The sequence below is a fragment of the Sinohyriopsis cumingii genome, chromosome 16 (assembly GCF_028554795.1).
Source record: "Sinohyriopsis cumingii isolate HCF-2022 chromosome 16, ASM2855479v2, whole genome shotgun sequence".
In the NCBI taxonomy this organism is placed as follows: Eukaryota; Metazoa; Mollusca; class Bivalvia; order Unionida; family Unionidae; genus Sinohyriopsis; species Sinohyriopsis cumingii.
The window spans coordinates 61,170,958-61,243,046 of NC_142976.1; the positions used below are offsets into that span (position 1 = coordinate 61,170,958).

Sequence of the window (72,089 nt, forward strand, 5' to 3'; positions counted from 1 at the left end):
TGTAGAAACCAGGGAGAAAAATAAGTACATTAAACAACATTAGCAGTATACAATAAAACAATACACGTGAAACACGTGATGAAGAGTCTACACAATGTCCCAGCAAGATTCAATATGAGACTATAAACCTTATCCCAACAACATAACAAAGGATTTTTAAAAGATACCACACGTTAAAGCTTACAAGCTAGTCGATGAGATTTTTAAAATTTCAAACAACGAAGGTATAACGATGACAATATCAACAAAGCATATTTTCTGGACAAGAGTTTTATACTGTGCATTTGGAATGCTTCTGTAAAACACTCTGTCACAAATAATTCTCACAAAGAAATCCGAAAGCAATTTATTTGTCAAGAATGTTTGCACCTCATAAAAAAGGAGGTAAAGTATGGTACACCTTTCACTGAGTGTACATATGACGATTTCAAAATGTTTTTTCATAGCTTTCAATTAACACCTACCAATTGAAATTAACCTACCCCATATAAATGATGTAATCACGGTACAGGCATTTCGTACAAGATGTTCAATCAGCTGGTAAATGTTATAAATGCAATAGAGATAAACTACTAGATGAAGTTAAAAAGCGAAATATAATATACCAGAGTTACAAAGAATGTGTCAAACAAAGTCTATCATGCAAATACATATTTTACCACCGGGCTGTTCAGAAGAAAAAGTGTACCTAGTCCTTTGAAGGGTTGACGTCCCAAGACGCTGCAGAGAAAACAGCTGGATTTATTTCCAACTTATTGGAGTCTGTGTTGATTAGTTGAAAAGGATGTATCAAGCTTGCTGAATTAATGCCTTCCAAAATCATAGAGAAAATTAATCACTTGTAGAACCGAGCTAAGCGTTGGTCATGATCCATCAAAAAGCCATCATGGCCCATGTTTCACCTCCTTCAGGCAGCAGGCCACGCAAAACAAATTATATCGGTGGATCAACTCCCGACAATAAAATGAAGTATTGTGAAGAATAAATAATAACCAAGATCGCATGCACTTTGCTGGTGCTATCGTGGGGGCTAAAGCTTCGCGCTGGGTGAAGTGGGGCCGGCTGTACTTGGTCGTTATCAGCGCAGACTACGATGTGCTACAGTTGATTAGCGACGCAACCGTCCGCGAGAAGATCGCACTATTACGTGCTGCCAGTGGTGCGCAATGTATTAAAGACGACAAGTTCGAAACCGTGGAAGAACCGGTAACATTCTTTTCGACGAGACCTTGATCGCGACAACAACAACGTTATCATTTGCGACGAAAGTGATGCTGGAAGGCCAAAATAATCTCACCAGATTCCTCAGCCATTTGAGGCACAAAAACGCTGCCTACCCTACCTAGCACAACATTAGACAGTATGCATGAAAAGACATGCACAGACTTAATTGAAACAGTTTTCCTAGGCCAGTCTTCAAGCACCTGGCATCTATTACTGGTTTAACACTCCCCAGGAACTGTTATGTTATAGTGCATATAGCTGTAGCTGTGGTAGACATAATTGTAATTAATTGTAAGAGGCCTACATCGCTTGAGAAGAAAAGATAAAAAGATCCAATTTTTACGAGCAGTGACCGTGATTTTGCCTACCCCTCCCCCAAAAAATCATTTTGGATCATTCTTACGAAGAGAGGAACAAATATGAAAAGTGTGGTATAAATGCTATCATGAAAACGATAATACAAGTATCAAATTTACTTTTAGTAACAGCGACCATGATTTTGAACCTACTGGTTCGAAATAAATAGGGTTCTTCTCGAAGCTAATGGGAATAATGCATTAAATTTGTTGAAGTCTGTTCGACAGGACTTAAGTAATAATCAGGAAATGTAATGCATATATAAAAACAATTTTAGCAACAGTGACCTTCAACATCGAGCCACTGACCTACCAAATTAATAGGCGTCTTACGTTTATATATATATATATATATATATATATATATATATATATATATATATATATATATATATATATATATGTGTGTGTGTGTGTGTGTGTGTGTGTGTGTGTGTGTGTGTGTGTGTGTGTGCAAAACACAGACAAGACAAACAAAACAGAAAAAAATCGTCGAGATCACAAAACTTTACATAACTATTTCTACAGGACTAAAGGCTTGGAATTTTCTGTTTCAACTAGTTTACTTCAACTTGATGGGGATGCTGAAAATATTTTATATTGTCTTAGAAATGGATGAGCCATATCGCCATCTGTTATTTTATGTAAATGTATGAGCGCAAATTATATCCAGGATATGTCAATGTCAAAGTAATTATTATAGAATATTGGGTGACTAATAAGCGAATTTAGAGAATTAATTTAAAAGAAAATGTGTCGCCGGCCGGTTATCCGAGAAACTCTAATTTCACACATGCGTAGTTTTTCCCTTGTTTCACATTTAAATTACCTAAAAGTGACCTTTCTCGACCCAGACTCATAATACAAGGAATTATCCCTGTCTCAGATTATTAGACATCTATACTTCCTCAAATGTCCAGATAATTCCTTATGTTAAGAAATCAGGGACGGTACGTTTTACGAAACGAACCCATGCTGTCATTAAGTCACGTGAATACTGTACATCATGGCGTCTGCTTCTGGAAATTGGTCAATTACTCAGCTGAGAAATATCTTCCCAACACCACCCACCCATCCACCGTAAGTAGTTAAGTGGGATACTATAGGGACAATGGGACTTAGCATTAAAAAGACCCCTGGGACACTTTAGGGACAATGGAAATTTAACATGGAGAAAAATCGTGGGTCACTTTAGGGACAATGGGAATTTAACATAGAGTTTGGGTCTGTCTAGGGACAAGGGAAATTAACATGGGAATAGAGTTTGGGTTTGTCTAGGGACAAGGGGAATTGAATATGGGATTTTTTTTTTTTTTTTTAAAAGTTCTTTTTAAATTTAAATTTAAATTTAAATTTAGAAAAGGGGTAAGCAATGGAAAGGCTATCTCTTTTCGAGAAATATGGCTGGCCCTGAAAAGGGCCTTTGGGTTTATGTTAATATTAATATTAACATAGATGGCATCTGTCACATCTTCTTCTTCTTCTTCTTCTTAAACTACTTCTAACTACCGGTCCATACACAAGTACCCTCTTGAGACATCCTTGTCTTTCTATGTAAACTCTCCTCATCCATTGACTAGTATCTGTCCTATCAACAACAGTCCACTTGGACCTGACATACATGAGCATGTCCGTCCTAAACATCATGGAAGACACAAGGGTGGATGACTCAATGAGCGGGTACAAACACAAACACACAAACACAAACACACAAACACAAATACACAAACACATACGCTAAGAAACAATAAACAAATCCATAATCTACTATCCACACAATCGTACGTGAGCGGGTACAAACACAAACACACAAACACAAACACGCAAACACACACGCTAAGAAACAATAAACAAATCCATAATCTACTATCCACACAATTGTACGTGAGCGGGTACAAACACACAAACACAAACACACAAACACATACGCTAAGAAACAATAAACAAATCCATAATCTACTATCCACACAATCTTACGTGAGCGGGTACAAACACAAACACACAAACACAAACACACAAACACATACGCTAAGAAACGATAAACAAATCCATAATCTACTATCCACACAATCTTACGTGAGCGGGTACAAACACAAACACACAAACACAAACACAAAAACACATACGCTAAGAAACGATAAACAAATCCATAATCTACTATCCACACAATCGTACGTGAGCGGGTACAAACACAAACACACAAACACAAACACACAAACACATACCCTCACACTATCTTAAAAAAGAGTTAGTGTTTATATTCACACTACTCTACCTACACATTGGCAAATTGATGGTTATTTCTTTTCTAGAGTATTGGGTAGCCCTGAAAAGGGCTGTTGTTTTTGGAACTTCATGGACACCTGGTTAATGGTGGCACCTTCCAGGCCTGGCGCCACATACACATCTTATCCCCCAGTTACTTTTTGCTTTTTTGGGGGAGAGAGCAGAGGCAGGATATGTCGCTTCAGAATCCCAATTTTCGCTCTCTGGGATTCTGAAATTTATTCTTCTTCTCTTCTTTTCCTTCTCCTCCTCCTCTTCTTTGTTTCTTCTCTCCTCCTCTTTGTATCTTCTTTCCTCTTCTTCTTCTTTATATCTTCTCTCCTCCTCTTCCTTTTTTCTTCTTTCCTCCTCCTCTCTTATCCTTCCCTCCTCCACAATGGCTTCCGCGGCCAGTTCATTCAACAGGCGCCTGGCATATTCCAGATGCACATGAAGTTCCAACAGTTTAGACAGTCTCGTGTTCATTTTTGGTGTTGATCAATCAACAAGGGTAGCTAGACTGCCCAGCGAGTTTCAATTTATAGTGAAAGCGCGGACGTGACGGAAAATATCCCCCTAAAAAAACATAAAATTGATGTTACCTACATCATGACCAAAAACAACAACGCGCGGACCTAAAAGAAACACTCACTCACTTTTTTATGCTACCCATCACTATTTTAAAATTTTTTATAAATCACTTCAGTAGACTATCCACATACGCAAAGCAATCCAATCTAACTCCAAATATACACCTCAAACACCAAAAAAACATGATTTTAATCTACTATTCATACCAACTTACTTAAGCACTTACTAACACACAAACACATACCCTCACATTTTTTAAAAAAGAGTTAGTGTTTATTTTCACACTACTCTACCTACACACATTGGCAAATCGATCGTTATTTCTTTTCTAGAGTATTGGGGTAGCCCTGAAAAGGGCTGGTTTTTTTTGTTTGCTATGGCATTCTTTTTTTAGTTTCTAAGAATGCGATGTCCTCTGAGGATAGACTTTCTGGCGATAGGTCTGCTTCTTCGGAAAGAAAAGAAGAACTCTTTGGTGTCGATACGGCAATCGACAAAGCCTCTGTCAGGTTCAGGTTGCTGCTGCTGCTGCTGTTGTTGCTGCTGTTGCTGCTGTCTCTGAAGTCTGTACTTCTCTGTCCATTCTTCTTTCTCCCTGTTCATTTCTTCTCTGAAGAGCTCTTCTATCAGGTCTTCAGTGATTTTTAACATTCTCACATTCTCTATTTCTTCTGGCTTCGGTATCAGACTGTGTCTGACCCTATGCAAATTCACGTAGGCTTCGTTGAGTTTAGCTAGTTTGGAGCACATCTTCTTAGGAGGATGAGTCGACAATGGATGGTTAGACTGGAAACAACCCGGTTCTTAAAGTCAAAGCGCGGACGTGAAGGAAAACATCCCCCACACGGTTTTTGAGTCGCAACGTTTAGTGAGTGTCATGAGAGGGATAGTAAGAAATGAAAGAGCATCAATCCAACATTCTTATAGCTAAACAAAAGACAAAGGCATTTTTTTCAAAACACAACATTTTTTATTCAAAAATCACTTAACACTAAACAACAACTCTAACATTTTTAACAACAATGCAACACTAAAAGTTTCTCCACTAGGTAAAGAGGGATAACAGTCTTCCATGGTTTCTAGTAATCTAGGATGACTTCTCTCAAACTGTTGATTTCTATGGTATTATCGAATTCTGCATACAGGATGACGTTCACCGTTTCATCAGGGTCTCGGTCTTTAAACTGAATTTCCACACGAATCTGGCCGGATTTTATAGGGTGGAAATGTCCCTCGTCGCTGCCTTGGTCCGGAGTGAAATCGAAAGCCCACAAAGCGTAGCCTCCTGCATAATCCTCGTACGTAATACCGTGACTGGTATTGGTTCCTAACTGTCCGGTGGCTTCGTACAGGGACAAGTACGATCTCAAGTAATTCTTCTTGGTAAAGTCAGGTTCGAAAGGTCGGGTACACAAGGTCTTGCCATCGCGACTGACTTCGATTTTGGACACGCCAAAGTGTTGAAAGTAGAAAGGATTTTTTTCGGCAGCTCCGTTGAAGGCTGTATTCTCGACGATACCATCGATCAAACGTTTGGGTAACTGTCCTTGGAACAAATGATCTTCGATCATGGATCCCTGTCCCTTGGGAATGGTGAAGGTTTTCACTTCCACGCGTCGTATGGGATACTTGGCGGTCGTTCTGCTCAACGTCTGACTGATGTCGTTTCCCACTTTAGGTAACACTTCCACACGGCGTACGTAGAGTCTGGCTTCTAGGATTTTGGTTTTGTAACCGTCACTATCAGCCATCAAATGGAAAGCGGCACTGCTACGATTCAGTCTCAGACGGACATCCACCCCGTTCAGCAAATACTTTTCTTGCAACCATATGTCCAAATGCAAACGATCCATCAGTTCTAAACTTGTGTCGGCTCCCGTGATTCTCTTTCTTCGTTCTACAAATCCATCATTGTTGTCTTTCTTTTCATCAGTTTCCAATATTTCAAACTTGGTAGGTTCGTCAGCTTCCCATACCACACAGGCATTGAGATGAGTGTTCTTGGCATCTATTCCGTACGTCAAGAGATTTTCCAGGTAGGCACGATAAGGGTAAGTATCCATGCTGCTACTGACCAGTTTGTTATTCAAGTACAAGTCCACTCCACTGAACAAGGAATGCATGAAATTGTTGACGGGACCTACTGCTTCATCGTCTATAGCACCTCCAGTCTTATCTAGAATTTTGACTTTCAGGTACAAGTAACTGCTATTCAGATCAATGTAATCTTCGGGCTGTCCTTTGATTTCAAACTCGATGGGAGCGGAATCGGTCAGTGAGGAGACGGGGTGAAATTCCACCCACTGGGATTCTTGCATCGTCATCATCGTGGGGGGCATGGCAAACAGATCCAGTTCCGTCTTGGAACAAGCGCAAGATTCTCGGTGCATCATTTTTTTTTTTGGTCTCTTTTCTCAATAATCGAAAACGTCTAAGTCTCGAACGGTTCTTCTTTTCTTGGCCTTTCTCGCTTGAAGTCTGGTGAAAGGGTGTTTTCTTCGTCGTCTCTTTCTGCCTTGTCCTTGCTGAATGCCTGACTCGGTAGCGTGCAGGGTATTTATAGGTGTTTCTCGTTGGCCTAAAATGTCTTTGCCCGTTTGCAGCAAGACATTTTTGCCTGCCCTCATGAAGGCTTCTTTAGGGTTTTGTTTGTCGATGATGACATTTTGGAGAAATTCTTTGCCTTGCGTCAGTGCCGCATCTTTCAAGGCGTGCAATCCGCGTGTCACCATCGGTTTCAACACCGGGGCCACCGAACGAAAGGCCGATTTTAACATATCTCCTAAACCGTGTCCTCGCTGTCGAGCAACGCCTCGGTACACTGGATACATGACTTACGAATCGTGAGAAAACCGTTTTCGAAAATGGAGTTTCACCGTGACTTTTCCTTTGGTGAATGGAATATTTTGTCCCAAATCTCCTTTTATAGTAATGTTGACCGTGTCCAAATACGACTTACTGACAGGCAAATAGTGAGGATGTACAAATTCGCGGTGGACGTGGTAAGTGTTTCCACCTTCCTCGTCAGTGTTCGTGGCAGAATCCACTTTGAAAGGAATGACACGCAGTAACGGTACGGAGGTGTGTCCCACCACGTTATACTCCACCACATCGGAGTACACAAACATCAAATTCAGTCCTTGGTTCAGTTCTACCGGGGCACGAAATAACTTGCTAAAAGACTCGTTGTCGTAAACGATGGGTAATTCGCTTTTCTTCATCATGCTCATTCTCAGGTTCATGTCTCCGCCCAACATGTCATACAATTCAGGACAAAATAAAATGGACAGGATTTTACTCCGTTCAAATTTCATCAAGAAGCGACGAGCTGTTTTGTGGTATTCCATGGTGACACTTTTGTTAACATGCTCCAAAGCTTTCAGAAACACGGCATTAAACCTGGAGGCTATGGTGCTGACCAAATGTTGACCACTAAAATAATAGCCTGGGGAAATGAACAAGTGATAGGTGGTGTACTTTTGTGTACGGGTTTTCTTGTCATATTTCACATTGCTATCCATCCACTGTTGCAATTGTTCGTCATGAACTTCCACATCAAAAAAATTTTGATTGGGAAGGACATTGAGGACTTGGGTCGGGTGAATCATTTCTACTAAAGCCACTTCCCAATGGGCTTCGTGATCTAAGGGGATGGCTTGAGGTAATTTGGCCGAGTAACAGTACAACGTGTTCTTAGGAAACACCTCCATGGAACTGTCACTGGGTAAGGTTAAGTAAAATTGGTTTTGGTGACTCATAATTCCAGAGTTCTGTGGCTGTCCGAGGGGTTAGTGGACGTCAGAGGCGTGTCTCCTTCTAAAATGGGGTTCTGGTTGTGATTGAAGTGGTGACTGGCACTGGCACTGGACACAAGGTTCCCGGGGTTCCCGTTCGAGGTGAATTTCAGGGAGGGATTAGGAAGCAGGTAACCGATGCAACTGCTCAATAAAATGGTCCACAATTGTTTGTCTCCTTGTTGCAAACTCAAATTGGCGATGGCTGCCCCGATGACACAATACACCACGAAGATTTGGCAGAAAAAGACGATTTGCGTTTTAGGCACACGTTCTCCACACCACACCCACAAGGGTTGTTTTTGTAAATCTTGCACAGAAGAACTAGGTGAAGGAGGAGTGGTCGACGTAGCTGCGTCTGCTGTGTGAAAGGGCATGATGGTCACTTCTTTTTATAGTCGATGACTTGCGAAGCGTCGATCCAAGAATCGAAACTGGGGGGGGGGATATCCTTTCCAACGTACTTTGACTTCTTTGACACGTCGTTTGCCCACTTTACGGGTTCTGCGTTCGAGAATGCTTTCGATGTCGTACACGTCGTCTTCTTTTTTGGTGACACGTTGTAACTCGGGCAAATAAAACGTTCCTTTGAGCACTTCTCCATTCATGTCTTCCAATTTATAGACGGCAGGATGACGGCCATGCACTCGTCCAGTGACGCGAAACAATTCGGTCGTCCAGTTAGGTAAGTAACCTTTGTCGAAAGTGCGTTTGGTTTTGCCAATGCGCACCCAATCTCCTACGGCCAACATTCCACTTTTCTCGGGGACAGCCCTCGTCGGGGACGTACCAAACAGGCGCTCAAACACCAACACTTCGTTGTCGGGAGTCACGTCTTGCGGGGCACATCCGATGCTTCGATGGTAAGATTGGTTGTACGCTTGCACCAGGTGCGGTAAGATGTCGATGTACTTCAGAGTGTGGTGATGCGTAAAATATTTCCACATGCGTTCTTTCAAAGTGCGTTGAAAACGTTCCACGATGCTGGCTTTGGTTTCGGGATTCTCAGTGGTAAAAAAATGAATGTCACGTTTCTTTAATTCTTTTTGGAAAGCTGGGTTCAGAAATTCGGTGCCTTTGTCCGTTTGCCATCGAAGAGGGTGACGACCGCTTTGTTTCAACACCCGTTGCAGGGCTCGCACTAACTCGCTGCTCGATTTGGAAGTCAAGGGTACGACCCAGGCAAATTTGGAAAAGACGTCGATGACACAAAACAAATATTTGTAGCCACGATTGTAGCTGACCAAATGAGAGACATCGGCTAAATCGGCTTGCCATTGATGATCGATGCCTTCCACTCGGGTGCGACTTCTGGCAAACTTGCGTCGAATGGGTTTATGTAAAGTGTAGGTAGCTTGTTCTTGTAACCATCGTTGCACTTGAGGTAAACGGAAACTTTTCAGTCGCGTTTTGGCAGCACGATACAATTTTTGAACTCCTGCGTAACCTGCAGGATGGGAGGGATCGTAGTAAATGCTGGCTAAGGTTTTTCCATTTTTTGTGTTGGTTGGTGTGTTAATAAGACACCCACTCTTGGAGGATGCTACTCTTTTTCTCTTGGGGTATTTTCTTGGATTGCAATGCTTTGCGTGTGCGGCCAGCAATAGGTGTCGAAGAGGAGAAGGATGTCTGAGCGGGGGATATCGGTTCTTGTTTCACTTCTGTCTTCACTTTTGTCTTCACTTTCTTTTTCTCTTGTGATGAAGAAGGGGTGACCATCATCTTTTTAATCCATCCAATTCTGGAGGTAGGTGGTGTTGTTAACTTGCGTACTTTTTCTGGTGGAGTTTGAAACCCTTCCTCTTCTTCTCCTTTTTCTGTCTTGGTCACGGGTACTGGTGGTACTGGTACTGGTACTGGTACTGGTGATGGTGCTGGACTTTTCATCAAGGTCTTAAAATCTTTCAGAGTGGGTAGAGCTGTTTCGTCTAAAGCTTTCTGGTGAAAGAGTTGCAGTCGTTGCAAGAGTTGACCGTACTTTTGCGATTTTTCTGTTTCGGACAAATCTTGGCGATCCATTAAGGACTGCAATTCGTGTTGTAACTGGGACATCTCGCTCAAATGGGGATTGGGAGGTAAATGCGGGGTGTGTTGTTCTTGCCACCGATGGTATTCCATCCATCGTTTGTAAGGCACTAAAGCTAGTTTTCGTCCTTCCATGGGGTTGTCAGGGGTCGATTCTGAGATCTTGGAACTTCCGAGGCCTTTTTATCTTGCTCCCACCAGTCTTCCCAACATGGTTCCCAAGACTCCTTTCAGTATGGGGCCTAACAAGAGAGGTAAAATACCTCCACGTTGCACTAACATCTTCTTTTTTTGACGAATGGGAATTTTCTTTTGAACCATTTGGCGAAGAACATGACGATGTTTGCCTAAGCATTGTTTCTGGTGTTTGGACAAAGGGATCGTGCCTTTCAAAACGTTCAAACAACATTCGCACACGGTATCGATGACCTCTTTGGAGGCTGTTTGAATGAGTTTTTTTCGTAGGGGTGAAGAAGCTTTGGACAGGACAGATAACATGTCCCCATGTTTGGCTAAACGTGGTGGTAGTCCATTCCTTTTCTTTCCTTGGGGTTTTCTGGAGGGTGACATCTTTGAGTCTTCAGGAGCACCAAAAAAACACTGATACCCGACTTGGTCACAGGCCTTTTTTATACTGGAACGCGTCGCCACTGATTGTCTTTACGTCGTATCAGTTTGAGGACAGGCATGACACGTCGTGCAGGGGTACGTAACGGACTAAATCGAGCCAGTTCTTGCTTGGACAAATCCAGTAAACTTTGTAACATGCCCGATCTTTCTTGAACTTTGATTTTGGGAGAAGGTACTTTGTGAGCAGCAGCCACTGCCACTAAATTGGAAGGTCCTGCCACTGGGGAAGTTCTTTTGGGGGTCATCAACGGAGAAGTTCTTGGTGTGATCAACGTCTCCAAGTACTCTTCAGTTCTGGGTGTCATTAACGGAGAAGTGGACAAACGTGAAGCTGCCGGAGACGCAGTCACCGCCGTGGCAGGTCGTGGTTTGCGAGTGTAAGGTTGCGTCCTGGCCGAAGTGCCTCTCTTGCGACTAGTTTTCTGTGGACTTTTCTTTTTCTGGGGGCTTCTTTTCTTTTTCCGGGGTGGTGGTGGTGTCTGGTCAGAGGAGGGTCCTGCCACTGGAGAAGTTCTCCTTGGGGACCTGGTCTTTTTCTTCTTGGGGCTTCGTTGGACATTTGTCTTGGGGATAACTTTGGGGGCATTAGGATCCCATCTTAAGAGTGAGCGAATGATGACCCCTCCTAGAGTACCGCTCCCTCCAGGTTTCAAAATGATTTGTTTTTTGGTTTGAGTGTCGATGCGGTGATCGGCCAGTTGGACCAAAGCGACTTTGTTTCGATCGAAAAAGCGTTTGGTTTGATGAGGAATCTGAATGATTCCTTGGAGTAATTGACGTGCCGTCACCGTGAACCATCGTAAGACTTCTTTGAGACTAGCTTCTAAGACACGAGCTCGTGTTTGTGGATCTTTTTCTCGACTGATGCCATACAAGGCACGAATCAATTTGACGGGAAGATGCGACTGAAGGGACGTCATGTTCGCACTGAGAGTGAGACAGACGAAAAAGGGTCTGAGGTTTTTATAGATTTTTTTATGGGGAGTGAAATGAAGTCGAGGACGGAGACGTGTACAGGACAGGCCCTCCGTCTTGGCACCAGTGGTGAAACAAGTGGGTACGAAATCGCAAATCCTCGGGAGTCGTAGGTTTCAAATCGACGAGTAAATAGGCGTGTGGCGTTTGAGTGGCATCGTCGTACGCCTGAGCCAGCCAAGGCGTTCCTAACTGTTTGGCTAAGACTTGCACTTGCGATTTATCTCGAGGGCTTTTAAACAAGACCACGTAATGCGCATTGAGACTGATGGTGCGATGGGCTTTACTTTGTTGAAACAAATTTTGGGTGATGTAAACGACACTGGCATTACGCTGATGCCCTTTGCGCGTGAACCACAGTTTAATTTCTTCTTCGTCTTCTCCTAACATGTCGTAGAAAATGACCAAATGGGTTAGACGGGAGTCAGAGACGATGCAATCGTCTTCTTTAGGAATGCCTTCCACAAACACGATGGAATCGCCTTGACTTTCTCGCAAGAGGCTGTACGCCGATTGCCACTCTTTGTAACACCACACGATTCGTTGAGGGGGTCGATCGATCAAATGATGTTTATGTTCGATCAAACGTTTGATGAATTCGGTTTTGCCTGAACCGCTAGGTCCAGCAATGAGCATGTTAAAGGGATGGCGAAGATACAAAGCCTCCCAACTGGCACGATCTAAGTGTTCGTCGATGACTTTGACAGTAGAGGAAGAGGGAGCAGAGACAGCAGAGGTAGCCATGGTGTGAGAAATGTCACTTGTGACACGAAAAACAAACAAGACAAGAGTTTATATACTTTTTCAGAACACGTTTATTGAATGTTTCAAACATGAATAAGAAAGACAAAAATGCATAAAAGCCAAAGGCGTAAGTACAAGAATAAAAGGCACATGATAACCATGAACGTGGAATAAACACAAGTGTCTGTACAACATGTTTTGGGTAAAGTTCTAACCAGTTCTATAGTAGGGGTAAGGTCACACAAGTGTCCTCCCGAAAGGGTCTTTCAGGCCTGTCCACGACAGTCCTGTCCTGGGTGACGGGTTCTTCTGGCACCGTCACTAACACAGGTTGAAAAGTAACTTTTTTCCTTGAATAACTCTCGTGCATACTGGGCCACCTCTTGTGTCCAAGCCTCAAAACCCTGGTCTCGGTGATGTCCAACATTTGACTCCTAACCAATCTGGTTTCTTCTTCGTCAACGACATGGTAAGTTACTTCAATGAACAATGAACTATCGATCTTGCCTAGGGTTCCTTTTCATATACAGACCAATACCAACGTGACCGTACGGTAAGGTGAAGTGATTGGGAAGTCGCACTCGCTTCTGGTATACAGTTTGATAGACTTTTTCCAAGGGTCGACTGACGATGTGGTGAGTGGGTAAACGTACAATCTTGTTCGGTTGATAGGTGGTCACTTTAAAGTTTCCATCCTCTCCCGATTGCAAGGCTTCTTTCAATACCCCAAAGTTGACCACTCGACTGGTACGATGATTCAGAGTCAGTCCTTTCACTTTGCACGTCGTGTGCACTTCTCCTTGTTTGTCACGGTATTCGTAGCCGTAATTTTTGGGACCACCACTGACGAAACTTAGAATCTTGTCGTCGGGATGCTCGTCTGTCCAGGCTCCTAAACGGTCTCCTTCGATGTCAGGGTGCTGTTGAATCGGGTGATGGATGTAAATGCAACTGTCCGTGTCAAAGTACAGGACGCGTTCTTCTAACAGTTCTAAAGCTTCGTACAATTTTAAGCGAGCATGAGCTGTCACGTAAGCCGCAATGATGACGTTTCCAAAAGGGTCGTCTTGTACAAAGTCCAGATCTTCTTCGTAATTGACCAAGATCAAATCCTCTCGAACGACGTCCACGTGTTTCATGTATTTGGTTTTGTCGTGAATCATCTGGAAGTAGCGGGAAGGTTCTGTCAAATATTCCGTCTTGGGTAAACACGGTCGTTGTGCCATTTTACCCCACAAGCAATTTAACATCACTTTGGCAAACGATCGCCTACCTTCGTTTTTTTCGATGTGGTCTAAGGAGATGCCTTCTTGTGCGTAGTATTTCTCTTTCAATTGTATTTGGTCTTCGGCAGTGTGACACCAGGAAGCATAGCCGCTGGCTTCTTGTTTCAGTTTCAAAAAGGCATCCACGTAGTCAGCGAAAATGCCTTTCTGAGTAGGGTCACCCTTGTGGTACTGTTGTGTCTTGGGAAAGTGGCAAATTTCGTACACTTCTAACAGTTGGTATCCCATGTCCAGAGCTTTGAACAATTCCACGCTGACCCAGGTTCCCGTCAAGGTCCGTTCTTCCTGGCTGTGATGGCAAGGTTGGTCCTGGTTGCACGTTTCGGCACAAGTACGGCACAAGGGAAACATCAGTTTGCCTTGTCAATGGTGAGGTAAGACGGGATGGTATAGGTTCGTGGGAGGAAAAACTTTACACTTGATCAAGCCTTCGTATTGTCGAATGTTTTTCAGGTCGATGTGTTCCGTGAACAATTGCGGGTGCCCTACAGGAAAGCGACAATATTTGCACACGTAGGGATACAGCGAACACACGTCCAAGTATTTGATTTCTTCTCCTTTCTCTTCGTCGGCTTGGTACAGCAAACAGGTGGCATTGGTCCTTCCTCCGTACAAACTATCCCTCGGGTTCAGCGGGTCCATGAACTGGTAACTTTCCACGAGGCGTTTAAACTCGGGATCGGTTTTCAAACGGTGATCGTACTCGTGTTCCCACATTTCCACCACTTGGTATCCTTGCTGTTCTAACTTTAGGCGTCGCTGACAAATGTCCTGGTACAAGTCTTCCATGGTTCGTTGCAAAAACTGATTTTTAGTGCCACGGTCAGGGTAACAGACGGGACATCCGTGAAATAAGCAACCGTTAAACTCGTACACGATCTTGGGGTTTTCTAAGTCCCAGCCATCTACCGAATACGTTCCGATGGTCTTTTCGCCTCCTCCGTTGCGGGCATGCTGAATCCATTTGTCTTCCTTGTCGCACAAGTAATGTAACCAACGTAGGGCTTTGACCGAGTATTGACGCTTGACATAGTGGGTCGTTTGAGGACTGATGACAGCCACGGTGTTTTCAGGCATGAATCGTTGGCGGTACACTAAGGAACACGCTTTGGCAATGGTGCAAGCTTCTTTCAAAGGATCGACCCCTCCGTGTTCCATGAACAGTTCTCGAAATTTTCCACAGCAACGCCGTAAAATGTCCACGTCGGAACGACAATACTTTAACATTTCTTCCTGAAAGTCGAAAGGGTCCGAGGCGTGAGCCTGGTACCAAGCGTAGAAAGCTTCTCGTTGTTCGGTACGCATGTTGTCGGGGTCGTAATAGTGAGCCTCAGGCAAATGGGGTAGAACAGCATGTTGATTGGCTTCCGTATTGAAAAAGTGTGGAAAGTACCCTTTAGCAATTTCTGTCATTCCAAACGTTTTAGGCATTCGGCTCAAAGGCATGGCCAAGTAACTCATAGAATCTTTAAACTGTACTTGTCCCACTTGCATGAAAATGATTTTGGCTCCGTTCAAAATCACTTTAGGACGTTCGGTGCCATGTTCCGTATAGTACCTCAAAAGAAACTGTCCATCGTATCCGGAGAAATTGTGAGCCATCACCGTGGCATGACGATTAACGTTCGATGTCCTCTTGGCTCCACGTCTTGTCGATGGGGTCTAAGACCCATTGGGCAAAATCGGCTAACGTGTTTGGTCCCCGAAAGATTTTTTCACGCCCTCCAGGAATCTTGCTGCAGTGAGGGCAATGACTGAAGATAGGTTCTTGAATGCACTTCTCGCACGCTCGATGAGCCACGCAGAAATTAGGGATGTGAATGCCAGTCTCTTGCATGCATTCGAAATCGAAAAAGATGAAATTGCCTTTCTTCTTGTGACCGTCCTCTTTCTCTGGTGGGGGTTGGTATTTTTGCACGTAGCATTCGTGTTCCAAGTCCACAATTTGGTGACAAATGTGACATTTTTTCTTTCCTCGACATACGTGTGCCTTGGCATTGTTGGTAAGTATGCCTTGTCCACAGGTAGGGCACAATCTCAAGAGTTGACAAGCACATTTCTGCTGTGAACCTTCCGTCTTCAGATGTTGCTGGTAACAGGCAGGGCTGACAAACGTACGCAGACAAGTTGAACAAGGCACTGGTTCTTCGCTCAGACAGGGTGGAGAGGCCAAACATCATGGGCATTTCAATCTACAATGCTTGTGTTGCTCTCGATTGTTATAACCATAATCACATTTCTCACAATAATAACCGTATCCCAGGAATCCAGTGATACTGGTAATGGTATCGAAATGGTCATCGTGATGATAGACATGAATGTATTTTCCGTCCTTAAAGTCTTGGCCTCGAAACAACAGAGACCCGCGCATTTCTTGAGGGTGCACTTTCAAGGTGTAGCGTGGAGCTAGGGCATCTTGCAATTTTTGCATCTCAGGAATGCCACAGGGTGTGTCTTTGGACAGGCCAGCTTGTTGCAACAGGAGTTCTGCTTCGTTTCGTTGTTTGGTTCGGTTCGATTTTCGAATGTTCTCCCAGGTTCTTTTCCATTCTGTCGTGTCGTTCTTGTTGGCATAGGTTCGTCCCACCACGATGGCACGGGCTAAGCACATCTGGTCTTGAGGGTTGTTAATTCGGACAAGACTACGCTTAATGTTGCGAAGGTCGTCCACCAATAACATCTTTTTGCGTCCTGTCCCTTGAGGAAGAGAGACGTGAGCCATTTTCAGTGTGGCTTTACCATCGGTGATGTCAAACTGGTCATTAGATTGTTGTACGTGTTGAATCTTGTCCATGACTTTGGAAGGGGTTAGTTCTGCAGGTCTGCTAAACTCGATCCAAACAGGGGATTTCAAACCGTCGTGATCTATGGATAGTGTCAAGCGATCGTCTTCTTTGGGTTGACATTGTCGCTTGAGTGAGGTGAGCAAAGAATCCCACATCTCGGTGATAAACCCTTCTGCTTTCTCCAAGGGTACGTCAGCCTTGAAATCTTTAAACTTCACCGTGTAGGTGTAAGCCGTGGTTCTAAATTTTCTAGAGGAGCGCTTTTCCGTCTCTCGAATGGAATAGTACTTTTCAGGGTTGACTAAGGGTGGTGAACTTGGTTTAGAGGGTTCGGATTCTGGTTCACTCATGTCCTCTTCAAAATCACTGGCATGAATTTGTGCCAAGATTTCAGCCCTGGTACGAGGCGATAGATCACGTTTCTGCCTCTTACTTTCTTCTTCTTCTTTCTTCTCGAATGAATGGGATCGTTTCATCTTGAGTGCAAAACGTCAAATGACTCAAGTTTAAACACCACAGACTAATTTATAGTCTTGGCAAACCAGCGTATATAAAAAGGGTGTGTGTCTTGTCCTTTCACTATTCATTTCACTCTCAAGCTGAGCACAACGATGGAAGAGACTACCCAGATGGAACGTTTCGTCAGAGCTTTGCGAGGGGTCATTAGAAAATTCTCTTCAGACCAGCCGACGGACTACTCTCCTTCCTTTCGAGATAAAAGTCAAGATACTTGCTATATCTGTCAGAAGAAAGGGCATTGGTCTTCAGAGTGTCCAGACCGTCAAAAAAGAACAAAAACAGGGACTAAAAGAGACAAAAGTCAAGATACCTGTTATTATTGTAAAGAAAAAGGACATTGGTCTCCAGATTGCCCAAAAAAGAAACAAGAGGAGTCAGAAGAAAAGAAGGATTCTTCAAAAGAAGAGAGGGATTCTTCGGAAGAAGAAAGGGATTCTTCAGAGGAAGAAGAGGAAGAAAGAAGACAATTCTATTTAAAAGAAGCAAAGAAACAGGAGAAGAAAAGAAGAAGGGAAGAAAATGAGGTAAAAACGGTGAAGAAATTCAAAAAACAGAGAGACTAAACAAGGAGAAAGAAGAAGTCAATGAACTTTTAATTAAAGTGTTCTGTGGTGAATTGTGAATTGGATTGTAAAAAAATGGATAAAAGAATACATGAATGATATAAGGTAAGTGTCTTTGAGTTTTGATTTTAAAATAAGAAGCTACACTCACGCACTCATACACAGACACGTACTATAAGGGTAAAATGGGTGGGGTTTATTTTTGAGTTATTGGCAAATTGAAATTGTATTTCTTTTCGAGAAATGTGGGTGGCCCTGAAAAGGGCCTTTTTATTTTGGTGTAGGAGTGAGTTTAACCAATCAACTTTAACTGCCTTAAGCCTTTGCCACGGCCAAGGCCTACTTCTGATGATTGGGTTGAAATCACTAAGGGTGGTACGACAGGCTTAGTCACAGGGTTGGCGTGTTTAGCTCGGGAAGGTCGTATTCTCTTCGGTCGTGATAAAGAAGTCTGATACATTTGTTTCAGACTTCTTAACTCCGCTAAAATGTCCAACAGTACCGTAGCCGTTTGATTTTCACCCTCTTGTTTCTTTGCTGCTACTTCTTCTTGCTGTTGTTGCTGTTGTTTTTTTTCTTACCTCTTCTTGTTGAGAAAAGAGAAAAGCTTGTTCCGCTTCCTTCTGTCGTTGCATAAATTTCTCCAATTCTTCTTTCTGTCTCTGTCTAAAATTCTCCACTTGCGGTAATGAAGAAGGTAACGAAGGTTCTGGAACAAATTCTTGCGAGGTAAGAAAATCCACAAAATCCCAGTGTACCTCTTCTGAAAGTAAGTCCGGGTTCCCTTGGGCAGTCTCCCCTGCTGGTGCACCCCAATGGATCGTTTTCTGAGTTTCCGTCATGTTGAATCACTGTCGCATAGATTGACTGCACACAAGCGCTAACGAATCTATATAGACCACGTGACGTCACAGACTGCTCTCTTCGGATTGGATGCGAGCTGACTGAATTTTGTAACGCGTGTTCGGATTGGTGAATGAATTCAATCCGTTTCAATCCTTCCTGTACCTATAAATAAGCACAGTTCACTGCATTGATTCACCTATTCTCGTCGCTTCAAGATGTGGACCACAGTTGAGTCATCCACCCTTGTGTCTTCCATGATGTTTAGGACGGACATGCTCATGTATGTCAGGTCCAAGTGGACTGTTGTTGATAGGACAGATACTAGTCAGTGGATGAGGAGAGTTTACATAGAAAGACAAGGATGTCTCAAGAGGGTACTTGTGTATGGACCGGTAGTTAGAAGGAGTTTAAGAAGAAGAAGAAGAAGAAGATGTGACAGATGCCATCTATGTTAATATTAATATTAACATAAACCCAAAGGCCCTTTTCAGGGCCAGCCATATTTCTCGAAAAGAGATAGCCTTTCCATTGCTTACCCCTTTTCTAAATTTAAATTTAAATTTAAATTTAAAAAAAACTTTTTAAAAAAAAAAAAAAAAAAATCCCATATTCAATTCCCCTTGTCCCTAGACAAACCCAAACTCTATTCCCATGTTAATTTCCCTTGTCCCTAGACAGACCCAAACTCTATGTTAAATTCCCATTGTCCCTAAAGTGACCCACGATTTTTCTCCATGTTAAATTTCCATTGTCCCTAAAGTGTCCCAGGGGTCTTTTTAATGCTAAGTCCCATTGTCCCTATAGTATGCCACTTAACTACTACCGTAATCAACAAATAATCACTAGCATCTAACAAAACTAAAAACGGAGACGCTAATATATATAGCGCATACCCTAGTTTTATTAAAATATAATGCATCGGCAAACCGTTTATTTAAAACAGTGAACATGACCTTAGAACTGATGACCCCACAATCAGTAGAGCTCTTTCTGGAATTAATGGAAAGAAATGCGTTAGTTTCTGTAACCTCAGGTATCATCCCAAAATGAACTGCATAGGCAAAACTATATTTGTACGTTGACCGTGGAGCTACAGACCTCATATCAAAGGATTCTTCCTGGGCTAAAGGAATCAAGAATGAATGGTCTTGACCACTGAGATACGAATCCCAAAATCAATTGAGGTCCTCCTTGTGCAAATGGAAACTTGTACTAAGTTTCATCCATGAAAACAGAAATTATCACTCAAAAGTGGGGGCAAAATCTATTTTTGCAACAGTGAACTTGACCTTGGAGAAATAATTACAAATTAATGGGTTTTCCAAAACAGAAGGGAACAAACAATTAAATTTCGTTAAGTTATGTTATCTATAACGGAAGTTATCTGGAAATGAAATGCATAAACTAGGTCTAGTTTGGTGGCACTTTCAGTTTTATATTTTGCGTAGTGTAAAGAAAATAAATTAATTTCCTTGGTTTTAACCACTGGTTTTCCTGGCTATTTGAGAAAAGATCTAGCATGTCAGAGTATTATTAAAGAAACTTTAAATTCCTATTATTCATGTGCATGGGTGACGGGTGTAATATGGGATATAGTGTACACGCCTTGGTCTCGCTTCAGATTTACATCTATTACAAAACTGCTAGCTTCACTTGGTCAATTTCAATTATTGAACTTCAGAGGTAGAGCGTAAAGAAAATCGATAACTTTTTTAATACTTTATATATTTGCTAAATCATCCATTGCACTTTCAGAAGCTAGTTGTTGTTGTTGTTGTTGTGGGGTTTAACGCCATTTTTCAGCACGATAGGCTATACATGGCGGCCAGTATTAATGGTGGAGGAAGAACCCGGAAAACCCCGGAAAGAACCACCGACCCACGAGAAGCTACTGGCAAGCTTTCTCACATGCCCACATTGGCTGAATCTTAGACTCGAACCGCCGCAGACAGAGGTGAGATGGCAGTGATCCGTAACGAAGTTCAGAAGCTGGTATTGTCTAGTGTGGAAAATTCTCTTCCCCTATTTTAACAACTGCTAAAGACAAATTCAGTTTAATTTTTCAAGCACATGGGAGCAATCATTTTTGTTAGCTGTGTGCTTCGATCATGTACAGTTTCCATACGTACAGTTTCCGAACCAAATTCAACCACAGTACATGAAAGTAACGTAGAGGTATGCCAACATTCTTTCCACTGTGCATGCTGAAAAATGCAAACAATTTCACCTTACAGCTGTCACTCTCTCAGAAGTTTATGCTATCTGTAGAGCGACCTCGACACCAACGGTAACCTTGACCTTAAGTTAATGATTTCAACATCAAAGGATTCTTCCTTTCTCTGAGGCAAAAACAAACCAAGTTGCCTTGAAATTTGTACACCAAAGATAAACGTGTCATCCACAAATGAAATTCAAAGGCAAATTTATTTTAAACAATAGTAACCTTGATTTTGGAATTGGAGTTTCATGGGCTAAACAATAAGCCAAAGTAGGTACCATACTGCATTGAAAGCTGTTAATTAGAACACAATACATCGCCCAGAAACCACAGCGGATACCCGATTAACCGAATGACCGAACGGTCGACGTAAAATGTATTAAAACCCTGCTGATCCTTTTACGGCGGAACATAATAACTACCCCAATATAACGGTTTATCCCCATTACGATTTCTAAAGATTTTCCCGGGACCAATCGTCAGGCATATGTTTCATGAAAAATGAAATGCACGAATTGTACACTCCGTCAGTGTATGTGCCTTGTTGTCGGCATATGTAACCTTCTTGTGTAAGCGTATAATCAAGAGAGAGAGAGAGAGAGAGAGAGAGAGAGATGGTCCATTTTATAGATTGCGTCGCTTTTAAGATTGTAAGATCATTTATTTATCCATATTAATGAACACTGTTTTTATGGAGCAAGTCTGGATACATTAATTCTATAGGCATCAAAATAGACATCGAAGAGAACATTATATTGTGAATACTTGGTCAACTGTCTCATCTAACAAGTGTCCTATATCTGTATAACGCAACATATATGTAATTTTCATGTGTGTGTTGTGTGTGTGTGTGTGTGTATATATATATATATATATATATATATATATATATATATATATATATATATATAGGTGTCCCTAAAAATTATTACAAGGAATCTTTTTGAAAGATCATTGTTCTTAATTATGTTTATTTCTGGCAGAACTACTAACAATACTTACTAAAGAGATTTTTTATTCACAGTCAAATATTTCGAAATATGGTTCCAGCCACATTGTATAAGCACGATTTACTTGAATTTATCATTATTCATATGAAACTTGACATGAGATTCATTAAAAATTCATCAAACGTAATGGAGAGTCGCGGTGTCCTTGCTTTCCCATCGAGGATCAACCAAATATCTTGTCTTCAAATTCGGCACACTCTTTTTTATCTGGATTGAAGATTTCGCCTTTGTCACTCACGTCACATTCTCCTGTGAAAACTACTCTCTCATCATGGCAGATGATGTAATACGGCGTCCATTCTCGGCCAGCCCAACAGTTTTCTCCGTCCGGAAGACCAATGCAACTAGGGTAACGGATGTGACATGGAACGCAGTGGGAAGACCGGCACTGGTTTGCATCGTACTCACCTGCAAGGAAAGACTATTTGGTAATAATTGTGTAGAATATTCTTACAAAAGTATCATGGGACAGTTGTGGAGTTATAGAGCAACGGATGCAACAGAACTACAGTGGATTGACACATTTTATTCGAAACAAAAGATATATTTGATGATAGTCGTGGTCAACATACTTAAGGACTGTCATGAGAGACCGCTATAAATGGGGTTACTGATGTTACACTACAAGGGAAAGGTTTCGTAAGCGGAATAATTATTGTCTTAGGCGTCCATAGCAACATGATCACATGTAGCACAAAAAGGTAATGAAACACTTCTAATTTGTCATTTGACCTAGAGCAGTGGGTCTTAATCAACGATTTTATAACAGAAATTGCAATTGCTCGTTTACTAATCTGATCATACAGCTGGAACGTATCTATCTAATCGAACTGTTTTATCCAAGTACTGGGTCTGTGAGGCGGTGGTTTAGGAGCCAAGGATGTCACCTGTGCTGCTTTCTCTGTACAACATAGACAGTTTCACCTTTGTGTAACCTCAACATTTCTCTCCAGTTTTCATTGAATGTTCACCACATACTCAGTCAATATTTGTTTAAAAATATTTTTAGACACAAATAAGGTTTTTAAAGAAATAATCATGTTAAATTGTGTGTATAAAAGTATTCATGTTTTAGAAATGCTAATTGGTGCACCGCTATATTCATTCAAGTTAAACGCCAAAGAGAGAAAAATATATTTTTTATACAATGGAGCAGTTATAACTGCAAGACTGAATGCAAAGTTTCATCAGAAGTGACAACCGATGTTGATTTCTGCAAGCACATTGGAAAATCAACGAAATTACTTACACTGAATTAATTTCGTCAAGGCGATTTGTAATTCATTCGTCCAATTAAGTTCGTCAAAGCGATCTGTAATTCTTTCGTCCAATTAATTTCGTCAAAGCGATCTGTAATTCTTTCGTCCAATTAATTTCGTCAAAGCGATTTTTAATTCTTTCGTCCAGTTTCACATTCGATATTTATGCAGACCCATAATTTTATTCTTATAATAACAGCATAATACACGAATGTTAAATGGAAGGATCAAGACCGAGTCTGAGTACAGGTCTAGACTGATCGTAAAGACGATCTAATAAAACATGTATCGTTTATTTAAAGCGTTTGTTTTCATGATGCTTGGGATTTCTTGTCTGTGCTAAAGAACCGAAAGGTTGATCGACAGATTAGAAATAGAATTGTTGCTGCTGTTGTTGTGGGTTTAACGCCATTTTTCAGCACATGATAAACAATGCACGGCGTCAGTATATCTGGCGGAACCAAGAACCTGGAAAAACCCTCTGGAAGAACCACTGACCAGCGGGAACATACTGGCTAGCTTTCTCACTATCCCACGTTGGCCGAATTTGCGATCGAACGCACATGGACAAGGTGAGGTCTCAGTGATATGTAAAGGCGAGCGCCTTAGACCATTAGGCCACACGGGGCCCTCTTAGAATAAAGGAAAAAGAAATTGATGAAATTCAGACTCGACACTACTGCCATCCTGTCGGTTCCCTCTAACCTTTCAGCCAATAATATTCCGCCAAACATTCTAATAAACTTGGTGAATGAATTCAGCGTCCCGTAACTGCTCTTCACAGTCTGGTTCAAATGTGCGATTTGCTTGAAGAGTACAACAGAGTTCCTAGGTAAGCTATATTTAAAATGAATGTAATTTTACTGTATAATAAGTTTTGAAGCATAATTAGTAAAGACGTTGTTTTACCTGAGTTTAAATATAAGATTCAATTTCAATTTTTGGATATTTCGAGTATTCATGGAGAGTCCATGCACTATATATTTAAGGAAATTGTCGTCTCGAAATGTAATTTTCTGCCTAAAAACAGTCCTCTTTGAGTACAAATGCCAATTAATTTAGTGCCTAAAAACAGTCCTCTTTGAGTACAAATGCCAATTAATTTAGTGCCTAAAAACAGTCCTCTTTGAGTACAAATGCCAATTAATTTAGTGCCTAAAAACAGTCCTCTTTGAGTACAAATGCCAATTAATTTAGTACCTAAAAACAGTCCTCTTTGGGTACAAATCCCAATTAATTTAGTGCCTAAAAACAGTCCTCTTTGGGTACAAATCCCAATTAATTTTGCCCATTTAGTTCAACCTCGTACTTAGTGGATCCAATGTTCAGACGTTCACATAATGCAAGGGAAATTGATGAACACGGTATCTTTCGAAACTTACATTATGACACAAAAGGTTTTAAAGACATCAAATTAAGACCACTCCGGTGGCCTAAGTGGGTAGAGCCTCCGTCTCGGATGCGGGAGGTCGCGGGTTCGAAGAGGTTAGTGTTAGGACTTTTGATGACAGGATAATGTGACTGGGTGACACATGATGCTACATTTATGCGGCATGATGTCCTTGTCCTAGACATCGCTATAAACTGCCACACTGCAGATAAAATTGTTAAAGCTACATTAAAAATCCAAGTCACATACACACATGAAATTAAGTCTGCCATCATGTAAACAATTGATAGGGTAATACCTCGCAATCTTATGAAGTCAAAAAGAATACTAACAACATGCGTTTCTTTTGCGCTCAAAAGATATGGCGAGACTGTTGAATATAACAGAGGTCACCGCATTTTGCATGCCGTAATCACAAAATGATGACAAACCACATCTGTTTTGGAATCGAAAACTGCAGTGTAATGTTTTCATTGAGTACAAGAACACGTGATGCGACTTTGTGTACGTGTCCGCGTATATTGTGGAATTCAGCAATGTGCTTGTACAGTATTTAAACGCAGGTCTAACTATGAATCATAAAACCATAGCGGTTTCTTTCACAGTAGATTTTTTCAGACTTGTGTTGAAAACATTTAATGCATATTCTATCCAAATCAGTCAAATTAGTGATCAATCTAAATCGGTCAAAATAGTTATCGATCGATATCTATTTGCCTGTAGTTGTTTAAAAACCTCAAAGACGCACTCGATATAGATTCTAATGTGCGACTCCTGTAAATTCTATAAAATATAAACGACTTTCAGATTGAAAATTATGTTGCTTTCCACTTAGATATAATGGTTGCTAAACAATTAATTAATTAATTAATTAATTAATTAATTAATTATTTAATTAATTAATTAATTAATTAATTAATTATTAAGCTGACTGTGTATTTTCCTTGCACCCTCAGCAAAGTATTTCTGCATAGAACTTACTTAAACTGGATTCCTCAGTATTGGAACACCACGTACCATGTAAGTTGATGTTAAACTCTTTGCAAATAGTGCAAATAGTACAAAACCAGAGACACGGTCGCCTACTGCGCTAGTAAAACAGGCTATACGTTATATATGCCTAGTGCTCCAGCAGAAAATACGTTCTACATTGTCTACACCTAGGGAGCCAGCAGATCAGAATATACGTTTTTTAGGCCAGTGCGCCATCAGATCAGAGTAAACGCTGCCGTTACCTAATGTACCAACTTATCAGGGTCTATACTGCTCCTTCTATTCGAGATTTCCACTAAAGCAGTCTTGACCCTGACATACCGATGCATTACACGAGTCCATGTTGTATATAGATGGGTTTGCGTTCTACACGCGGATATATATTGTACCAAGAACAATACAAACAAGTAATATATATTGTACCAAGAACATTACAAAGAAGCAAGTGTAATAATTCTAAAGTCGTATCTGTTCGGAGAAAAACTAAATGAGTAATCCCAAACAGGAACATTTCCCACAGAGATACAAATTTATACCGTCTCTTTGATAATTGCTTCATTACTGTCCTATAGTTTTCCGTTTAAATTTAGTTCGCGTCTTGCATTACCCAACGTACTTACTTCGTAACAAGAAGGAAATACTTCAGTGAACTTGCAGTCTGAATTTAAAATGATATCTCAACAATTTACGCTATTGCAAAATATAACTGTGATGACGTCACATTCTAAAATAAAACTGATGACGTCACATTTACTCCATACCGTTTCTTTCTGTAAATGCAAGTGGAGGTATTTAAAAGTTACTTTGCCGATGTTACGAAAAGCAGATCTTCATAACCGTTGTTCCGCAGGAGTAGGCTCACATTTCAAAACCATGTGTACTGCTAGAAATTTCCAAATTCGTCTATATAATTGGTCAGAGTGGCTGACATTATCTTGAAACAAATTATGAGCCTAATTAAAACTTCGATTTCACAAACTTTTATTTTTTAAAATAAAATGCTTAAGGTACGAAAATAATGTATTTTACAATCAAAAGATGCAGTGGATTAGTAAATATTAATTCCCCATGAAACTTAGACCAAAACGATAGATTTTTTATTTATTTAAAAAAAAACAACGAACAGCGTAAGAAGTCTAAATAGTTGAGAGTGTTTGTAAGAATGTGCAAATTTATATCTTTCAAATGGTGTTGATTTGTGATGTTTAAACACACACACACACACACACACACAGAGTTAGTTATCTCAAGGAACAGAATTATGGTTACATCATATTTTACATGAATTGTCTTTGATACCATTCATAGTACGACGAGTAACTATAGCCAACGTTCAGATAAGGTAAAGTCTGTTGCATTGTGTAGCCTTAGTTTCTCACGTGTTGCTTTGCATCGTTTCACATTTCTTTATAAATTTATTCAGTGCAGGTTTTGCGGGTTTAACATCTTTTTAAATACATTATTTGGGCTATACATGGCGGCCAGTATATTTAATGCAGGGTTAACCTAGGAAAAAACCCGGGAAGTACTACCGACTCACCGGAAGCTACTAGCAAGCTTTCTCACATACCCACGTTGACCGAATCGAGACCTGAATCCACAAAGACAGAGGTGAGATGCCAGCAATCTGTAAAGGTAAGCGCTTTAGACCACTTAGCCACCAGGGATTCGAATCAGAGCATGACGCTTCAAGATTTTTTTTATCATTCCTCCAAATTATATCAAATTTAAGTGATTAAAAATACTGTTCTTTAAAAGTTTAATATTTAAAATTATATATACCAAATTTTTAAACTGCTTTAGTTAAACTTTCAACCTGAATTACCTCCCTTTCCAAACAAAAACGGTTTTATATATATATATATATATATATATATATATATATATATATATATATATATATATATATATATATATATATATATATAAACAAATATATTTTTTCATACAGGAGAAGTACTGGGTTATTCTGAAGCTTATCGCAGCTTTTTGAACCCTTATATATTCAAGTCGTCATCTTAAAAATAAAAATAATTCCTATTCCTATCTTAGGTGGCTCTCTACAGCTTCGTATTTTGAATAGCGTTAGATTTCTGCACACACACATAAACAGAGTTTCCCCTGGTGTTACCTAACTGGTTATACTGGCTATTTTTTAAAACAAAAGACTTTGTATATCTTAGATATTGCTAACAAAATGTAATTCCCTTTATTTTGGTGTATGATAGATGGAGGTAATTTGGATTATAGAATATATAGCTTGGCCTGACTTCACGTGTGCATCTATTAAAAAAGCTGCTAGCTCCTCTTTATAATTTTAATTTCCTTGACTTCAGAGGTAATTTTTTTTACAAAGAGCCGATAACGTTTTTACATTTTATATATTTTGTGCTTCATTCATTTAACTTTCAAAAGCTGGGATTGTCTAATCTATACTTTAGACTACTTCTGGCTGATATTGCGAGCATATGGAAGCAGCCATACTGGTTAAGTACGTATTTAAATAGTGTACAGTTTCCATGCGTCCAATATCAAATGAAACTTTATCCATAATACACGAAAGTAGCATAGACGTTTGTCAACATTCTCTCAATTGTGCATGTTACAAATACAAACCACACCTGTCAATTTTTCAGAAGTTCATAATGTCTGTAGAGCGCCCCCTTAAAGAGAATTTTCATTTTTGTTCCGAGTCTGTGGAAAGAACGAGTTTGATATTGTGCAGCAATAGGTCGGGCCGTAAGGCCAAGATTGAATGATACGCGATATTTATCGAATTCTTCCTCTCGACTCTGAACGAAACACAAGTACTGTACTGGATGCGTTACCTGCCCTTGGTGTCCCAAAATATCATCAGCTATCTAGCCTGAATGGAATTCAGTACAGACTGACATTTATAAAAGTTAGATTCAATGGACTGTAACGTATTGACATGAAGATGCGCAAAAACTCTCAGTAGTTCCAATCTGGGTGTGCAATATGGAAATCTGGAATGAGAGTTTGTATCCAACACCAGATCTTTCGTATGAATGGGCACGTTTAAGTCTCGTCTGTGCATAAATGTATGCCCGAATATGTGTATGAGATGCAAGGTGATCGGTGCCTTTAGTTGCTCTCTCTCTCTCTCTCTCTCTCTCTCTGTGTGTGTGTGTGTGTGTGTGTGTGTGTGTGTGTGTGTGTGTGTGTGTGTGTGTGTGTGTAAGAAACTCCCAGTAGCAGAAATATCATTTCACTGCGTTGCAGGGGCCCTGGAGCGATTGTTCCCTTTATTCCACCTTAATCCTGTCATGGGATATCTTTAAATCTAAGCTAACTCAAAATTATAAATATGTTGAAAATTCACAGACCTTTTAGACCTCGCATTGATTACAAAAGAATAATTACATATCCGTGATCTTTATTTATCTATCCAGTGCAAACTGGATCTAATAGCCTGCCACGATGTGCAAGTGAGTGAGTGAGCAGCAGGGAGGGTGTACAGACCAGGTGGCTCAGATAAATTTAAGCCTCTCACCAAACATTTCTCCGTAGAAGCCTCAGAAAGCAGAAATAACGCCTCCTGCGCAAATTAATCCGCAAAATTTCCCCCCAAGATGCATTTTCAGACATAAAAAAAAGGCAGCTTTTTTTGGGGGGGGGTATTGTAAAATTTGTTTGTGCCATAATTCAATTATGGCGGGCTGCAATTTTATGAGTAAATTTGATCAAGACCGACTCGATACCTACTACGCGGATCATGAAGATTAATCGTGACAAATCCGTGCGGAGTCGCTTGAGCGTGACTAAAGAAATTTTTAAACTTATTTATATCCATATCGCCGTTACACCAAGTTTGATGAATATTTCTTAGCGTGTGAGTATCAACGCCATTGAAAACTGATAAAATATTACAATTATCTCTAATTACCTTCGGAATTTGCGTATATCGCTGCGTCACGTAAATCACATCGGTGTTCTTGTGTCGGCCACGCGAGAATATCCTAGCCGGATTAGTTTGCTTATCCAGCATCACATCGTCGAAAACAACAAGATTATTAGTATCGCCGTCTAAACTTTCCACTGATGGAGCCTCATTGATATCCGTTATAAATTCTATTGTGCCATCCTCAGTATTATCGCTAAATTCCTTTAGTACTTGATAACATCGCTGATCATCAACGGATGGCGCAACCAAATATAATTTATCCCATTTTAGCCATCTCATTATCAAATTTAGCAATAACTGAGTTTTTCCAGATCCCGACGGTCCAATAATTATCATTCTTATCGAATTTGGTAATGCTGAAGTGTGTTTCACTTGCTCGCGTTTTTTCGTGGCTGAAAAATCAATTACATTCATGTTATTAGAATATTATGGATTCATATTGTGTTAAGTGTCGCACTCGAACTGCTACGATAAATCCAATCGAAGTCGTTACACGCAACAACAGGAATGCTATCAAAGGTGAATGTGCGGTTTGTGGTACAATCAAATATAGATTCGTTAAAAAAAAGATAGAAGAACCGGAGGAGATATTACCGCCTCCTTAACAAATCTGCCAGGATTGCCTTGGGCGAAATATCCCGGAGAGAAACATCTGCCAGGATACAACTATTGCGGACCTGGTACAAGGCTAGATATAAGACTTAATAATAATAATCAACCAAATCCTGGTGAAGAACCAGTAAATGCTATTGATAACGCATGCTACTATCACGATCTCGCATATCGCAGTGGAGATTTAGAACAACGACATCTCGCTGATGTGAAGCTAATTCACGCAATAGACGCAGTACCTAATAAAAAATTCAAAGAAAAATTGGCAACCTGGTTGATAAAAGGAGCGATGAAAGGTAAATTAGTCCTAGGTGCTGGTTAATTTATAATGGAGCAAATATATTATTCTCCGCGAGGATTTTGGAAAGGAAAATCAGCAATTGCCAAACTTGCCAAGGCCGCAAAAGTAAAACACTCCACCGCTGCATCATGGTTATCAAAGCAAGCTGTTTGGCAAATTTATCTTCCTCCGCCTAAGAAAATACCATATGCGAGTTTCTCTGTCAGCGTCCCTAATGAAGTTCATCAGGCCGACTTAATGTTTCTTCCTTACGATACCGTTGACGGAGTTATATACAAATATGTTCTGACGGTTGTTGATATTGCAAGTAGGTACAAAGAAGCGGAACCGTTATCGAATAAAACAGCAACAGATATTGCTAAGGCGTTTAGCGAAATTTATTCACGATCTCCATTAACATGGCCGAAGCTTCTCCAGGTTGATCCAGGTCGAGAATTTCTTGGCGCGGTTACTTCACTGATGAAAAAGAATAATGTTAAAATCCGTCGCGGTATTGTAGGTGTTCATCACAATCAAGCTATCGTTGAGAGATTCAATAAAACTCTTGCAGAACGATTATTCGGATATCAGTACGCGCGCGAATTTATCCAAGATAAACGATCTCACGATTGGGTAACAAGATTACCTCACGTGATTAACGCACTAAATAACGAAGTAACACGAACAATATCAATGAAACCCGCAATTGCAATTACAAAAACAAATATACCACTAAAGCGAAGTTCAATAATTTCGCCGGTGTTAGGTAGTGTCACGGTTAGATATTTATATAAAGAAGGAGAAGCCGAGGGTGGCAGAAAAAGAGCAACCGATCCAAACTGGAGCGTTACAACGCATAAAATATCGGCCGTAACAAGATCATCAGGAAGACCAGCAATTTATTTTCTAGATTCATTAGCACCACAACGAGGATTTACCAAAGAGGAACTACAAGTAATTCCAAAGGATACTCAATTACCGCCATCTTCGTTAATGTGAAATTTAATTCTACCCAACTGAGATAATTTTCTTACTCGAGACACGGCTAGATAAACTAAATTTGACCAGGAAATTCTATCATCGACAATCCAGATTTGACCATCTACTGTTAATCCCTGTGACGAGTGAATCGTTGCTGCATATCCGAGTTTCCACGGCGATCTTTCTGCGCTTATCGCATCATTGACAAGATTAATATCAACGAAAATAATATCGTTCAAAACCATTATTTTTTCTTCTCCGCACGGCAAAGTAACATTAATATTTTGTTTTCTAGTATCAGCGGGCCTATAGCATAATGGTACCGGCAACGTTGGAAATTTCTCATAATGAAGTTTGAATAATATTTCCTGAATATTATCACGAACAATTTTTCTGCTAGCCACAATCAAATGATCTGGACGCCACAAGGATAGAAAATTATCCATCGAAGTCTCGTCAATTATTTTTCTCATCACATCACATTGAAACTTATTAGGTTGCAATCGAATCATTTTTTTAAACTCAGTTAGTAAATTATCATTAGATCTATAATCGGCATCAATCTCTTCATAATAATCCACAAAGTTTCTGAGCCATCTATGAGGAGATTCACCATCAATAGGATCAGGTTGACCATGATCTCCGCACATTATCACTGCAGTATTTTTTTCTTCCAACCAACTTAGGAATGATTTTAGTATAACTAAATTTACTGTGCAAATTTCATCAAATACTATAATCTTGTTGATATATTTGTTTCCCATTCGAGCCGGATCCCATAATCCACCACTGTACTTGAAATAACTGTGATACGTGCAAGAACTAACGCCACGCTGCTTTATTTCTCTTGCTAACCTGTGAGTTGGAGTTAACACTATCATATCAGAGTTTGAAAATAAGTTTATCGCTCGTGTGGTTTTACCACTACCGCCAGGACCATTCAGATAAACGAATTTGTTTCGTGAAATCGGATCAAACGCAGATGATGCTGCTGATACTTCATCGCATTGGTCTTTATGAAACTTATCGCAATCTTCTACATCAGCGTCTTCACAATAATCTAGAATATCCTCATTCTTTATTCTCCAAGTTCCCCATGAATCATTAGTGATTAAATTTTCCAACCTACACTGATATTTCTTATCGATATAAAATGAATCCGTTGCAACTCTTACCGCGATATCGGCAAATTTATTTATCATCGACAATAAATTAATACTCACATAAGCGAGCATCGATGATCTTAGATGAGTATACTGCGCTGATTCTCCATCGAGATAAGTAATCACGGTACCTAATTTTTCTCCATCAATAATAATATTTTCTCTGTTGCAAAATATTCCTCTTGACACCGTATCGGCAATAATAAAATCCATTTCAGCGTCATTGATGAATAATCTAGCATGGCGATGTTTATGATCAACTGATCCTCCTTGAGTAAATTTACCAATTATTTTTCTTCCAATATCTTTCGCGTTTTCACAGTCCGTGGGTAACCACACTTCAGTTTGTTTCCTATACGATATAATTGCTTCACTTACCGTCAATGATATTAACATCGACGAATCCAACATATATCTCAACAATACCGTAGGGACCCATCTTCGTTGAGATAAATGCCGACCAAACCAAATATAGCAAATCCTATGCAAATTCTCAGCAAGTTCGAACGAAGTAACATGAGCGAATCCTGTCATAACAAAATCGGGTAATGGTCCGTTAATTGCCACTCTTGTCATCTCGTTGGTAGGATGGCCGAATTTAGCAAAGTAATCCGCACAATCACCATATCCAAGGAAACTTCCAGGATAGCACGCGCTCATATCAACTGAAATCATATCTTCGAAATAATATTTGGTATTCCACAATCCTCCGTGACCATATTCGATACAGCTAAGTTGAATATCATTAAGAAATTCATTCTTCGTGGGTTTCCACGAATTTCTCTCTCTCGCAGCGTGAGCGGCAACAGACGGAATGGTAAAGCAGTTCGTTAATAACTGATCTGGATTTGACGAATACTTCTCCGCGATATTTTTCATCGATTCATGTAATATTTCATCACGGTAAATATCTCCGCGTGGCAAGATAAATTGATCATATCTTTCTTCGCTTGAGAATAACCAAACCGATATTGGATCAGATGCGGCTAATAATTTGATATATCGGAACATTGCATCAGCGCCATCCGTGGAAGATTCCGCGGGATAGAATTTAACAACACGATCCTTCGGGAATATCATCACTGACTGCGACCACGCATGTGAATTGTGATCAACGATTTCGATTGGTGTTCCTCGAGAACTATATGGTGAAGAATATAATATTTCACCCGATAGCGTTTTAACCGTAATAGGAAATTTAAGTTTCTTGCTCAGCGCAGCAACATCATCAATCGATGCGCCATCAGCAACTGTCTTTGCCCATGAATTAATTTTATCCAATCTCAATTGGGTCAGACCGGATCCGCGACGAGTATTTCTCATGTGCTCGATGACGCGCTCAGCAACGCAATTTATCATCGGTGATTCTTTCATCGCTGGTAAATTTTTCGCATCAGGATTATTATTCAACCGATAAATTCCATAAACTACAGCACTAGATGGATACGCTCTAGCGTAATAAGGACCATCAATTCCCAATAACAATCCTGGTTTTGAATTTTTATCAAGAACGACGTTTTTCTTACTGCCGCGTACCGGATCTCGTTTATCACGAATAATCCAAGTATCATCCGGCATTTGTGCAATAAATTTTATTCCAAATATAAATCGCTCATCTTTGTGTTCAGATTTTATATGCTCGATTATCTTCTTTGCTCGCTCTAGATTCATCGTAGCATCAATAAAGTTAGTTTTCCACGTCGACCAAGTATGAATCGCTCCATCATCAAAAAATTCCTTCTTTGCACGATCTACTTCAGGAATTATATATTCTGCCTCATCAAGATCAAATAAATCCATTATTATATTTTAGACAAATGTTTAAATTATAATGAATCAATGTTCATGGATAATAGTTGGATCAACAAAATCATGTGATAAATCTTGCAGAGGTGAATATTGCGGCGCTCATATATACGAAGTTCGACGAGGCAACAAAGGACCGCAACGGTGTTTGGTTTGCCAAGTTGGCATTCGAGGAAAGACTCGATTATGTTTTTCTTGTGGTGGAAAGAAATATCGTGAGCTACGGAGATATTATGAAAAGAAATCTTCCTCAGTAATTTCTTGTGAAGAAGATTATATTAATCGTTTCAAAGCAAATTATGATTTAGAAGTATAAAATATTATATATGGAAATGAAATCAACGATTCCTATGAGTGAATATAGATCACATCCTACCATTGATGATTATGAAGCATCCAAGGATGGAAATGTGAGACACATCAGAACGAAGAATCTTGTTGGTAATATTAATATGAATGGATATCTCAAATTTACAATCAGCAAAAATAATAGGCGAAGAAAAACAAATTACTTCGTTCACAGATTTGTGTTCGAATGTTTCCATGGACTCATCAGAGACAATTTGGTTATAGATCATATCGATGGAAATAAACTTAATAATGAATTAACTAATCTTCGAACTGTGACTCAGAGTGAAAATTGTTCCTCGGGTAACACTGGAAAACATCCGAAAGATGCCAAGTCAGTTAAGTCGGTAAATCAAGAAACAAATGAAGAAATTGCATTTGAGTCGATATATGCTGCTGCGAAATTTTATGAAATTACTCCAGTATCGATATGGCGAGTAGCGGAGGGAATAAACCACAGAACATTTTCCTACAATCTCGGTGAGTGGATCAGATTCTTCTATGTTCCAATAATATTTGATGATGATGAAGAATAATTAAATACTACAAAATTAGTATAATGGACGAAGAAATAATAAACGATATTATGGGAGAGATTAATAGTTTGAAAAGAAAAATAGATCTCCCATCGGACCTTGATGTGAATAAAATCAGATCAGAATTCGAAACAATTATTCTAGGGAGACTCGAATATAAATATACCCTGCCGTCAGAATATAAATTAATAAAGAAGATCCAAATCGCGATGTATCAATCACTTGCAACGGTCAGTGATGATCACATCGAGGATTTTGTTAAATTATCAACGCTAGTAGAAAAAGCTAGATTAATTTTATCCGACGCATATGAATCAAGGAAAATCACAAGTTCTCGTGTCAGACAACTGAAAAAACTTGTTGATGAAAAAACAAGAGAATTTTCCAATCTTTGAAATTTTACAAAATAAAAAAAAAGATTTAAATTTCCCTGGATTTTATTTATTTTTTTAATTTTGGCGGGGGTATTTACCTAACGGATTCACGAAATTATATAAATTACTTCGATTTGAGGGGTAAATACCCCAGCGGATTCACGAAATTATATAAATTACTCGATTTGAGGGGTAAATACTCAACAAAAAACATAAAATTACGAAACTTTCTTAATTTTTCTGATTTTTATTAATTTTTTTTTATTATTTACCAAAATAATTTATTTACTGAAATTACACAAATTTATTAATTTTAAGGGGTAAATACCCCAGCGGATTCACGAAATTATATAAATTACTCGATTTGAGGGGTATTTACCCCAGCGGATTCACGAAATTATATAAATTACTCGATTTGAAGGGTAAATACCCCCGCCAAAATTAAAAAAATAAATAAAATTCAGAAAAAATATCTTTTTTTTTATTTTGTGAAAATTTCCCTGGATTTTATTTATTTTTTTCGTTTGTTTTTCCCTGGGATACAGATTTACGATCTCACCAACAAACTTATACTTAACGTTTCTCTGCGAATATCAAGTAAATTTCCATCTTGATTTGTTAGTTTGAAATTTATTCTTGATAATAATCGATTATGACAGCGTAGGTAAAACGGATTAACTGGCTCCTTTATTATCAAGTAACCAGGAGAGACATTAGGAGAGAATGTGTATAATATAAATCCCTGCTCCGCTTTTGATATTGCAGGATCAACATTGTAGCTACCTTCCACAACATCAGCATGAAGATAAACAGCAATAACTTCGGTTATATTAACTATCCCAGGTGATATATGTCTCCCTTGTCCAATTCCATCATTATCATGCATCAAGATTGATTCTGCTTGTGTTTTCTTCTTAACCCACGCGTCGTGTAATTTAGGAAATAACCTATCGACTGTATCAGCGACAAATTTTCTCATCTCATCAACATTGTAGCCGGGAAATTTATAATTTGGCAACGTCCTCTCGGTTAGATTATGTCGTTGCATAAACGCGTTAATAATAAAACCCATACCAAAGACGGCGCTGTTTTGTATATAGCCCGTTGCTAGTTCGTTAATAAGTTCCATATCAGCAGCTAATTTATTTATCCGCTCTGTTGTAATTATAATTTCGTTACATGAAGCTTGTACGTTAAATACGCAATCTTGGAAATAATGTTCTAACAGTTTCTTTTGTATTTCGTATTCGTTGATAATTTTAACAAATAATATTGTAATGCTATCCTCGAACAAATCTAGCATATAAACTGATCCTGATGAAAAATCAAGACTCGCCTTAGTTTGTTCATACTGATCAATATAGTCCAAGTCAAGTCCGTGGAAGTTTTTTTCATTGCTGATAAAGTCGGATTTCTTTGGTTCTGGTGTTGTTATTCTACCAGGCGGAATATCAGGCCAGCCTAATACTGTCCTAATAGATGAACGGTAAATATCTACCATATACGGCGACGATACTTCAATGATTGATGATAACGTTGGTTCATGTGCTGATATCTTTATTCCTGGATGAGCATCGCCAGTAATATTCGATATTCTAGTGTTGAACTCGCTATTTATCTGTTCAATCTCATAGCTGCCGGTTGGTATACTAACGACAAACCAACTAGGAGTTCCATCGGCGTGTTTCTTATCAGCAACAACAAGTGAATTGTTTGATAATAATTTACCGAATGATTTTGATCTGATATTAGGCCAGCTATTATAAACTCGTAACTGTATCAATGCCATTTCCTTTGCACCAATTGGAGTTGGAAAATTAATACTAAATTCTGGATTAGTTGAGCTTAGTGATATTAACGTTGTTGTCGGCGGTGTTGTGTTTGTCACTATCTGGACTAACTCGGACATTATTATTATTCATTTGTTCAATCTCAGAGTAGATGCTGATCATCGAATAAAATTCTATATCGGATATAACTCCATCGTTGAGACTTTCGGAAATCAGCGATGATAACTTCGAATATGCGTCGTTAATTTTAGTTAGTTTATTTTTGTACGATAATAGTTTCTCGCTGGTGCATGAAGATATTTTTCTTGCAATAATATTGAGAACGCCAGCTATCGTTGTTGTTGATGAAATTATTATTGTTGCTACGATCGGCGCGATTGTTGTTACTACGGATAAAACAATACCCGCACCGGCGATTATAGCTGATGCGGTATAAACAACAACATCAATAATAACTAATCTGCGCTGGTATTTCTTTATTTTTATTTGATATTCGTCTATTTGTTTTTTTAGCGAATCTTGCCATGATCGCGCAAGATTATATCGATAATCTGATGCTGTCATTTATTTAATCTACAATAATAATTACTATATTATTTAGTTTTGTACGGAATATTATCCCATCCGGATAAAAACTCATAAATTGCAAGATATTTGATTTCTCCTGTGATGGTTCTATCTGGTGGTTCTAATGTAAATACCTCCCGAGTATTTTCCTCCATGGAAATAATAAAAATTCCAGGATAATACTCATGAAATGTATTAATTTTGTGAAATTCAGTTGTTACCGTGAATTTTATTTTGGATATGAAATATACTCGATATACGCCAGTAATTGGTGCAATCCAACTCGTAATATTTGATTCGGGTCTCCATATCTTGTTTATCGCTTGTACCACAAATGATATATAACAACCAAGTTTTTCTACATTTTCCACATCCGGTGGGATGACAATACGGGACAATTTTTCAATTTTTGTGTTGATTTCTTGTGTTTTCTCGCTGAGATCATCGTGTGATGTTTTATCGACTTTTTCACCCATTGCGGTATTTATCTTGGTAACATCTGCGAGAATATCATCGTTGATTTTCTTTTGTTTCTTTTGGAGGTTATCGTGTATTGTTTTATCAACTTTCTTAATTGCGATTTGGCGTACTGCGTTGATATCTTCAATGATCTTAGTATTATCTTCAATGATTTTCTTGTGGAGGTCATCGTGTGATGATTTATCGACTTTCTGCTCACGAACTGCGTTAATATCCTCATCGATTTTCTTTGTTTTCTCGTCGTGTGATGATTTATCAACTTTCTGAAGCATTGCGGTATTTATATTTGTAACATCGGCGAGAATGTTATTAACGTCCCTGGTTGTTCTTGTTAGTTTTTCACCAAGATCGTCGTGTGCTGATTTATCGACTTTTTGATTTGCTAATCCACGAACCGTTTCAACGTCGCTGCTAATCTTAGTAATATCTTCGTTTATTTTCTTTGTTTTCTCGTCGTGTGCTGATTTATCGACTTTTTGATTTGCTAATTCACGTACCGCTTCAATATCATCATTGATGGATTTTATTTTCTCGTCGTGCAATGATTTATCAATTTTTTGAATCGCTAATCCACGAACTGCGTTAATATCGGCGAGAATGTTAGTAACATCCCTGGTTGTTCTTGTTAGTTTTTCACCAAGATCATTGTGTGCTGATTTATCGACTTTCTGTTGTGTTAATCCACGAACTGATTCAATGTCCTTACTAACTTTAGTAATATCATCACTGATTTTCTTTGTTTTTTCGTCGTGTAATGATTTATCAACTTTTTGATTTGCTAATACACGAACTGCGTTAATATCCTCATCAATCTTCTTTGTTTTTTCGTCGTGTAATGATTTATCAACTTTTTGATTTGCTAATCCACGAACTACTTCAATGTCCTTACTAATCTTAGTAATATCCTCATCAATCTTCTTTGTTTTTTCGTCGTGTAATGATTTATCAACTTTTTGATTTGCTAATCCACGAACTACTTCAATGTCCTCATCAATCTTCTTTGTTTTCTCGTCGTGCAATGATTTATCAACTTTTTGATTTGCTAATCCACGAACTGCGTTAATATCCTCATCAATCTTCTTTGTTTTCTCGTCGTGCAATGATTTATCAACTTTTTGATTTGCTAATCCACGAACTGCGTTAATATCAGCAAGAATGTTAGTAACATCCCTGGTTGTTCTTGTTAGTTTTTCACCAAGATCATTGTGTGATGATTTATCGACTTTCTGTTGTGTTAATCCACGAACTGCTTCAATGTCCTTACTAACTTTAATAATATCATCACTGATGGATTTTGTTTTCTCATCATATAATAATTTATCGACTTTCTGCTGCGTTAATCCACGAACTGCTTCAATGTCCTTACTAACTTTAGTAATATCATCACTGATGGATTTTGTTTTCTCATCATATAATGATTTATCGATTTTCTGTTCACGTACTGTGTTAATATCTGCGAGAATACCAGTAACGTCCATGGTTGTTTTTGTTAGTTTTTCACTAAGATAATCGTGTGATGATTTATCGACTTTTTGATGAGTTAATCCACGAACCGTTTCAATGTCCTTGTTGATTTGATTGATATTATCATTAATGGATTTTGTTTTCTCGTCGTGTGATGATTTATCAACTTTTTCACTTATTGCAGTATTTATCTTTGTAACATCGGCAAGAATGTTAGTAACGTCCCTGGTTGTTCTTGTTAGTTTTTCACCAAGATCATCGTGTGATGTTTTATCAATTTTTTGGTGTACTAATCCACGGACTGTTTCAATATCTTTGCTGATTTGATCAATATCATCATTGATAGATTTTGTTTTCTCGTCTTTCTGATTCATTAACACACGCATCGTTTCAATATCAGCACTAATTTTCTTTGTTTTATCACTAAGATCGTCGTGTGATGTTTTATCAGCTTTTTGGAATGTTAGTGAACGCACCGCTTCGATATCTTTGTTTATCTTGGCAATATCATCGTTGATGGATTTTGTTTTTTCAACAAGATCATCGTAATCATCACTTCCACGTAACGATTCGATGTGCTTATTGATTTTTGCAATATCATCGCTAATTTTCTTTGTTGTCTTGCTAAGATCGTCGTATAACACTTTATCGCCTTTCTTATCCATTGTGGTTTTTATTTCAGAAACGTCAGCGATAATATTAGTAATATCTTCGTTGATCTTTCCTACTTTATCAATGAGGTCATCGTGCAATTCCTGATCAACTTTTTTCTTTGTTAATTGATCTGCGACGAATGAAGTATCAGTTGTTTTCTTTATATTATCATCAACTTTCTTGCTAAGTTGTTTTAAGGTTTCATCGAGTTTTTTAAGATCGTTAGTTAGTTTAGTTAGTTGCTTTGTAAGTTTTTCCTGATCTTCATTGTAGACTGCCTTATCCAACTTTAACAATAATGTCGCTGATAGTTCTTTATCAGATTTTTCTACATCTGCGATATTTGCCTTTGATGGTAAACTTGTGATAATATTAGTAACGTCAGTGATAGATTTTGTTACTGAATCTGATAACTGAGTAAATTGCTTGATGCGTTCGTTATATTCATCTCGGCTAATCATATCAGTTACTTTGACATTGCTAGTTTGTAATCGACCTTCGGTATTTTGAAAAACAGCAATTTCACCAGGATTTATCTCTGCCAACGATAGAAGATTGTTAATGTCTTTCTTGGTTGCAAAATTTGATGTATCGATTTTTTTTTCTTCATCTGTTTCTTCTTTCTTTCTAAAGAGAGATCTACCATAAATGTCAACCATGATATTTATCTACGGTATATTCAAATAAAATTTTGTGATAAGGGCGGGATGATTTTGAAATTGCATCAAGAACGTTAATTGATTCTGGACCGCATATTGGTGGATCGGTTGATGTTTGCGTTGGAAGTGTTGAATACCAAACTGGAAGTTTCAGCGAGGAAATATATTTGAAAAATTCGTTTGGTGGTGCTAGTCCATACGAATCAAAGTAAATGATTTCGCGAGGATTAATCGCGTACGCAACCCAGTGAGTGCCAGGGCCGGAATTTTTATCGAGGTTAATTATTCCTGTCTCAGTAGAGTTTGGTTTGTCCGGTAATTGATCTCGCATGAATACTCCTCTGAAAAATCTTATTTTCTTTTTCTTTGCTTCATTGATTAAATCTAAATTCGATGATGGCGTGATGATCTTAGGCCGGATCCGTACATTGGAGGTCGTCCTAGTCTCAGGCCGGATCCGCGATGGTATTTTTTTTTGCCGTATCTTCCTCCGGTAACTTTATCCAATAATTTTTTAACTCCGAATCCAGCCGTTGCTGATAACGCGCCCGTTATCAACGGAGCTAATAAAGGCAATAGGAAAGGAAGGAAGCCACCTACCTTGACCATGTCTTTCACTGCGCCAATGGAGAGAGTTACATGAACACCAGAATTCATTGATCTGGCTTTGGTAAATCGTCCGTGTTGACCTCGTGTCAGTGATAGTTTGTTAGGTCCACCGTGAATCTGATTATTTTTCAAGATTAATTTTAAACCTCTTCGCGCTGTTGTTGCTGCTTGAAGTTTTTTTATCTGACCCGGGGTCAGTGTTACGCTGACGTGTTCGTATGGCATATTAATAATCACTTTATCTAAATTTAGAATTTATCACATATTTTCTACGGGCGCGTCGATGACTCTCATTCTACCACTGATGCCTTCTAGGATCATTGTTCTATCACTAAGAATAACCGCGATGGCTCTTGCCGGTCCTCCAGTGTTAATTCTGGCTTTGAAATGAATATCGACAACCGACTGCTTTACCAAATCAAGATGTTCCAGGGAAAAATAATAGATGGGATAGAGAGTATTAAAATCCAATTGTGATATTTGCAATCCGGTATCAATATTTTGATCGCGACCCATAAAACTTAATAATCGATGATACGCGCGTGCCGTAGAATATTGAGCAAAATTAATAGCTATTTCTTCGGATGGTTCTTGTTGACCGTTTATTCTTAATGATACGTTTGTTGCCCCAAATTGATCAAATATCATGTGACTGTGAGTTTGATCGTATCTGTCTGCGGCTTGAAGAACAATGAATATATGCCTGGGCGCTGAAACACCTTGCTGTGACGCAATTCGCCAAGTGTATATTCCGTTCATATTAACATCGGAGGAGTCGGTTGTTGTTGTTAACCAGGACATAATGGATTTTCCTCCTTGATTCATGAATGATAATAATTTTTCTTCTTCGCGAATTGATGGTGTTACTGCTGGCATCCACAAAGTAATTTTATTTAATGTTACCTTACCAGCATCACCCGCCTCTCGCCAAATGGCTCTATCATTACCCGCGGCATCTCGAATAAAGGAAATTGTATGCTTTGCTCCATAAATAACTTTCCTGAAATGCCGGCAAAATCCAAAAATGTGAGATAATGGAATTGCACAAGAGAAATTATTCTCGGCTCCAACTAACATTTTCTTTCGCGTAGCAAATCCAAGATTATAATCTGCAGTTTGATTAATTATCATATTTTCAACATCAGCAACAGCATTGCCGGCGTTATTATTCGGTCGTCTAACAACAAACGGTTTGAATATCGGCGCATTAGAATTATCCTTAGCAAACATCATACTAGGACCAGCCGATCTGGTGAAATCATCCGAGTATCTTGCTAGGCCTATAATCGTTGTTGCTACATCAACATTGTCAGTGATTGATTCAATCTCTCTTCCATCAATCATGTAAGTGGCACTCTTGAATAATGCCATGATACCGTTATTGACAAATCCAACGTTAAAATTTGCATCGTAGTTGGTATTATCGGTTTTATTAAGTATCCCAACAACCTCGATATACGCCTCAGACGGAAGAAAATATCTTGTTGTATCGTGAACTTGAATTTCCTTGCGGTTAGGTGTATTTGGTTCAACTACCTCGTACGAGAAATACTGAAAATCTCGCACGGATGTGTCTCTACCCACAGGCTCGTCCATGTCAAACACTTCATTTGACACTTGTGAAAACATTATTACTAATGATATCGTCTAAAACGAAGACCATCTCCTGAAATGAAACTTGTATTTCCAAGATTTGTATTTGCAATCTCATGAGCTAGATTTGTGTTTGCAATTTCATGCGCCAGATTTGTGTTTGCAATTTCATGTGCTATATTCGTCTTAGCAACTTCCTGCGCCAGATCATTTATTTTCTTATTTGCTGCTTCATTTATGGTTTTGCTAATTTCGGGCGGCATCTCTCTAGTGATAGGTAATCTGACTGGTCTTTTTTTACGTATTAAATTTAATATTTTACTTTTGACAGCATTAAAGCCTTTACTAGCTAAATTACTAATACCAGAAACAGCGGTCTCGCCAATCTTTCCTATTGCTTTTAATCCTAGTTGTTTGATCACTGGACCAATTTTAGGTGCTACTCGCGTGACAAGACTTCCAATGATATCACCGAGTCCATTGCCGTGAACGTATTTATATACTGGTAATCGAGAATTAACTACGCGGACCTGATTGGGTCTGCGTTGATGTTTGTGAATAATCATATTATTTCAATTATGTTGTTTTAATCGATAAGCTCATCAACAAGTTCTTTATAAACATGAGAATCAATCACGCCACCACGGAATAATCGCTGACAAATATCTGATGCTTCGTTGATTATTTCGTGAGAGTTATTTCCGGCTCGCTTTCCTCCGATTAATACTTCGAGGCGAGATACGTCGTTAACAACACTGTCGGGGCAAACTGAATATCCTTTTCCTGTTATTGGTTTCTCAGATAATATTTTTTCTTCTAAATCTAATAGATTTATTTTTGCTAAAAAATTTACATACCCAGGATCTTTTGTGTTTGTAGGTTTACCCACAGAAGCAAAATACACAGTAGGAATCCACTGGCTTCTTGTCGGTCTTGAAAGCTGATGTTGTGGATTCAAATATTTTTCTGGTTCCATAAAACCGAATCTAGCTATTTGAATTAATTTATCTTCGTCCCTAAATTGTTCAAGAGCATCGTCGGTAAAGACTTGTAATGGCATTGATAATTTTTGTCCGATTTTTGGAAAATCCTCTGGTTCAAATTTCTTTGGTTTAGTTTCAATTTTGCTAGATGAAGGTAGCGATAATGATTCAGGTTGATGCAATATTCCATAATTGTTCACAGCAGATAAAAAATTAGGATATTCTAGATCGTTTTTAACCGTTGTGACATCATTGTAGATATAGTATATCCACTTGGTCCATTGCGCAAATGATACATTTTCGGCGGTATTAGGTTTCATAAATTTTTTTCGTTTATCTTTCATATAATTTTCTGCAGTAAATTTCACAACCTCATTCGGTTTCATTGATTTTATTTCTGCGATAGTATCATCGGTAAATTTACTGGAGCCTGGGATCCTTAATCTTTCTTCTTGTTCTTCTTCTTGTTTCTGTGCTTGTGCTTGTGCTTGCTGTAACTGATCTTGCAACGCTTGTGTTTGCGCTCTCACCTGTGCTTTTGTTCGTGCTTGCTGCAATTGTCCTTGTAACTTTTGTGTTTGTGCTCGCACTTGTGCTTGTGCTTGTGCTTGACGTACTTGAGTTTGTTCTTGATGAATTTGATCAAGTTGACCAGGAACAACTCGAGTGTGTTGCTCGATATCTCTTGTCATAGGAATAAGCCCAAGATCTCTAAGTTCCTTATCTTTCTTTTGTTTGCCGTATGCTACTTGTTCGATAACTCCGGTGACTGGACTCAACCACTTTGACGATACTTCACCAATATGATGTTGCTCATCATCGTACTCACGAACTTTTTTCTTAAATAATCGTTTTGTCGGAATAAGTTTCCTTACTGCCGCTAATTCTTCTCGCACTAATCTAGCCGAATGAGGCTCTCCAACTGTGCTAGTTTTTTTACTCATCTTATTTTCAATGATATTGTTTTAATGTGAAATAAAATTAGTATCCGCAACCCACCATAATTCATTATGGCACAAACAAATTTTACAATACCCCCCCCCCAAAAAAGCTGCCTTTTTTTTATGTCTGAAAATGCATCTTGGGGGGAAATTTTGCGGATTAATTTGCGCAGGAGGCGTTATTTCTGCTTTCTGAGGCTTCTACGGAGAAATGTTTGGTGGGAGGCTTAAATTTATCTGAGCCACCTGGTCTGTACACCCTCCCTGCTGCTGTGAGTGCAATTAATTTTTTATTTCCAACTAAAACTGAACCGATACGAATTCTCATTAACAGAAGATGAAAGTAATTAAAATCTGCGGTTGGTTTAGCATGGAATAAAACCTTATATCTTTTTCCTGTTATACTGAATTCAAGGTAAAATCTAAACCTTTCAGGCTAAATGGCTGGGGGGGGGGGGAGGGGTAAAGACGTCCCGTGACATTCCGTAAACCAACGAAAACTAGCATGCAATGAATTTATTATCTAATAATCCTTAAGGAATATTTTTGTTGAAAGAAGAACACAAGGGAAGCTCTAAGCTGCCATTGTTGGTTATACAGGCGATTGTTTTACAGGCACTATGTTGTAGTAGGTTACCACCCTAATACCACGGGATTTGAACTTATATCACCGTAGTAAGAAAATGTTAACATATCTGAGTAAAAAGAAAATAATAAGCAGAACACAGTAACCTACTTCCGCATACCAGTTTAACGCGTGAAATAATTTAACTTTTTCGATACAACTTAATAATGGTAAATGATAACAAGAAAATGACTATTTATAACATACATGCCACCATGCATTTTAATTAAGTACATATTAAAATTGCATAATTGAGATTTAATGAATAGATATGGTCCCCAGTTTGGTATGAAATTTTGGTAAAATCAATTAAATTCGGCAGTAAGGATGGCAATATGAGGCTGCGAATATCTTTTTCGGTTTATCAGATAAAATTATACCCGAATTAGTACATTGATGTAAAGTTATATACTTCCAGATACGTAAACGTCTGTTTGAACGGTCAGTCACATTACCAGTGGATTAAGCATTTAACACGACAAAGCAGTACTATAGATCTAAATAATTTAACGTAATCTGTAATAGCTTTAATTTTCCTGGACGTAATGATTGGAGATTGTTAATAGAACAAAAGAGAATCTTACTGATAATGGATCTGTACATGGCATAATGTTGCACATTTAAGCTTTTGAGAACCTACACTATGTCGAGATTTTATACATAAAACCACTAGTAGGGAGCTGAAGCAGTTCAATACTGGAGAAAACATTCCAGCGGAAGAATAAAATAAAACTGTGCAATCCGGTGAAAGGATGGGATTTATATATTTAAGATAGCAACGGACTAGCAAATGAAGGGATAACGCGTCAAAATCAGACCATTCGGTGCTACATATAGGTACTTAGGTAAAACTTAAAACAACCTATTTATACTGGTCAAGACACGCTCAAACGTTACTGGAAAATTCATTTTAGATGAGAAAGGTTAGGACTCGGTTGAAAGGATCTAAGCAACGCTATCTAAGCTGTATATTTTAGAGTAAAATGTTCGACCGCACTATGTATTTTGTCATGATGGTATCTTTCTTCTACCCAGTGAAATGATTGTAGAAACGGAAGCATAGTAGGTCGTGATAACATTTTTAGATTCATTTGGGCAAGGAATCAATCCTAATGTAAATAGCAGCGTGGCCATGAATATAAGGCCAGCAGCAGACAAAATCTTGAGCAATTCGTCAGAAAATACATTAAGGAGTAACCGCTGCAATAAACGAAGAGAGAATAAGGTTGACAAAGCTCTTGTATACTGGCCTACAATTACGGCGTCAGGACTCGGAAGCAGAACAACGAAATACAAACTAAAATATACCCTTGTGTCCATAAATACAACTAATAAACATACTGATATAAAAGATATAGATCATGAATCAAATAAAAATAACATTTATAATTATGCATATAGTTTCTGGTTTTTAAATAAAATAATTAGTTTTTTAACATCTTAGTTTATTGTCGATGTTACAAAAAATAATTTTTGAAAATGTATTGTCATGTATACCAATAATGTGTCTTTATTTTTTGTATGTGATTGAGGGTTGTGGTATTACCTTATTTTTTGTCATGATGAAAGTTGTAAATAAGATATTCACTAAAATTTGAGCTCAGGGTCTAGCCTTATTTACGAACTGCGAATGTTCTAGATGCGAACTTGTTTTACATTTTATGAAATTTTCTATTAGAAATTACTCACATCTAGGGCAGAGCATTCTATTGTGTCTTAAGTCAAGTGAAAATAGTATGTAAAAGACGTGGCAAACAATGGTTCATTTCTGTTTCATACCAATCTTTAGGAATCAATGCTCATTGTTGTGTTCAGAAGTAATTGGAGAAGATTTATTTGTTTAAAGTATTCATTGGAATTACAACGTGCTCAATTATTTTGGGACTAAAACATTATTCTGGGATGATTGAGAACGTATTCAAAGACATACCGGATTGTATCATGGTGGTATATCAACACATGCAAGACTTGGTACATCAAAATATTTAAGACCAATGGTACATAAGCACATTCAATACTATTGGTACATCAGCAAATCCAGTACCTTTGGAAATCATTAGAAACCTTCAATACTTTTGGACTTGTAATAGGACATTTAGGATTAGCTAGTATTTAATTCACAATGCTGTAAGTGTCTTTTAAATTTTCACTTTGAATTCTATGTAATAAATTAGTTGTTGATATTACAAACGTGCTGGTTTTGCTTCTTTCTGCTACACAGTTTAAAGACTCAGAGTCTTAACATTACCAATGCTAACACTACCACCAGCACCATCCCTACCAACTACCCCTCCTCCAATTGGTATTCTTATTACCAAACTTTTCAGGGAATAGACCAAGAGTTGCCGCTATCGTACCAACAACTAACAAAATAATAGCAATTGTTAAACTTTTTTGTTCTGAATAATCCTTTATACATTTCACCCAAGGGTAGCTTTTCTTGTTATTAATATTTTCTATAAAGTCATTCTCAACCATATAGTAAATGAGCACGTGTTATGGCTCTTTTACTTTCATAAGACTGTTAGCATATCGTTTAATTTAACTTTTATTGTAGTATTGTTTCCTTTAGTAATATCATTATTTGCTATTAACGTGTCATATATGTTTTCATTTATACTATTCGTTAGTTTACAATATGTGTAGCACTCGTATGACCTATGAATTCACTGCTTTTTAACCAGAAGGATATATAGTAAAAGATCTGTCTACATATTTTCGTATTGTTCATTGTGTTCTTAAAATCTTTTTAATCCATACTGAAAGTGCCACGTATTTGCATTATATAATTCAAAAACGTCTGATAAAATTGTTACAGCAATATCAACTATTACCGGTTATAATATTGAAAATTTTTAATCTAGGCTCTAATGGTTGCAGTAATAGTTTTTCAATCTCTTCAGATATTGCATGTCCTTTTCCCAACTATAAAATCTCATTGAAAACAATTACTTCAGCCTTTTCGTATTTATATTATACTTCGTTTGCCCTGAAGAGAAAAATAAATATCAAGTTTACCCATTTGTTCGTAATATAATGGATTTGTTTTGTTCTCTTTACTTTCATGAATAATACAATTAATATAAACGATCATCATCTTTGCTTTGTTTAAAGTTTTGTATATGTTTTGTACGTATCAAGAAGTTACTGTTGAGATGTTTTTATCGGCTTAAAATGTCTTAGATTAAGTGTAATTATAGTAAGACTTTCGTCATCAAAATTATCTTTTTCATAAGTTCCAGTTTTCAAGACATTGACACGAACCACCCTCTGACATTTTTTTAATTAAAATTGATATGAAACAATTCTTTTTAAAATTGGGTTTTGTTGAATCCGAACAAGATATCGATGTCAGCGCTATAAATTAAGAAATACCAGAAGAATACAGACAATAATTATAAATTAGTAAGTGTTACATGCTAGGCAGTAGCCGATAACAACTTATTTGTCAAGGAGTGATAAAATGAATTCAAAACAAGTTAATAAAAGCAAATTTTGTAAATGCAAAACCACCGAAAATAGCAAATTTTGATCAGATGTAGTAATACAAAGAAAACTATTTTTCATAAGTAATTTGTTTTTAAATAATGATTATTTAAATGAATTGCAGGAATAGCTGAAAGAAGGCTGACTAAAAACCAGAGGCGTAGCTATGATATTTTGCGCCCGGGGACGAACTATAAAATTCGCGCCCCAGCCCCCTCCCCGTTTAATCACATTTTTGAATATTACCATTGTTTACTTATTATAATGTAACGTTGTAAGCCTCATTTTGGCGCCCCTGTACCTTGGCGCCCGGGGACATATGTACCCCCCTGCCCCCCCCCCCCCCAGCTACGCCTCTGCTAAAAACAAACTTAACTGGATACACCTGTAGGCTTTAATCTTTTAGGCTCGATTTACCAATTTCAGTAACCATTCCTCGTTTGACGATATTTAAGGGCGTGAAATATAAAACGGAAGATGAAAACCTGGACGTCGTTCCGTTAGAAAGTCTGTAACTATGAATAATATTACATACATAATTAAGCTGACAAAAACGTTAATTGACTATATCATGGTATCTTATTTTCCAGAAACCTGAATTGAGTAATTTGAAACAAATTTAAATAACTCTGAAAGAAGACTGCGACTTGGTTAAAATAAACTGAGGAGGCGAACGAAAAAATGAAGACGATTAAAAGGATTCTAAACTAATAGAGCAAGGAAATATAAAATAACTTTCATAACTCTTTAGGAAACCTTTAAGTTCTTTGCAAAATGAATGGACGGTGGTGTCAGTAAAACCGGTAAGATAACTTCACAAAACATAAAAGATCAACATAGAGCTGAAGTTGGAAAACATGCGTTTTAAAAAGCCAAAGCAGAAAAGTTAAACAAAAAAAGAAAGATTGTTGACTAAAGGAAAAGAGTCATACAAGCCTGGTGTAAACTTATCAAACAACATTTACTACTTCATAGCTGATGTAGTTGTTTCTATAACCAATAAGAGTTTTATATTATTTAATGTACAACTTAAAATGAGGCCGTTAAATCTTATAAGATGGTGGACATTGCTAGCATAAGCGTACATTTGATACATAAAATAATTTAATTTCCATTAATAAATGCAAAGCGAAACAAACAATATAATTAGCACTATCTACCATGTATCATTAATCTCAAGTCTTACAGTAACACTGTGCTTTTGAAGAGAATATTGAATTCTAAAATAGATACGTCAACTAACATGGGTAGAGAAGAAGCAATAAATGGTGTTGTTCCTATTTCCATTAGAGTTGTATTAAAGCTTCACTTTAAAAATCAGTCCCAGCATTGAAAATCTACGTAGTATGTTTTATTCCACTTTTCATTTCCTTTAGGTATTTTGTTGTCTTTTTTGGAGAAAAATCGTTTGGGAATTCAATAATAGGTAAATAAATGACAAAAACGTTTCGGTCGAAAGTGCGTTCGATAATTGAAGCGTGTTGCTATGTAGCATAATTGGTACTTACAAGGACTTCTCGGAGCTGTTCGGTCACCACACGTGATATCACTGTAATGGACACATTTTTCGGAATCTTTGTCAAAGAGAAGCGGATACAGGCACTCTTTGGCTTGCAGAGTCGGCTGTGAACCCACTGTCATAGTACATTCGTAATACTTTGCACAGTTCTTTGTATCCGGAGTTTTGGCACCAATTTTACATGTGTCCAAATCCAAGGCACGAAGGGACTTGATGACGTCTATGGACCCAGAACCTTAGGCGCAAAAGAAATACCGCGTTTACTGTGCATCTAGATGAATAAAACTCCTCTCTCTCTCTCTCTCTCTCTCAATGAGAAGTCTGTTTGTGTAATATACGTGGACATACATTACAGATATTATTAGTTACTTGAAATTTTAATCTTCTAAACTGAGAAGTTAAATATGTTTGCAAATAAGTAAAGAAAAGATGAAATCTTCGTTTCGTTCCAAGAAAAGGGAATGCAAACATGTACTGTCGATTCTTTTATTTTCATTGGTGTCAATATTTTTCAAAAAGAAATCAGCAAGAATGACAACATTATTGTCATTACTTTCATTCGCGGTCCTGTCTCTGCGTTTTTAATTCTCTTCACAGATGAATACTGTCTGTTGGATCTTCAAATTAAATAGTCTGAATGAACCGGATATGCCATCAAAATTGTTTATCAGTGAATAAAAGTGAATTTCCAGCACAAAATGAATGTCTTTTCCAGGCATCATCATCATCATCTCTCTCTCTCTCTCTCTCTCTCTCTCTCTCTCTCTCTCTCTCTCGCAAACTGAGGTTTTCCGCATTATTGATACAACGACGTACTTTTTAAGATAATACAATTTAAATACTTACATGCGTCGGATTGTGAACCCCTGGGTATGCAGCCATTACGGGATTCTCCCACCACGTAGCCGACGGGACACTTGTGTTTTATAGCCACTCCCGCCAAACACATGTAGAAAACGTCGCAGTCATGGGGGTCCCGTTTCCAACTCAAGTTTTTCTCATTTTCGCAAATTCGAAGTCCTTCGCCATTGCATCCAGCAAAGACGGCAATTACAGCTATGGAAAACGATGCGAGAAACATGTTGTACCTTGTACAATGTCGTCTGCTAATGGTGGTGGTGTCTTCAGAATTCGAAAACTACTTCGTTCCTGAAGCACGTGTTTATTTAATAGCACTCGCTTTACTTTGCAATGTGTGAAAGAGAACGCTAACTGCGTGCTTTATAGTACGTGACATGGACACTCTTACATGATCTTCGTGCCTTTCTAATCAGGTTGTTTATCGAATTCCTGTATCGAAATGAAGAGTTGACAATAATCAACTCTAGTGACCACCCCTATGTCAAGGATTTGTTTTCTCTCGTGCCCATTGTTTGTGTAGTACGGGGCTCTTGAGGGAATATATCCGCAGAAAGAAAACAGAGATAGATCGGATTTTGTGTGTGATTTGGATTTTTAACGTAGTTTTACAAAACTTTCAGTCATATCGCTACAATGTCTGCAGTGTGGCAGTTTATAGTGATGTCTAGCACTGGGGCATCATGCCGCAGACATGTAGCATTATGTCCCACCCAGTCACATTATCCTGACAACAGGCCGACCAGTCCTAACACTAACCTCTTAATGCTGAGCGCCAAGCAAGGCAGCTGTTAGTACCATTTTTGTAAGTATTTGGTATGACTCGGCCAGAGTTCGGACCCGCGACCTCCTGTATCCGAGGCGGACGCTCTAAACACTTAGGCCACACGAGCAGTGTGTGTGTGTGTGTGTGTGTGTGTGTGTGTGTGTAATTTGGATTTTTAATGTAGCTTTTAAAAAATTCTTAAAGAAGATATCATATTTTCTTTTGAAACAGTTGGTTGACAAATGCCTTTTCTCTCTCTAGTAAAAGTCAAACTTGTCATCTTGGAGACAACGATGTCAAAGCAACTGTAGTAACACATCACTAAACAACCGCTCTGATTTTAACCTCTAACCTTTCAGATACCTTCATTTCTCCTCTAATATGTAAACAACATGAATACAATACATATCTAATAACACAACACATAACCACTGAAAACAGCTCGTAACAATTTCCTCTGAAAAGCAAAGCGATCCATCACACGACCTTCAACTTCGACGACTAGATCGTTCGTTCCCAAAAGAGCAGCACATACAATCCGTTTGAACGTCCAATGCTTATCCATAGATATATGATTTACGTATTTTCCTCAAATCCTTTATTAAACTGTCCAATGCAACCTTGACCGTTGACTCTTTTGGCCCCTTTGGAAATAACAATATTTATATCCTATGATAAACATCTTTACATTTCCTGATACCAGTTCATGGATAGCAATAATAGAATTGCCAGGTTCAAAAACGTTTACCATCACCGGCCACCTAAAATTCAGACCCCTTCGAGCATGACCCTTTAGTTTCTTATTTTTCAACCTCTAACGATATTTCTTTCCCCACGATGCATTAACGGGCAACGTATGATGATGACCCCTATATAAAAACGGTAGATTTTGCCATTTTAAATAAAACAAACTTTGATCAAACGTTGAGGTTTGACGGTCATACTAACGGAGAGTGTGACCACATAGACATTCAGATCTGCATAACAATGCCTGTATATGTATACAGACATTCAAATTTGCATAATCATGAGGTATTCAATCTACAAATTTGTGATTCTGATTCGAGTTTTATTTTTTAGCGTTATTCAGTTTATATTGATGTTGCTGTCGAAATGAGATATGTTGTATAGTGCACGTGTATCTATCATAATATTACATTTCAGGTGCCAATATGAAAAGTGGAAATGCGATTTCTGATCCTGCAAGGTAGATATATTTTTATGGTAGACGTGTATTACTAAACTACACGACTGCTTTACTTCGGGTTTTACGTCAATAAAAATGAGAGACATTATCGAAAACTTTAATATAGAAATGGTTCGTTATGAGGGACTTCCAAGGAAAGATCGGCTATGTAAGAGGTTTAATATAACATTCGTCGAGAATGAATATAATGTTTTGCTTGTTTGTCCATTTTATATAGAACTGGAGAGAAAATATTTACCACGCTGTTATTCTTCATGGCCAAATATAGAAAGATGTGGAACCGTTATATCCGTAACTTCAAAATGATCTTAACTGCATTGTTGATGTTTTTATACATTGCGCAACAGTAGAGGTCAGAAGGTAATTAATTATGTATAAGTAATTAGGATTGGATTGTATTCTAAGACTAATATAATTACTTGGTCTGTATATTTGTCAATATTATATTTAGTACTCAAAAGAATTATGTTACTTATCCTCTGTAATGGGTAATACCGGATTAAGGTGATAGGATACCAAAAAGCAACTTGGAAAAGCGCCTCCCTCCCCCAAACCCCCATATAAGTTCGTAACCATTTCACTGCGTGTTGCAGGGCCTCCGCTAAGTAGATTGCCCTGGAGCACCTGTTTTAGTAGCCTCGCCATTAATCCGCCTTGGTAGCAAATTCTGTTTGCATCTTCACGAACATAGCTATATATTTATTTTGCACTTTAATGCTATATTAGTTTGTGTTCTCTTCTGTTTTGCTTTCTGACTTTAAAGTACTTGTATAAATTACTATTTACATAAACCAATCCATGTATAAAATATGTACCTCTGTTAAAAACGATTTTAAATTCATAGCGACATTTTACGACTTACTGTGCAATGAGATGAGTATAGCTTTTCAGGATAGTATGCCATTTTAACAGAAAAATCTGTAAGAAAATTGACTGAAGCAAATTGTGTTGTTGTTTTTACTAAAATGATTGGGGCCCCGAGTGGCCGAGTGGTCTAAAGCGCTCACCGTTCCTGATCACTGCCATCTCACCTCTGTCTGCGTGGGTTCGAGTCCAAGGCTCGGCTAGCGTGGGTATGTGGGAAAGCCTGCCAGTAGCTTCTCGTGGGTCGGTGGTTCTTCCCTGGGTTTTCCAGGGTTCTTCCTCCACCAGTTATACTGGCCGCCATGTATAGCCTATCTTGTGCTGAAGAATGGCTTTAAACCCTAGAACAACAACAACAACAACAACTAAAATGATTCATTGTCAGAATCAAATTACTCGCTTGAAAGCGTGTACCTAACATTACTTTAGTTACTCCGGTTCGGTATACTTCCATTCCAGGTTCTGCATAACAAATTCTTTATTGGTTTATTTTAAGCAATATGACCAGTGAATTTTCTTTCTTTTGTCTAAAACCTATAAAATTAAAAATATTTGAAAAGAAACACTACATGTCAGAAATGAATAACAATTTTGTCAATGTCTGATCTTGAGGTGCTATCTTATAACCATATACAATATCAATCTCATCATATAGTCAAAACCACGTAGCGAAGATATGGAGTAATCTAAATCAACAATAGACAAAACCTTGTAGTTAATATATGGAGTGATCTAAATCAACAACAGGCAAAACGTTGTAGTGAAGGTATGGAGTAATCTAAATCAACAATAGACAAACCCTTGTAATGAAGATATCGAGTACACTAAATCAACAATAGGCAAAACCGTGTAGCGAAGATATGGAGTAATCTAAATCAACAATAGACAAAACCTTGTAGTTAATATATGGAGTGATCTAAATCAACAACAGGCAAAACGTTGTAGTGAAGGTATGGAGTAATCTAAATCAACAATAGACAAACCCTTGTAATGAAGATATCGAGTACACTAAATCAACAATAGGCAAAACCGTGTAGCGAAGATATGGAGTAATCTAAATCAACAATAGACAAAACCTTGTAGTTAATATATGGAGTGATCTAAATCAACAACAGGCAAAACGTTGTAGTGAAGGTATGGAGTAATCTAAATCAACAATAGACAAACCCATGTAATGAAGATATCGAGTACACTAAATCAACAATAGGCAAAACCTTGTAGTTAATATATGGAGTGATCTAAATCAACAACAGGCAAAACCGTGTAGTGAAGGTATGGAGTAATCTAAATCAACAATAGAAAAACATTGTAGTTAATATATGGAGTGATCTAAATCAACAACAGGCAAAACCTTGTAGTACAAATATGGAGTAATCTAAACCAACAATATATAAAACCTTGCAGTGAAGATATGGAGTAATCTAATTCAACACTAGGAAAAACATTGTCCTGAAGATGTGGCGTAATCTAAACCAACAATATGAAAAACCTTGCAATGAAGATATGCAGTAATCTAAATCAACAATAGGCAAAACCGTGTAGTAAAGATATGGAGTAATAAAAATCAACAATATGAAAAACATTGCAGTGAAGATATGGAGTGATCTAAATCAACAATACGAAAAACATTGCCCTGAAGATGTGGCGTAATCTAAATCAACAATAGACAAAACATTTTAGTGAAGATGTGGAGTAAAACAGATCAACAATATGAAAAACCTTGCAATGAAGATATGCAGTAATCTAAATCAACAATCTGAAAAACCTTGTAGTGAAGATATGGAGTAATCATAATCAACAATATGAAAAACCTTGCAGCGAAGATATGGAGTAATCTAAATCAACAATATGAAAAACCCTGCAGCGAAGATATGCAGCAATCTAAATCAACAATAGGCAAAACATTGTAGTGAAGATGTGGAGTAAAACAGATCAACAATATGAAAAACCTTGCAATGAAGATATGCAGTAATCTAAATCAACAATCTGAAAAACCGTGTAGTGAAGATATGGGGTAATCTAAATCAACAATAGACAAAACATTGTAGTGAAGATGTGGAGTAAAATAGATCAGCAGTATGAAAAACCTTGCAATGAAGATATGCAGTAATCTAAATCAACAATCTGAAAAACCTTGTAGTGAAGATATGGAGTAATCATAATCAACAATATGAAAAACCTTGCAGTGAAGATATGCAGTAATCTAAATCAACAATAGGCAAAACCTTTTGTTAAGATATGGCGTAATCTAAATCAACAATAGTAAAACATTGTAGTGGAGATATGGAGTAATCTAAATCAACAATATGAAAAACCTTGCAGTGAAGATATGGAGTAATCTAAATCAACAATAGGCAAAACCTTTTGTTAAGATATGGCGTAATCTAAATCAACAATAGCAAAACATTGTAGTGGAGATATGGAGTAATCTAAATCAACAATAGGCACACCCTTGTAGTACAGATATTGAGTAATCTAAATCAACAATAGGCACACCCTTGGAGTACAGATATGGAGTAATCTAAATCAACAATATGCACAACCTTGTAGTACAGATATTGAGTAATCTAAATCAACAATATGCACAACCTTGTAGTACAGATATTGAGTAATCTAAATCAACAATAGGCAAAACCTTGTAGTACAGATATTGAGTAATCTAAATCAACAATAGGCACACCCTTGGAGTACAGATATGGAGTAATCTAAATCAACAATATGCACAACCTTGTAGTACAGATATTGAGTAATCTAAATCAACAATATGCACAACCTTGTAGTACAGATATTGAGTAATCTAAATCAACAATAGGCAAAACCTTGTAGTACAGATATTGAGTAATCTAAATCAACAATATGCACACCCTTGCAGTACAGATATGGAGTAATCTAAATCAACAATATGCACAACCTTGTAGTACAGATATGGAGTAATCTAAATCAACAATATGCACAACCTTGTAGTACAGATATTGAGTAATCTAAATCAACAATAGACAAAACCTTTTAGTTCAGTATGGATTAATTTAATCAACAATTGGCAAAATCTTGTAATGCACATATGGAGTAATCTTAATCAACAATAGGCAAAACCTTGTAATGAAGATATCGAGTACACTAAATCAACAATAGAATCTCCTCTAATATGTAAATCTTTGGACTGAGGATATGACATACTTGGTAATGGATCGATGACGATTGGTCGATATTTTCCCATTCCTTTGCTTTGGTCAAATCTGTCATTTAATTGAAATAAGTGATTGTTATATTTGAATATATCGATAAATTTGTATCAATTAATAATTTTTTTCTAAATAAACGAAATAAGTTTCATTTTAATATTTTGATACAACATGAAATTTTTCTGCTCAAAGGATTATATAATTACTTGGTCACGGTCAAAGCATTATGTTATTACTTGGTCAAGGTCAAAGTATTCCATTATTACTTGGTCAAGGTCAAATTATTAAATTATGACTTCGTCAAAGTCAAAGTATTATTTCATTACTAGGTCAATGTCAATGTATTCCATGATTACTTGGTCAAAGTCAAAGTAATTAAGCAGATATGCATTAGATTGTATGCAATATTTCATCTTCCCATTTTGTGCTTTGAAGACAATAGCTAGTAGCACGATTTATTATTTTCTGCAGAAAACAATGCAATCTTATTCCAATTAACTGTAAATTATCTTCATTGAAAAATCTTGAATTATGGGGATGGTTACACACTCCTCGTTTTATTACATTACTAATTTCACTTTTTCATTAGACATTTAAATGAAAACTTTACTTTAAATGAAAAATAGATAGTTACGATAAAAATGGGCCCGGTTTTAAACTTTTGATTTTAAATCACAGTTTTCAAAAACTGGTTTGCTATAACTATTGAGGAGAGGGTATCGGTCTTCTGAGGGGTCAAATGGACCATCCCAATGACCATATGGACATAACAAGAAAGACAATTAGACGGACAAAGAAATGAAAAGACAAACGATAGATCAAACGACCGAATTCATATCTAAAAGCTCATAATGAGCCTGCAGACTATAGTGTATGCTGTGTGTGCTCTTAATAATTATATGGTAAGCCAATACAGTGGTGTATAATCCTATGGCGGTGGTGCTTTGAATATCGTTCAGCCATATGACTTAAGATAAAAATGGAAAGCAAATGCAATAGTGGGAGATGGCATAGAATTACATCATTTAATTATTCAACCCTAACTCCGTCATAGTGTCACTGTGGAAAACAATAAATTCGAAATACCATAGCCAGAGTTTTGTGTATGTGTGACTTGGATTTTTAACATTGCTTTAACAGTTTTTTTTAAGTCGTATCGTTACAATGTCTGCAGTGTGGCAGTTTATAGTGATGTCTAGCACTGGGGCATCATGCCGCAGACATGTAGCATGATGTCCCACCCAGTCACATTATCCTGACACCAGGCCGACCAGTCCTAACACTAACCTCTTAATGCTGACCTCCAAGCGAGGGAGCTGTTAGTACCATTTATGTAAGTCTTTGGTATGACTCGGCAGGGGGGTCGAACCCACGACCTCCCGCATCCGAGGCGGACGCTCTAACCACTAGGCCACCGGAGCGGTTTTGACTCTGACGCAAAAGCAAAGCTGAAATCAAATTATGAAGTATTAAGTTTTCAGAATCGGCTCCAGACTTGTTTCCCTACGGTTGACTTTAAGAGCCTTACAGTAAGAAAAAAAAATATTTAAAAGAAAACAAAATCATCAATGAGTTTCTATACTTCAAGCTCGGAAATGTTGCTTCCTAGTCCCAACATGTTTTCATAAGACGGCAAATTAGGAGCAACACACCATCCCGTCCCTTTTTAAAGTTACAGTTACCATTGAGAAACGTAGAAATTTGGGTTATTATTCAGTGCTCCATACAAGCGATCGCTGTCTTCAAGTACCTGCAAACTCACAGGATGAAACCTTTGTTAATTTTGTAATTATTCTTCGCACCAACGTGCGCACAGACACCCACACCCACACCCACAATCACACACAATCAGAAGGGTTTGTTATTTGACTGTAGTTGAAGAACATACTTTTTTGCTAGTCACCATTTATTTTAGTTTATGGCTGTTTTCTGTCATAACGTCGATTAAAACAACTTCACTACTAAATGTAATCCAAATTTGTATAACGAAGGAATCACATATTTTTACATTAATTTCATATGTTTGTATTTGTAACATCAAGCACTACATCGGAATTTCAGATATCAAAGATTATAAATAATCGAGCACGAAGCCGGAACTTCAAATGATTTTAAAAACATTGCCCGCCGAATATGCGTCATAAATAGACTAGTGAGAGCAGCAATCTCATCAAGGATAGTTCAAGTTGGGGACAATTGGTTCATTCCGTGACCGATTCAGAAGACGCTGCCAAACAAGGGCATTAAATCTTGCGACAACAGCCGATATGAAGTGTTGTGTTCGTTAATATGGCGTGTACTTTCAAGAAGTTGAATTCCAAACCATCTTAGCATCTTGGCATTTAATGAAGTTATGGTATCTGCGTTATGTCGCGATGGGGCCGCCGAAGGGGTTTCCATTGAACATAAAAGCACTGACACAACTTGCAAAACAAAAGCAAACCAGTCCATGATGCCGTAGTCTCGAAACTTGTAGCGCAAGAAGCATATCCTGAAGCTAAACTCCGACGTTCAGAAATGACGCTTAGATTACATCTACGTCAATGGAATTTACTTGGTTGATATAGAGACTAAAGTACAGAAAGTCCTGAAAATTTGATGATTATTTTACGCAAATGATTATGAAATCCTTCTTACAAATACGCCCACATACATACATACATACATACATACATACGGATAGATAGATAGATAGATAGATGCATTTCAATGCGGTTGTAGCAGGATGTATTTGTGACGGATTTGTCCTTAATATCCATCATTTCCCTGGGGAGGAGGACGGAAGGTGGAGGTTGTAGATGCCATTCTTCTCAACAGTAAGATGGTTCAAAAAAGTTCTTAAAAAGTCAGTGAGTAAAACGCATAGAAAGAAAGTTATTGAGTGCAGATGAAAACGTGTGAGAATTTTCGTTACATTAGTGAGTGTACGTGCAAACTTGTGATAATCTGCAATAATTTGGTGAGTGAACGTGAAAAAAAGTGAAAATCTGAGCTGGAATACTTTCTATATATGTTTTTACATTCTAAAAACAATGCAACCTTTGATCCAGCCTTAAACTAAGATACCACTAAGGCTTTACATATTAATGAAGTGGTACCTCAAGGCTACAAATTAATTTACTTAATTAATAAGGTACATGAGAGGTTAAGTATATTTGAATTAAAACATGTAAGATACTTTTTTGAAACGCCAAATATTAGTGCGGGAAGCAGTATCATAACACAACTGTATATTAGGTAAAATGAAAGAATTAACTCATGTATGTTTGATTTTTGCTCTGTGTGTGTGTGTGTGTGTGTGTGTGTGTGTTAATTGCCAGTCCTAAGAAGGGAGTCATAAATAAAGTTTTAACAAGTAAATAAATAAAGTTAAAGAAGTTAAAGAATTGGGATGAGCGAGTTTGAAAGCAAGTTTCAAGATAAAAATGAAAAAGTAAAAAATAAGACATTGGGATGCCGCGAGTTTCTGTCTCACGACCTCTTCTTTGGCAGACGGAAATCATGAATTAAAGTTTCAACATAAAAATAAAGAAGAAGAAAGAAACTTTCAAAACTTCTGATGCACGAGTTTAAGAGAAAGTTTCAGCATAAAAATAAAGAGTCAAAATAAAAAATAACAAAATGGGTTGCCTCGAGTCTCGAACTCTCGACCTCTTGTTTGGCAGCCGGGAGTCATAAAAGGAAGTTTCATCATAAAAGTTTTTTTTTAAATAAAAGTGTAAAAGATGCAAATAAAATGGTATGCGTGTGTTGAAAAAAGTTTCAACATAAAAATTAAAAACGTACAAAAAATTGGGATGGTGCGAGTTTCGAACTCTATACCTCTTGCTTGGCTGAAAGAAGTCATAATTTTTTTTTTTGAAAATGGCAAAAATTAAAAATTTGATGCACGAGTTCAAAAGAAAGTTTCAACTGAAAGTAAACAAAATACAAAAAAAATAAAAATAAATATTGGGCTGAGCGAGTCTAAAAGAAAGTTTGAAGATCACAATATACAAAAATAGGTTAAAAAATTATGGATGCCGCCGCCAGTTTTGAACTATCTACCTCTTGTTTGGCAAGAGTTACACGCAAATGTGGGTGTTTATACACTATAATAATACTATGATACAGGTTAGATAATTTTTAATTCGTACTCTACGGAGATCCATCATGATAAGCACACATCACCATAAATGATGCAACTGAGTCGATGTTATATGCATTCTTGTGTAGCAGACACATTCGCATGACGACTTAGTAATTAATTCTCATCTGAAAACACAGTAATTCCGGATTCCAATGAAAGAAATCAAAATATTGGATTAATTATAGAGTACATATAAACACCACATCATATAATACAAATTATCATCTTAAGAATGCACTGGTGTTCCGTACAGTTGCATCATTTCTGGTGATGTGTTCTTAGTCGTGACGGAATATGAACTGGTGGGTGCCGTTTATCCGCGGACCTGGGTTCGAATCTCCGTAGAGTGCTAAAAATGTATAATATTATTATTTGTAGTAAATATTAATTCTGCCTACTATTATCAGCATTCTCCTATAGCATCCACGGATAGCACTTTCCGTTCTATCTGGTGTATCTCTCTCTCTCTCTCCATATATATATATATGGAGTGAGTCTCTCTCTCTCTCCCTCCATATATATATATATATATATATATATATATATATATATATATATATATATATATATATATATATATATATATATATATATATATATATATATGGAGTGGGTCTTCATGTTGAACTTTAGAAATCACATTTTCGTACGCATTTAGAGTAGAAATGTGGGAGATTTTTTATACTTTATGAATATCATTTTTCTTAAACTACGGTCGTTCTTTCTTTATACAAAATGGGATTTTGACCCAAAATAACACGTGATTCAATGTTTACAGAAATGACGTGTGTAGAATTACACGACGCGCAGAATTGGCCGACATGTATACATATATGATGGGATTCTTAATAAAGGACACACGGTACTAGCGATATGGAAAAATGGGAAACAGCCTGGGAATGAGTTAACATAAAATAGAGTATATATGGGTTTGGCTGACCAGGATTGGTTAATAATGTAAGTTATGTTGTAGGAAAGAGAATCTTTTGAGACCTTATCCAAGTTGTAAGTGATAAAAAATAGAGATATTGTGTACTGATGGACTTTAAGTTCTTTAACAGTCTTGAGTTTGGAACACTCATTACTAAAATTAGCACAATGACTCTTTGGTGCGGAATCGAAAGCACATGTTTCAAACACATGCAGGTCTGGAAAATGCTTCGGCTCATATCCTTTCCTCAACACAGAAGCTGACATCCTGGTTTCATCTATACTGATAAATATAGGTTTGATCATGAGCACTCAAAAATTTTAAGCTATTGAATTTTTAATATCATGGCTTTTTGTATAGGTTTCGTATGGGAACTGAATTAGTACTGTTAGTCCTATATTCTCCTCCATATAGTCTGTTTCTAAATTCTTTGTAATTTTTCCCCCATAAACAAGACGTTGTAAACACATTACATCCTATTTATTGTTGTTTCTCTTCCACATAATAGCTTATTGTTGATAAAATATTGAACTTTACAAATCTTTTTACAAGATCGGTTTAGTCTGATTAATATCTCTTGCCATTTATCACAGGTGCTCGAAGCGAGCTTGATGTTAAGAAAAAAATAATAATCTAAAGGAAAAAAAATCATACAGAGTGACAAAAATACCTTAGATTACCCCCATGACCCGTTCTGACATAGGACCCTCTCTATCATAATATATAAGAGAGAAGGTACGGAACTTCCAAATACTTCGCTCCACCCATGACCCTCGATTTCCACTTCGCTCCACCCATGACCCTCGATTTCCTTCTGCTATTTCCGTCTTTAAAGGCAGGCGACCATACTATATGACTTGTTTTACTTCTGAGATATTTTTCTATCCATCAAGCCATCATTGACTTTTCTGCGTTTTACCAAACTGAAGTTACGGGCTGCGAAACGTGCGATTTTCGCAAGTTTTCCTTTGTGGACACTTCCGTGCTCCTATGATAATAAGAATAACCTTTTGAGCCAATCATATTTCGGCGTTGACGTTAGTGCCGACTATTTTGAAAATAGAGATGCATGTATACGATGTGTTGTGCAGTGAAGAAGACAATGTATAACACTTGCATGGAACAGGATTCCTAAAGTTGAATCGAGTTAATGGTAAGTAAAATCTTACTTTTGCATCTACCGCAGTTCTGTAATTCAAGAAGGGATGCACCATAGAGTTGAAAACATTGTCCATATCGCTCTTGTCACCGGTTTTCGGATGAGCACGGAAGTGTCCACAAAGGAAAACTTCGCGAAAATCGCACGTTTCGGAGCCCGTAACTTCAGTTTGGTACAACGCAAAAAAGTCAATGATAGAAAAATATCTCAGAAGTAAAACAAGCCATACAGTATGGTCGCCTGCCTTTAAAGACGGAAATAGCAGAAGGAAATCGAGGGTTATGGGTGGAGCGAAGTATTTTGAAGTTCCGTACCTTCTCTCTTATATATTATGATAGAGGGGGTCCTATGTCAGAACGGGTCATGGGGGTAATCTAGGGTATTTTTATCACTCTGTATGATTTTTTTCCTTTAGATTATTTTTTTTTTCTTAACATCAAGCTCGCGTCGAGCACCTGTGCCATTTATTGGCATTGTTACGCTGGATTTTTTTAAACTAGCTATAAACCTGACCTAATTACACGACTGAACTGCTGACAGAAACCGTCCAAAGTAATGTATTTTCATTTCTATAGCCCGATGGATAAACATTACATCTTTTCAAAGCTGTGCGCAGACTAGGCCGACATATCGCGAGTCATGAAAACCCGGAGGTGGTATCCCGTATGTCCAAAATTAATATTATTTTGAACAGAATATTTTGGTGAAAATTGCCTGGTTTCAAATGATAAGCACTGCAGTATTTTATGTTCGTCAAGTGGTTAAATTCGGTACGCGTTTTGCTTCATTACTTGAGATGGAAACCTTATGTGCGCAGAAATGCCCGAAGTAGGTCTACTTCGACCCCCAACCCCAACAACGTTCTCCCACCCCCCAATCAAAGCCCTGGCTCTAAGGGTAGAATCATTAGGTAGTGGCTGGGTAAATACCCGGCAGCAGGCAAAATTAGATATTTGATTTATCGCCAATTACAGAAATTGCATTGTCGTAAATAGGTTTTAAAATTTTAAACGTATCCATGTATATAAATTTTAAAGTAGACAAATATAATGTGATATTTGTTCTAACCCAAATACAAATTTATGTAGCAAATGTAAACAAGGTCTTGATGACATTCGTCTGGACCAATTAAACAAATCTAGTATGAAATTATTAAATTGTCTTCTGAGCGTCTATATTTAAACTTTTTTAAACAAACTATTACTTTTGTAGAAAACTTCATTGTTATCCGCAGGAAAACGTATTTATTTATTTTCCAAAAAAACATAATACTGAAACCGGAATGTGTAGTCTTAAAGTTTACATACAGTTTATAGACCGCTTCGGTGGCCTAGTGGTTTGAGCGTCCGCCTCAGATGCGGGAGGTTGCGGGTTCGAACTCCGGTCGAGTCATACCAAAGACTTATAAAAATGGTACTGACAGATGCCTCACTTGGCGCTCAGGATTAAAAGGTTAGTGCTAGGACTGATCGGTCTGGTGTCAGGATAATGTGACTTGGTGGGACATGATGCTACATGTCTGCAGCATGATGCCCCAGTGCTGGACATCACTATAAACTGCCACACTAAAGACATGGCAGCGATATGACTGGAGATTTTTTAAAAGCTACGTTAAAAATCCAAACACACACACACACAGTTTAATGCACAGATGCATTGCTTGCTTCTGCAATCGACACCTATTAATCTCCAATTCTGACATTTTTATTCTGGATTGGGCAGTGTAGTAGAGGTCTTCTGAACTGACCTAGCTGTGTTCATTAACCAGACGAGTGATAGAAACAAACAATGAGGGCAATATCTTAGAGTAGACATAGGCTGCACGTGAGTATAATAGTTTATCATTTGCGAGTTGGTGCATTTTCAGTTGATAATTATTGAATATCACCTTTATAAACAGGTAGCACATGCTAAAGAATGAGAAACTGTTTTCCGCAAATTTCACCGAATTCATGGTGCTTCTGATGATAAAAATATAATGTCTACCACGTGCTTTCGTGGACGTATGACAAATCAACCACGTTCTATCAATCTGTTCACCAGGTTTATAAAATTAATTCATCCGTTCATTAAGAAAGCAATTCCATTAATTTATTTTTCTTTTATCAATTGAGCCATTGCTTTTGAAGTAATCGTGTAATACACGCAACAGATGTTTTCCAGTTGGTTGATGAATCTGAAAGTAGTAGCTGAAAGGCATCTAAACTTATTGCACTATATATTCTACAATTGTTTTCGCATTACCCGTTCTCGACTTTCTCGTCTTATTAATCACAACTGCCTGCTCAATCCAATTCGTATTAATCTGACCAGGTGACAGGAAATTTATTTATATCATGAAAATGTTGCCTTAATTTACCTCGACACTAACGTCACTTTCGTTTTGATACACGAGCACTCTGACTAAATTGTTTATTTCTGCATTACTATCGTCTCATTTGTGACGTTCATATGACATGAAACGAGAGGTACCTGATGCATCATTCAATATATTTGTGCTTAGCTTTGGAATTATTATGTGTCACGTTTGTGTCCAGGTTGGATGCTGATTGGAGTATAAGTGATTAAATGACGAGCTGAATTTAAGTATCTATCTAGGTTCTTTTGGTATATTCTCCTGCCTGTGAGGAGTTCTTTATTTTATGTACGTTGCATCATGTTACTTATTACCTACAAAAAGGACCTATCTACCTCCTTATTTAGAGAAATCTAGAAGTAACAAACCCACAAATCGAAATTAATATCTTCTCATACTGCATCTGTTTGTTATAAAGTTGATAGTCATTGCGTTTATGTTGTCTTTGTCGTTATCGTTTAACTTTATCGTCTTTGTATAGAAACAAATTGATCAAAAGTATCATGAAGGTTGCTGAAATACTTCCTAACCAAACCTTGAACTCAGTCTTTCAATTAAGCAATCAAGGATAAGTTCTCTTTTTTCATTAAACTGCAATATTTCAACTTAATTCTTCAAGGTCTCTATATTCTGTCCTTTCCTTTCTAGATCCATCAGATCGTGCTAAGGCTAGACCATTAGTCATTGATCCTGTATTATTTATTGTTTCTGCAGCATTTGTATTATTTGTTCATCGATAAATTATAAAGGTTTTATTTTCTACACCATTTCATAAGCTATTTGAAAAAGGTCACCGTACTAAATAAATACAGATTGAATACTACTGCGACTTTTTTTTCTTACATTCTTAGTCAGTATGTCTGTCTTGTCGTTTCAATCCGATGGTTAGATTAGTGGTCTCATTCACATATTACCAGATGCTTCTTTTACACTATACATGTAACATTATTATTCAATGCCTGATGAGTAAGCACGTTTGCCTACGGGCCAGTCAAATACAAATCAATATGAACTCCAAAATAACATTATAACTTCAATATACCTGATCACAGATCTTTTGCAAAATCCAGATTTTTTAAAAATATTTTAATGACTTATTACTCTGCATGATCTATTTTGTATAACTTGTATTCAGCAAAATCTGACAGGGCAGACTTAACTCTTACCTGTCTCAATTGCTATTTCGAACAGAACACACGCAGCTAATGTGAGATTACTGTGTATTTAAAAACAGAGCAACGGGATTTTGTTCATTTCTTTAACAATCGACACTATATCTCTTACATTCACAAATAAACTAATAACAACTGAGTACTCCAACTGAGAGGAAATTACACATCCACATAAACGCACACACAGATATATATAAATCTTACATAAATACATACTGTAAAAGCCACGTTCCCATGGGCGACCTTTATGCTGATATTCCATCTATGTATTGTGCCTCTTTTTAATTGCCATATTTTTGTCAATTGGATTGTTGAAATAGACTCCTTTCTCATTTTCTCCGGTCTGTCAATTTAAATTTAAATCTTCAGGTTTTTAGAAGATTTTTAAACATCAAACACTTTTCATGCTGGCATAGGATCCTAAGTTAAAATGTTTATGTTCATTTTCTAACTGTACCGTACAGAAAATTGTCTGAGATGCAAGCTTTGCTGTAAGCTTGTCCCCAATGGAGATTCTCTCCAATGCTTCGTCTGAGTTACGAGGTGCCCTTTTCACCCATTGTAGGTAATTTACTTTTTTTTAAAAATTGCTTCCTTATGATATGGTTGTGTTTTTAACGAGTATTCCGTTCTAATTTTTTGTCACTGAATTGCTTGTATCTTCTTTCACCTTCATGCAAAGACACAACGAATTTGTCAGGGACTATGATGATTGTTTGCTTGAACTTTCTTACAACACTTGCTACGTTTCTTCAGGTTTAGTACATCTTGGTGTGTAATTATATATCTTACTTCCACAACATGGCCATTGATTGTGCTGAATTAAATCATAGCAAACTGTTGAAGCCTACAAAAACTGTTAGCAACATCAAAATTGCAATGAAATTGTATTCCTAATTCCTATTTGTTCATTTAAAGGTTGTTACAATCATTACTTTATGGTTAGTTTTGCTTTACAATCAATGTTGTTCAAGTTCTGAGAGACCAAACCTTGTTTTTTTCAAGACTGAAGTCAAGCATCTTGACCCTGGTTTCAATGAAGTCATTAGTTTTTCTCTAGCATCTGTTTCTGAAATTGTCGAGTCCAATTCATACCTCTGTTTCGATCAAATAATTTTAAGAGACAGTTGCTTCTATCAATGCTAAACAGTTAGCTATTGATCTTTATTCATAACTGTTCTTGTAGCCATTAACTGTGCTTTGTTTAGTCGTAGCAAATTTTGAAAGTGATGCCAGTTCTTATCTTGCTCTGAACAATACAAAAAAACCACCCTAAAATGGCACTATTGCTTTATGTTTAAATAAAACAAAAATATTGTTATCTTCCATATATGGCATTGTTTTACACTGCACAGATTAGATCCCTTTCTAGACAAGTTCTGTAGACAAAACGTTTACTATTGATCTGTAATTATGTATAAAATAATATACGACAAATGATTTTCGATTTAGGTTTAATATCTATCTTGATGAAAATTGTATACAATAGTAACTGTTTGGTTTTAGTGACATATGACGTGAAATAACCATTATGTGTAATACGTACTCTAACAAAGAGAGGCAGCAGAGTTAAATATATGAGTTGAAGTCAATATTCTAGGTGTAGTTTCAGAGTTGAAACGTTGAAGCAACTCTTTTGTTCCTAGACATTCACAACGAATATGACAAATAGATCGTCGTGAAGGAATTATATATATATATATATATATATATATATATATATATATATATATATATATATATATATATATATATATATATATACAGTTACCAGTCTATGACTTAAGATAAGTAACAGAAAAGAGTGAAAAGCAACAAGCTTTTTAAAATTCAACAAATAATTTATTTCCCTAGAATAACAAGTAAAAATGCAATAAAAACGAACTTACGGCATTACGCAGCAAGTCCCAAATAATCCTAGAATTACATACTTAAATCGTAGTAATTTAAAGTGCTGAATAAAATTAAGTAGTAGCCCAAATTAAATCCAAAAGTGAAGATGATAATGATGTGTCAGTGGTAGCTCCTTCAGTGATGATGTGCCAGTAGTCTTTTGTTAAATCACTGTAATATGATTCCAGATTTGAATTCACTACAAGTTCCAGTGACTTTATCCAAGAATTTTATCAGAGCAAGTTTGTATTTCCGGAGAAAATAATGACTTGAATTCAATTTCAAGAAAATGATTCCAACCCAAATAATACTGGACACAACATATAATACAACTTGACTGAAACTGAAAGCACGAATGAAAAATCGTCTCAATTACAAGATTATATATTTATATTCTTGACCTCAGGTCACAATTAGCATTTTCTATTTTTTTATATAAATATTACGTCATGGAACGTAAACTTCTAGAATGATCCTGATGTTTACAAAAATAAAAACAGTAGCTAATATTACAAATCAGAACATGGACTCTGTCAAACACACTAAGGAAATTCCAAACCCTAGACCTAGAACCAAATAACATATTTACTCCTATTAACAATGATTCTGGTTTTGAACACATAGACATAGATAATAATTTAGCTATGTATTAGTTATTTACATAAACAAAAGTCAATTCAGGTAAAGCAGCGATGAACTAAATTTTGGACAATGTCAAGCCCAACATACAATATTACATTACAATAGCATGTAATGAAATAAAAAAGTTATTAAAAATACTTGTTTACGAACGATGCAAATTAAATATACATAACAATCTCTCTCTCTCTCTCTCTCTCTCTCTCTCTCTCTCGGGGCCCCGAGTGGCCGAGTGGTCTAAAGCGCTCTCCGTTACGGATCACTGCCATCTCACCTCTGTCTGCGTGGGTTCAAGTCTCAGATTTGGCCAATGTGGGTATGTGAGAAAGCCTGCCAGTAGCTTCTCGTGGGTCGGTGGTTCTTTCCGGGGTTTTTCCTGGGTTCTTCTTCCACCATTAATACTGGGGCCATGTATAGTCTATCGTGTACTGCAAAATGGCGTTAAACCATGCAACAACAACAACTCTCTCTCTCTCTCTCTCTCTCTCTCTCTCTCTCTCTCTCTCTCTCTCTATATATATATATATATATATATATATATATATATATATATATATATATATATATATATATATATATATATATATATATATATATATATATATATATATTGTGAAGTGTAGAATTTTGAATTACAGAAAATGTTAAAGTTGAATGCATTTAACAATTAAAGTCTTATCGCAGTTAAGCCAGAAAGGTCTTAGCAAAAGGTCACTTCGAACTTTCTTCGTTCCTCTTTCCCCATGTCAGTGTAAACTTCAAAGGAACAATATTGCCGACCCAGTGAAATTGACCAGGATATCTTAACACGGTCCTTAGGAAGTAAACATTTGAGCTACCAACCCTAACCGCTTGGTCGGAACTTATGTCCACTTATCATATTTTCAAAGGGAAATTGTCATGCATTGTCGTACACAGATTCTGAGCTGTCTAAATCGGATGAAAGAAATTATTTCTTTGGGAAATATTAGGGACCAACGCCTACGATTGGGTAGAATAAATTATGGCGTACACTTTAGGGCAATCTGACTTTAAAGTGACGACCCTAGCCGAAATTCTTTAGTCTGAAAATTTCCTTGAAGAGGAAACTTAGTCGCATCCGTGGAAGCCGAAAGATTAGTGCTTTCCTCGTGAAACAAGAAAAGGGACCAGTTGGTCGTCGTGTAAAAAGAACGGCATGTTTAGTGCTAGGACGCACAAGTCCTGAAGGAAGGAATAAAATTACAGCGACAAGGTACGCAATTTTAGTTTCACGTAATATTCTATTATTTGATTGCTTGTTTGATGCAAATGTGTTTGCGATGAATAGGTTTCCATATTATGTATCGTTTATTCAATTCTTAGAAATATGTTGATGTTAGAGTTGTTGTGCAATTTATCTTATTCATTTTCATGGAAATATGTTGATGCTAGAGTTATTATGAAATATATTTTATTCAATTTCATGGAAAGTGTTGATGATAGAATTGTTAGGCAATTTACCTTTTTATTTTACAATTATTAGTTCATTCGTAGAATTGATTGCATGCGATCCAAATGTTAATATGTGTAGGATTTCATATGGTTATATGAAATAACTGTTTTTCTTGTTAGGACTGTACAGATCATAGTGAGTTAACGATAATTACCTAATTATATATGATTTTGTAATGCTTGGATAATCTTATAGTTAAGGAATGCCATGAGTTACATTTCTTTTGAATTTCATGCAATAACAATCGAACATGTAGTAGCATATGTAAATTAATACGGTAATACTTAGTAGTCGTTCACGTGGTAATTTAAGACTTGAATTTACTCGGTGTGTGGATAGCCACAGGCTCTGAATAACTTTAAGTGAATTGTATGTACATTTAAATAGTAGGTATACAGTATTATGGGGTAAATTTGTCCTTTAAGGAACAGCTTTCTGAGAGAAGGACGAGACAGTCCGAAGACAGGAGTACGGGGAAAGAAAGCAAGAAGGACGAGGTCAGAATAAAAGGACCAGGAAATCCATGAAGGGGCAGAACCTAGAGTTTAGGAAGAATGAACTAGGAGACGTTGATATACGGTCAAAGTGAA

At 37.5% G+C, this 72,089-nt stretch overlaps 1 protein-coding gene across 1 annotated transcript; it reads right to left on the minus strand.

Annotated features, from left to right (window-relative positions):
- Window positions 1-21,723: 21,723 nt before the first annotated feature.
- LOC149780540 (uncharacterized) lies at window positions 21,724-52,075 on the minus strand. Its single transcript, XM_089937559.1, has 3 exons — window positions 51,716-52,075; window positions 50,859-51,104; window positions 21,724-22,240 (listed from the first exon to the last, which is right to left on the minus strand). Exons 1-3 carry the CDS (start codon window positions 51,948-51,950, stop codon window positions 21,996-21,998), a joined length of 726 nt encoding a protein of 241 aa, XP_089793685.1. The 5' UTR covers window positions 51,951-52,075; the 3' UTR covers window positions 21,724-21,995.
- Between the last annotated feature and the right edge of the window lie 20,014 nt (window positions 52,076-72,089).

What these genes read in the sequence shown, in the direction of transcription:
- LOC149780540 (XM_089937559.1), bottom strand. Translation starts at nt 51,950, where the DNA reads ATGTTTCTCGCATCGTTTTCCATAGCTGTAATTGCCGTCTTTGCTGGA. An exon ending in GGGTTCACAATCCGACGCAT is followed by an intron (nt 51,105 to 51,715) that starts GTAAGTATTTAA and finishes TTTGCGCCTAAG; the next exon opens with GTTCTGGGTCCATAGACGTC. An exon ending in AACAGCTCCGAGAAGTCCTT is followed by an intron (nt 22,241 to 50,858) that starts GTAAGTACCAAT and finishes CTTTCCTTGCAG; the next exon opens with GTGAGTACGATGCAAACCAG.